Source organism: Condylostylus longicornis, unplaced genomic scaffold (assembly GCF_029603195.1).
Source record: "Condylostylus longicornis isolate FDR11 unplaced genomic scaffold, ASM2960319v2 ptg000135l, whole genome shotgun sequence".
Taxonomy (NCBI): domain Eukaryota; kingdom Metazoa; phylum Arthropoda; class Insecta; order Diptera; family Dolichopodidae; genus Condylostylus; species Condylostylus longicornis.
In genome coordinates this window covers 6,600,829-6,666,674 of record NW_026578103.1, presented here as the reverse complement: position 1 = coordinate 6,666,674, position 65,846 = coordinate 6,600,829, and the positions used below count along the sequence as shown (strand labels likewise).

Here is a 65,846-nt window from a genome sequence, read left to right as displayed (position 1 = left end):
ATGAGATTGTTTAGGCATTACCTACATAACATACATACATATAATAATGAGAAATAAAAATAATTTTTGAAATTGAATAAATTTTATTAATATTCTAAAATCGTGAATTTTAAATAATATTAATTTACATATGCGACAGAATGTTATAATTAGTAGATTAAAAATATCAACATATACATATGTATGCATTTATGTATGTAGATATATGTATGTACCATTTTTATATTATTTGCAATTGAATTGGAGGAATGTTTTGTGTTTGTTTATATATGTAGATATTTAAGGTTTGTACACGCATTTTATGCGTTTAATTTCGTGTATATGCAACATATTAGTTTTGACAAACATATATTAACAGAAATATATGTATGTTTATATGTACAGATATATACATATATTTATGTGGATGTAATATTGTACTTAATTTTTGGATAACGGCAAATAGAAGTTATTTAAAATTTATTATGCTTAAGGATATTAAAATTAAATAATTATACGAAAATACTTAATTTTTTACATCTATACTTGTATGTATGTATATATATACACATAAAGAATTAAATTATTTCATGTTCAAAATTAATTTATTACTTATACATATATGTATGTGAATACATATCTATGATTAAGTTAAATACATTTTTATTATGTTGATATTTTTAATATTGAAATAGCCATTACCTATAAATTAATTGTATTATACGAAGCCTTTTACATATTCCTATTTCTATTTAGTATATTTTATATAAATAATATAAGGTGATTCAAACTAATACAGTAACTTTTCATATATACTATAATAACTTTATTATAAATCATTTGTTTTTAAATTTTTTAATTCACTATTAAGCAACAGTATAAGAAATCGTAGACCAAATCATATACAGAAATGCATCAAATACAGAATTTGAGTGATTGCTTAAAGGTAAGGAAATTTCATTCACTGTATAAAGGTAACTAATTTGAATTTTATGAAAAATTCAAAATATTGGTTCAGCAATTTCGGAAATAAACACTTTTTCATCAGGAGATGACGCTATAAGAGGGCTTATAGTATAAATAGGATTACTTCATTACATATTTTTCTAGATAGCATAAATGACAGCATATTCACGCTGTATATGCATATGACATTAGTATATCATTGATGATAGCTGAAATTTTTTTTAAAATATCTCAGTCATAAAACACGAATATTATTAAATTGATGCGGTTGTCTAAAGGTGAGAAATATTATTGTATTTTGAAAAAAAATGTACCGATTTATTAAAAGTTCATTTCGAGTTACTGCATAGTCTTAATGTACAATTTTTTTATTGTTTCTAAAAGTAAATTTCTCTTATCGCAATATGATAACGCTACCCTATCTGGCGTTATATAAATTTTATACCTCAAAAATACAAGTTAGCTATATTAGACCTTCAAAATCAGATTAAACTTTTGACTTATATAGTATTGGCATTCGATTTATAATAAAATTATAAATTGAATAACTTATTGATTAAATTATTTTATTTTCCAATATCGCTTAATTAAAGTTCAGGAAGAAATAAAATGTTAATGGAATGTTATTATTCAATAGAGAGAAATTAAAATAAATTTACAGCTTAAATCAATAATTTATTTAAGAAACACAATAACACTCCGAGGAAAATAATAACAAAATTTTTGTGTTTCTATATAGAGAAATTTAGGGATGAGATCTATATAATATGTAAATAGAACTAATAAATATGTATATGTACAATAATTATTTAACATTTTTGGTATAATAAAAAGTTTCTAAATTTTAGAAGATTTTATTGATATTTGATTTAATTAACATTTTAACTATACATGTATGTATATAAAAGGGATATTTTAATCATATAATGATCATTAAGAAAAACATTATAATTTAATCTTTATAAATAATTAATAGAATTTATACTGAAGGTCTAAATATAATCTATATTTTTAATAGTATATAGTAATAATAAAATGTTAATATTTTATATTTTAACAAAATTATTTTAAAATAAATTTATTATTTTTAATAATCATAATCTCATATAATAATTTTATTGAAATTTTTAAACCATGCTTTAAAATTTTGTATAACACAAAAGAACAGTGTTCTGGATTTCAAGGTGTTTCTTCTTTAAATTTAATATCAACAGAAGGACAACGTATATAATTATATATGTATATATGACCCCAAATAGCAATTGTATGTTTGTTTCTTCAAAAGAATTTGGAAATTACAATTATATGTTCATTATTCTGAAATAATTCTGAGTCACTTCTAAGAAGTGGTATAGTTTGGTATTAATTTTCAATTAAAATATGTATTTTAGTATTCGAATTTATATATAATGATTTACCCAGACGACTAAATAGTTTTTATATTACGACTTAAATAATAGCAGTGTTATTACTTGTATCACATCTAAAATCAAAAAATGAATTGCCTATATTTAAAGAATAATTTTTATACAAATGCATGTATAAAATTGTAGAAATTATTCTGCAGGGTGTTTGTTATATACGTTTTGTGGATTTCATGCAACTATACAGGGTGATTCTGAAAGGTATACAGCAACATATTCCATTGGTTAGAAGATCGAAAATGAGTAAAAAGTTTGTTCCGGACTGGGTGCCAAATTTCAAGGTTTTCCGAGTTCCAGGGATTTCAACAATGTTTATGTATGTGTGTATATGCCATTGCATAGATTAGAGCAAATGGATGTCAAAAGTGCGGCCCGTGGGCCGCATGCGGCCATTTTCTTATTTTGGTGCGGCCCTCTAAAACGAATTGTTAAAATATTATTATGGTTTAAACTTTAAACTGTTTTGATTTTGTTGGCCAAAAAAAATATTTGGTGGCTGTAGTATGAAAAATTATTTGACCAAAAGAAAAATTTACGCCGCCGCTCGTTTTTTGTCATTATTTGGATCAACATACATTTGCGAGCAAACATTCTCCATTATGAACCTAAACAAGTCAAAGCAAAGAAATCGACTTACAGATGATAATCTACTTGCAATTCTACGATTGGCTACTACAAATATGCAACCCAATATTTTAAGACTTGTTCAACAGAAGCAGTGTCACTCAGCTCCCAGTACTTCTAATAAAAAATAAATAAACGTTTATACACCTTAAAAATTGAATTAATTGTTTTATTTTGTGGCCCTTTTTTCATACAGAATATTGGAAATTGGCCCATAGTTTCAAAAGTCTTGACATCCATGGATTAGAGCAACAGAACTTTGACCAGCAAAAAGCTATAGAGAAAAACAGCAATAGAGGAATTTTTCTTTAAAATTTGTTGTATTACAATAAAAATTTTGAAATCAATAATAAAAATTTTTAATAATTGGGAAATAAAGCATTAAAAATTAATAAAAAGCAATATAGCCACAATTGTTTGAGCTGAAATTTTTTAATTAAAACCCTAAAAATCTTGAAATTCAAAGTTTTTTTTTATCGTATATCCTGGATCATAAAAATTTTATTAGCTTTTGATAACCTAAAAAATTAAATTTTTCTCTTAACTTAAGTAAAAAATTTTTGAAATTTCGAAAAATTTTATATCAGCAAAAGGCGGGATAAAAAAGTGCTGTCTTATTTTCAAGCACCGTATTAGTCCTTCCAAAAACCATAACTATGAAGTTTTTATCTTTTTCAGAACAGAAGTTATTAGAAGAGCTATAAGCAAAAGAAGGCTTAGGCTTTTTATTAAAATTTTCTGAAATTTTCTTAAAATGCCTATATTTCGAAAACCAATGTTTGGTATTCACTGCGGAACAACACTTTTACCTATTATTGATCTTCTAACTAAACAGTTCCATTCTTTCATACCATTCAAATACCTTTATATAAAATTAATAAAAATGTTAATTTTGCATATTCGAATTTGTTTTTATTTGAATATTAATTTTGGCTTTCAAATGTTTCAATAATCTTAAGGTTCTGAATTTATTTGTTTTATTCGACAAAATGCAAAGTTGGCTATATACAACAATTATTTGTTCTACATAAAATCGAAATTTGATTTTCAATTTACTTAGTTCTAGTTCTATTTCTTGCTTTTTGCTATCATTTTTTCAAAAGGATTACTCTGAAATTTATACTATATTCGTTTCATGTACTCAAAGATAAAAAGGATGAAATGAATGTATAAGAAATGAAGAGGAAAAAACTCATCGATAATTTATGTAAGATAACGCCGAATATAGTTTGATTTCGGGTTTTTTTTTTTTGACTCTATAAAGTAAAGTATATTTTAAATAAACATTTTAAACTTATTAATCCTTATATATAAACTTCAACATTTTTATCTTGTAAATAAAATCTTAACGAAAGCAAAACTTTATGCTTTATTTTCTTGTTTCAAGATCTTTTTATTTAAGAAAAATTCAATGAAGAAAAACTTTATCGTATTTAAAAAAAAAAAGAAAATATAAAAAATAAGGAAAATAAACATACAAAAACATAAAAGATCTTACTATGATGCACAACGGAAAATAAAACACAAAAAACAAAAAAATTAAGAAAAAGGACATGCAAAAAAAATGGAGAAAATTAGAGAAAAAGATAAACACATCAGTCAGAAAATACTCTTGGAAAATTCAATTCTGTGTTTATGTGTAGAAGAAAAAAAAAAATAAACAAAATAAGAAAAAAAAAAAACAAAAAAAAAATTAAAAAGAAAACTCTTGATTAAAACGAAATTTTTCAAGATACCATAAGATTTTTAAGAAATTTTCTACTTTTTCTAAAATTGTAAAAAAATAAGAGAAAAAAGCGTAAAAGACTAGGAAGAAATTATTTTTCAAACTTTTTACTTTTTTTTTTCTTCTTTTTTTAAGTTATAAATCCATTTTAGAATATTTTTTATTTTGATTAAATGTGTGTGTGTGTGTAAAGGAACAAAAAAACAACTTTTGATATTTTTTATTGCATAGATTTTGATTTTAATACCGTCCTATCAAAAACTTGCCATTCACATTAAGATACTTGTATAATGGGGTGCATTGAGTGTACATTAACTTATAAGCCAGTCAAGGTAAAAGAAATAAACTTGGTTTATCATTGTATAACGAAAATCTTCTTATGTACAGTGTTGTAGTTTTAATTTTTGTGTATAAATTTTAAAAGAAAATCTTTCCTAAATTACCCACAAAGGTATGGTTTGACGACTAAACTTCTTCATTGAAAAAAAGATTGCAGAATATATAATTAGTGTTTAAAATATTATTATGAAAGAAATGAAGCTAAAAGTAATAAGAATTATTCGAGATGCAAATCAAATTGTAATTAAGTAATGAAATTTTGGAATACATCGAAAAGTTTCTATATTACGAAGAGAGAAAAACCTTGCATTGATTTTGCGATATTGCGAAATCGGAAAGTTTTCTTATTAGGTCTTCTTTACAGAATTTTTTAATAATTTGTTGGTTTTAATTTTGCTTAGTTCTCAAAAGTTTTGTTATATAAAATTTAAATTAGTGCATTTACTCTTTGATATTAAATATAAAGCACATGTTATTTTTTAAATTTGTTATTTACAATTGGTTATGGTATATGCAATATTTTCAATATAAATTTTAGTAAGCAAAGAAACCAGAATAAAATTATTATTAAATGTAAAGTTTTTCATTTTACAATTGTGAAACAAATTATAATTACTCTAAAAATGTTTTGGGGCTGCCAAGAAAACAACAGTTTAATTATTAAAATAAAGGCAAATAGGAAAAGAAATATTAATTTATATGGGAATTCTAGTGTAACGTTGTACTGAACTTATATAAATATATTGATCAAATAAATTTAATTTGAATTTCTTAGAAAGACATTTTATATTTCATCTTTAAACAATATAATTGTAGTAGAATACAAATTCCTGATTTTTGGATCGAATTAATTTATTCGAAACTGACGTATGGGAAATGTTAACTCACAAATATTTCTCTGTAGTATAAAATATTGCAGTACAACTATTTCTTTTCTCTTGTATAATATTTAACAAAACAACGAAAACACTGTATTTTATTTACTGCAGCAAGTTTTCTTTGCATTTTATTTACATTTTTTTAGATTTTTATAAAGTTCACGTCTCCTTTTTTATGGCAGAATTTACCTAACACTACATTATATTCGTATTTCATTTTCGTATCATCATTGAAAAATAAAAAACAACAACAAGAAAAGAAAAAGAATTAAAAAAGAAAGAAAATGAAGGAAAAATGAGTTTTCCTTTTTTACTATCAGATTTTAGTCATGATCCTGCCTGCATTTCTATATATTTGATTCTTAAAGAAAATTGTTAAATGAATATGTGTAAATTATAATATTGTTTATGTGTGCATATGTGTGCTGTATATTACAAAATATACATTTCTTAAATAAACTTTTAATTTGAGGTTTTAAAGTATTTTTTACATTCTTGAATTTTTTACATAGAAATTTTAACAAAAAAAAAATAACAAAGACGGAAAACATTAGAGGTGTAGTGCGAAGTATCAAAGATTTATAAGATAATAGTTTGTTTGAGGTAAACTTGAAGGAAGATTTAATCTTTAGCGTTATTATACAGGGTGAATTATTTAAAAAAATGCATTTAATTTTTACTGTAATCGTTCCGGTCTAATAAGTGGATAAACTAAAATACTCGTACGAGTATCCACTCTAACTCATAGTGATTTTAAATAATCAAAATCTTTAACTATTGAAAATTATTGGAAATTTTTAGGGCTATGTAAGCTTTTTTTTTCTTTTGGTTTTTCCATAGGTTTTCTTTTAAATTTTTTAATATTTTCTAATATTTTCTTTTATATTTTCTAATACATAAGTTTTCTAATATTTTGCATTGAATAATCACTTTCACATATTTTTTCATAAATAAAGAAATATATACAAAAATTTCAAAAATTTTATCCACGATACAAAAATATCACAAATTTTAACACAAATTTTACACGGATTTAATTGAAAATAGATCCTGCAAAAGTTCAGGCCCTGAAAGAGATCCTGGATGGATTCAAAAAAGTTCCTTTTATATAGCAATTTTGGTTATCCATCATATTGTTTAGAAAAGATCATGAAAAGATTTCCAATTTTCAAATCGTAGGCTCGGCTTGACTTTTCAATTTTCTTAGAAAATTGTATTTGGTCGCTCTTATTTTTAATTTGAAACCTGTTAACTAACAATATAAAAAGTGGTTTTTGTTCTTTAAAAAAATATAATATTTTAAATATCATTAAAATAGGATCATGAATATTAGAAAAATTTCAATTACCCTGACAATTTCAATGACCTGAATTTTATTATTGTTGTGTCGCTATTGTTATTTCATTTACAAATGGCAATATCAAATTAATAAATTTATTAGAAGATTGCTTTAAAATAAAAAACAATTCTTTGTAGCGAATTCATCATTATTTTTTTAAAGATATGCCGATAAATTCGAAAAAATATTTTTTTTAAAATTCTAAAAATAACATGAGTCTCCATTTTGCAACAAAATTATTTCTTGTTAGAGTGAATTCGTGTTAACAAGTATGAAAATTAAAATAAGAATCCAAACAATGAATGTTGTTTAATTTAAAATCGTTTCGTTTTGAGAAAATTTCAGCTAAAAGAGTACTTGTATATGCTGATTTCGTGTTATAGGGCCAATTATTGTTATCGATTACGTGTAATAATTGTTGCTGTTAAAGTTTATGCCGGTGTATGAAATTTTCGTATTGAAGGGTCAGAAATTCACGAAAATTTTGTTCATTTTTTGCAATTCGTATTACGCGAGTTTGTTTTATAGGAGTTTGGTTGTATTCAATCCTAACAACATTATTTAAATAGCTTTTTCATTTATTTGTTTTCTGATCATCATTTCAAACTACTTATACTTTAATGCTCGTAGGCACCCTATAATTTTTATAAATATAAAATTCAAAAAAATAAAGCAAAAATTCAAGAATTTTTTTATTCTAAATTTTAGTTCACTCAAATCGTATAAACCATTTTCTATATTAAAAAAAATTTGATAAAAATAAAAAAGTTTTCCCTTTATCACATATACAGAGTACATAAATATGTATAACAGTATGTAGTACATAAAAAATATCCAAAATATATTTGAAAAAATTATAAAAAACATTTTTTAACTTCTTCTATAAATATTTTTTCTTTACTTTTTTACACCACTGCACACTTCCAAAATTCCACATGTACACTTTATACTTCATTTTTTCTTTCCTAAAAGAAAAAAAAATCCAAAAACAATGGTAAAAAAGTTTTTCATTTCCAGTTTTTAATATTGTTCTCAAGGTCGTTAAGATAGAAAGTTCTGTTATTCAAGTTATTATTATTATTATTTTTTTCTATTTTAATGTGTGTGTTTTATATTTTTGTTTTATTATTTTTAACAGAGTATTTTATTATTATCAGATTTTATTATTATTACACAATATCTCTTAAAAAAGAAGAACAGAACAGAAGAAAAAATTCTATAGTATAAAGAAAAAGTTTGAAGTAAGATCAAAATGGCTATCAAAATTCAAAGAAACAAAAAAAGAAAAGTAAACAAACAAACAAACAATGAAACTTAAAATATTAAAAGTAGCTGTATATGAAATTTAAGAAAACAGTAGAGTAGCAGTAGGTATAGTAGGTACCTATGCTTATATACAATTGTAACATTCTTGTTAGCATAGCAATAGCATCACAGTAGTAGCTTAGTAGGTGTATGAGAGTGGTGCGATTTGTTGAAGAGAATGAGTATATAGATTGAGAAATGATAATAGAAAATAATAAAAAAAAAGCAAAAACAAAAAAGCTTTGCAATTCTTATAAAGTTTTTTGTTTGTGTTTTTTTTTTTGTTTTATTTTTTTTAAATACACATAGATAAAATATTATTTTGTTTGTATTTGTATTTTTGTGCTCTTTCTTTATTGTGTTATATTTTCGGAAAGGTCATCAGCAATGAAAAATATTTTAATAGTAGAATAATAAAAAAGAAATATTGACAGGATTCTTTTGAAGTATAGGGAGAGTTTTTAAAAAATTTGGTTTTCTTTAATTTTTTTCATCTTCTTCTCTTTTCTGTGTTTCAATATCTTTCAGCTTTTTATTGTTTATTGTTATCTTTTCTTTTGTTTTTGATATTTTTTTTTATATTTTGGAGCAAAAAAATAAAATAAAGTTTGCTCATTTTCTAAAAAAGAAATTCTTTTAGAATTTGAAAATAATTTGTTATTGGTCAGAAGAATATATAACGGAATTATTGTTCTAAAAAGTAAAGTAATATAAAGGTATTTAACTAATCTTACACACACACTCAATATATACAATATTCGAATATAATATCTTTGTAGGTATATTTTATGAATGTATATAGTAAAGCTATCAAAAGTTAAAATATTATTATAGGATAAGTTGGTATTAACACGTCATTATCATTATCTCTTTGATAAGGATTATTATTTAAAAAGTATATATGTTTATATATACATATGTATGTACATATATATAGAGTAGTAATTTATTGAGATTAATTATTATAAATTTATTTTTCCGTTTTCTATAACTTTTTGTTTTTATTATATTTTCTATTTTATTATAGCATTATCTAAAAATATTTAAGTGTATTAAAATGTATTATTAGGAATTTATATACTTATATTTTGTAATTTAATAATATTGTAAAAGTAAATAATAATAAATAAATTTTCTTAATATAGATATTTTTTTAAAGAAATTAAAATTATTTTTATTACTTTATAAATTTATCTTAAAATTCTTTTTAATTGCTTATTGTGATAAAAGTAATTGCATCTTAAATTTACACAACTACAAAACTATTGAATTATTTTAATTATATAGAAAATAAAGTTATAATTAGAAATTTTAAAATAAATTTTTTATTAAAATAATTAAAAAAAATATTATATTTACTTTCTTTTGAAATATATAATGAAAATATTTATTTATATAAATATTTATGTAAAAATGTTTTTGATTATTTAGTTGATTTTGAATATAGAGTTTCGAATTGCAATATGAATTTTAAAAAAATTCATTAAAATTTTAAAAATATTTTTCTTAAAATTAATTCATTTTTTCTTGAAAATTAAAATATTTATGTAAAGCAAAATGTTGATCAACAAATTTCTTGAAACATGTAAATAAAACCCAGTCAATGTTGCAAGTTGTGTTGTTTCCGTACTCAATTTTCTTGCCATATGAATTTTACTCATTTTAATTGGCAGGATTCGTACGAGTATTATTTGAGACCACTTTTAGTAAATCCAAAAAAAGAAGTTCATTAAATGATGTCAGTCTTTGGTTTGTGTTTTAATTCTTTCAGTATAATATTACAATTTCGAATTTGTTAATTTTTGATCTACATACATATGGTATGAATTCCTCGATCTGTGTACAAAAAAAAAAAAAAGATTTATCGTCTTTAATTTTTATTGGAACTAAAATTTGAAATTTTTGTTAATGAAATTCTGTTAGATAATTTAATCTCCTTCACTTTGGTTCAAATTACAAGTGATAAAGTTAAAAAAAAATTTTTATGGTTGCGTTATTAAGAAAATTGTGATATTATATTTGTGACCACAGAGGAATGGCTCAAGTTATTTATACTTGTGAATCTATATTATTTATATATTGCAAGTTTTTGAAAAGTAATAACATTTTATTATAAATTATATTTAACCTAAGTAACAAATATACATATATAAGAACCACATGACTTACTAATCCGCAGCCTGAACTTTTTATTTTCAATAAAATAGAATGTAAAATGTACGTCCATATAGGACTTGGCGAAAGCAAAGTTATCAGCTTGATTAAAATATAAAGCCACTTTTACTCATGGAATATGATATAAGCGTCAATATAATATTTTAGTATAGTTAAAACAAAATTTCCAAAACTATAAAAAAAATTTATTTTTTGAGATTGCTGTTTTGAAATATTTTAAAACGAGATATGTAATCGCATATAAGAGCAGTATAGCGTTCTAGGAAATGAAAAATAATTTCTTAACTCATATATTTTCTGTGGTACAAGCAAAGCCATTCACAGGTATCCGAAATTATCTTACTTATTGTATGTTTCTTTCATTATTTTTTTGTTTACTTATATTATTAATTTTAGAGGGAATTGAAGTTCATCATAGTTCTTTGTTCACTATAGCCAAAGATTTGGCAGGCCTATCCTAATTTATTTTAATTTCAAACTAATTCAATTTTATTTTATAGAAACCATTTTTATTCCATAAATAAATTTTCAACGTCTTAGATTATAAGGCAAAATTTAGATGAAATGAGTAAAAAATGAAAAAAATTGCATATATTAAGGATTTCACAAAGTCAGACCTAAAATTTTTTTCATGAACTCAAGAATTGTCTATAAAAATAAATGCAAATTTATAAATTTCAAAAAGTGCCATGCAAAAAAAACAAATTTTCGCTTCAATATCTAATTTTACTTTACAATGTTACATAGTTTTTATTCTTATATTTTTGATCTGATTTTTAATGTGCTCATTTAAATCAATTAATTTCAAATATCAAACTTTTCTTTAATCTGCAACAATTAATTTAGAATCATAAGTGGTGGTCTACAAACTTTTGGTTTATTTTTATAATAAATGTAATTGTTAGGTAATAAATATTTAGTTAGCGATAAAAAAATAGAAACAACAAAAAAACTTTATATGTTTATGTTTGTATGTTTGTATGCATAATAAAAATTGCAATAAAAATGGCAACAAAAAAAAATTTACTCAATATTGTACTTTTTGCAAAAATAAATTGAATAATTTCAATTGTGAAATAATGTTAAAAAAGAAAATAAAAAAAAATATTTTGCAATAGAAAAAAGATTTAAAGAAAAAAAATTGGGGTAAATTTCAAAATTTTTTTGAATTTTCAGTTCCGCTTTAAGTTATTGTATACCTTTCGAAAGACATAAGCATTAAAACTACGGCATAACAAAATACCTGCATAGAATAAATGAAGAGTGAAAGCTTCAGAATGAGAAAACATGGCGCATTTACCCGGCATGTTTTGTAATTTCTTTAAACAAGCTGGGAAGGGCTTTCTGAAAATCGACTTTTTCAAAATTTTTAATTAGAAAATTCTAAAATTAAGTATTCCATTAAAAAGTTGATTTTAGAAACTCCGAGTAGGAAAGGATCGGAATACTTTTATGAGTTGATAAATAAAATTTTATAAGTAAGGTTCATGTGACTCAACGATTTTTGATAACTTTGTTGATTGCACCATTAAGTCTTTTTCGCACTATGTCAAAAAAAAAATTAAAAAAGTGCGTTTTAATTTCACTTTGTTTGTTCGTGTATCTATTTGCAAGACTTCTACAGCCTTTAAGTTAAAAAGCTGAAATTAGTTCGTATAGAAATAAATCTTAATCATAAACTTATTTCTTTAAAAGGAAATTTTTACCTACCTCTTCCCCCCTAAAAGTTAAAGTCTAGTTACAGTCAAGGTCCTAAAAATGGCATTTTTTTTACTAATTATTTTATCGAAACCACAAAACTTCTAAGTATAGTTAAACAAAAACACAAAAAGAATTAAAATTAGCCGATATTTTGTTAGAACAAAATTTTTTTCTTCTCTAAATTTGTAAAATTTAAATTGTTAAGATTTTCACTATGTTATGATTTTCAATTTTATCATCCTAAATATATGCAATAATTTGAGATATTTTGTATTCAATAAAGTAATTTCAAAAGCTAGAAGGTCGTTTTTTTTTTTAGAAAAAGTAGTTTTAGTTGTTCCATTAATTTGATCTCCATTACCACATAACGAGGAACTTATATTTTTTTTTATTTTAATATTTGATCTCTTGCGCCATTTCGGCTTCTCTTCCACTTTTATTTCAAACTGCAAGAGTTCCGACGGATAGAGATATTTTTGGAGCACATGTTTGACTACAACTGCTCTAAATATTTGAACAGTTTTAAATACACTTACGCTAAAACACAAAGTGATCTGGAAGGAAGTAAACAGACGTACATTATTTACATTCAGTATAATTTAGAAAGTAAAAGTTTTAAGCACATTACTTATAAATATTTCAAGTTCTATGCTGTGAAAATGAAAATGTAAAAAAAAAAAATAAATATTTAAAAAACATTCCAAAATAGAAAATAAAAAGAATTAGGGCTTTTAAAATTAAATGTGTATGATTAAATTTCAGATGTTCTTTTGGGATCTTCCTTAGTGGGCGAAAAATTTTGTATGTTTTTATTTTTATTTGAAATCTTTATGTTCCATTTGACCTCATGATTGGCAATTTTTATTTCATGTTTTATTTTGTTTGTTTTTAAATAATAAAATTGAAAAACTTTTCCTGTTTTACGTTTAAAAGAAAAGTGAAAATTTTTTTAAATAAAATTTTTTTTTCTAATTTTGTTGTTCTTTTTTATATTCATTTTTCACCCCCCATAAATTTGTCTTAATTCTAATAAAATCCTCAAAATTTTGGTTGAATTTTTCATTAATTTTTGTTTTCGTTTTTGATGGTGCGATGCGTGAATCAAATGATCTATTAAAAGACTTTCGCTTTCTATTTTTAATCAAAATCATTCCATTTACCTAGTTTATCATTTGAAAATTGTTAGAAATTTCCTCAATTTGATTAAATAAAATAAATGTAATTTTTTTATTGTTTTTTCTTTTCTTTTAAATTTAAAGAGTACAAGTAATTTTATTTTACAATATTCGATTAGAAATTAGCGTTACTTAGTTATTACATTGTGTCTATAATTTCATGCTTTGCTCTTTGCAAAGTAATTTTCGAAAAGAATCTATGTCATGATGTCAATGAACTCATATGTATATGTATTTTTGTGAATGATAATGTTCTAATAGCAGAATTTTAAAAAATTTTGTTTAGAGAACAAAATCGAAAATTATTTCCAATGTTTTGTTTTGCTTTTGCTTCTTGATAAATGAAAAGAGATTTTTTAATTGTGGAATATTGTTAGTTAAAAGAAACTGATATGGTTTAAGATATTTAATATCCTGCCATATTTTTTTAAGAGAATATAATACTATAAATATATACAACAAAAATGAGTAAAATTGAGGCTAATGCTTTGGCACAAATTTTCTTGTTGTAATTTAGGGAAAACGTCTGCCCATGTTCATATACAATTTTTCTTTCTTTTGTTTGTTCATATTTTTTGGACAAATTTTTTTATTTCTTGCACATTTGAATTCAATGTAGACAATGAGATTCCATTCATCGATTTTATGTATTTCAAAAATTAAATTATTGTCGTTTATTTAGTTTTGTTTTTAAGGAATGAATACCTGAATTTTGATTTAAAATATCATCATGCATATGATTTTAAAATGCACATAATTATAGTTATAATTTTTTTCTGTAGGTCAAAATTTCAATAACGCAAATATTTTTAAAAATTTGGCATCCATAATTTTCATCATTAGCACGAAATCTTTTTGTTTTTAATTTTTTTTTCTGTTCTGTAAGTGCTTTTGATCATTTTGGGCATATTAATTTTTTTAGGATTGTTATTTCTTATTAAAAATTTCATGTGTGCTGTGCATGAAAAAAAACCTTGGAATTTACTTTTATAATCACTTACGGTGATATAAAAATTACATTACATTTTCAAAATGAAAAAAATGTAAATTCATTTGTCAAATTTGAAATTTAATTATTTTTTAATGCATAGGAAAATATGTACGTACAATATTCTACATACATTCCATTTACACTTGCATAGTAAAAATCTTTTTGGACTAACCTCAAACCGGAATTGAATGAATAATTTTTCCAACAGCTGATGGCTTTATTATTTTGGCATGGAAATTAAAAAAAAAACTACTTATTTACAATAAAACACAGTGAGTAATAACACAGTACTTTAATGCTATAATGTCTTTATAATAAAAATAAAAGTAAAAACCTTGACATTTAAAGTTCAAATGTTAAAGAAAATTACTTTTGTAATTTTAGCAATAGAATTCATAAAATATTGTCGCGGTATTATTATACTATTTTCTTTTCGTAAAATGAACGCAGCTATAAAATATTAAATCCAAATTTTAAGCTTTCGAATGGAAAATGTTCAAGAAAATTTTAAGCTATTTATGGAGACCCAACATTAAAATTACATTTTAAATTTTACTTCAATTCAGAATTCAGAAAAACAAAAACAATCACCTTATGAAAATAAATAAATCTAACAGACAAAATAGCTGTAATAAATAATAAAATTGATTTGATTCAATACTAAAAAATCAATTTAATGCCAACCAAATGTCCATACTTAATTTTAATTATTCTACAAATTTTACCACACGGAGAACATTTAAATTATTTAATTAATCACACTAACGATAACTAAATTTATTACTAGCCCAATAAAAAATTAATTACAATTAGTCAAATTTTTGAGTCTTTAAAATATAATCTCAGAAATTAATAGAGAAATTTTGTAAAAAAAAAAATTTAATTAAAAGTCGCATATTAAAACAATTATTTTATCTCTTTTTGTACACTAATTTTGTACAATATAAATTTTAAAAATACGTACTTAGTTTATATAAAAGTAAAAAAAAAAACAGTTTTAAAAATAGATTTTATACAAAAGAGAAAAAGATCTTCAATAGGGCTAATATACTAAAATTATCTCATTTTTTTAAATTTTATTATTATTACGCTATTGTTCCTCTTTAATTTATTAATCTGAGCGAAATTCCCTAGTTCAATTGTTATATAGTTTAAAAGTACAAATGCTAGGTTATCGTAATTTACTGAATTTATATCCGACATGCGCAATTATCCTAAAGAATATAGACAATATAACTGAATAAATTGCAAGGTAAAAATTAAATTAAATTTTAAAATATCCATATAGAACAAATTGAATTAAAACGGATTTATAGAGGTACAAAATATTAAAAAATTAAAATTTCGAAAAATCATTTTCTCTAATTGTATTTTTAAATTTTCAAATAAATATAGTGATATAATAATTATACTATTATTTATTTAACAATATTTTAAAATTTTTAAAACTGCTGAAATCTAAAATTTTTTAGACAAATTATTCTATGATATTTCAATTTTGCTCTAGTGTTCTTCCCAAAATCATTTTTTCCTATGGCTCTTTCCTATCCCTCTCCTCTATATACAAAAATGATAAAAAAAGTCTTCTATTACCTTATTTTCTGCCTAAGCCCTTCATTAATTAATTTCAAAATAATTCAATATTTACTTCAAAATCAAAAATTTTTTTTGTCGCCTCCTAAATGTATGCAATAAGAAAAAGTAAATAAATCAAGAAAAAATTCTGTTTGTACTGTTTTTCCTACTTATATTGCTTAAAAGTGTTATATAAAAAATATTGATTTATTAAAATTAGTTTATATATTTACTTCATTTATGCAAACACTAGAGTTTTATTTTCTAAATAACGTAAAATTTACATTTATGTCTATTTGTACTTATACATATTAAATTTATATATAACAGTCTAAATTTTAAGAAAGTGTCGAAATTTTAAGAATTTTTGTGAAAGTGCTTAACACGAAAATTTGTTCGTCTTTCTACATAAATAACTAATTATGTTTGACTAAAATGTAACTAAATTTTTAGTTTGACTATTTCAAATTTTCTCTATATTATGTCGAATAAAATAATTTTCTAGCTAATAATTTTAGATATTTAGTATATAGCCAATTTTTAATAAATATAGCAATGTTCAAGATCATTTTCGAAAAAATAAGAAAAGAAATAAAATTTCAACCTAAAAATAACACACTTCGAATTTTTCATGCAGAGAAACCAATCACATTGTGATGGTTTCACTCACATATTCAAAAATAGATTAGTTTTTCACGATAATTCTAAGAGTTCAGAACAATTTATATATTAGTATTTTTCGTTTTCTTTTAACAATAAAAGATAAAGAAAGAAAAAGAAAAAAATTAAATAAATAAGAAAATTTTAAACCATTTAAAGTGTAAATCAGAAAATTGAGAACAAAACGAGAAAATAAAAATTGAATTTTAAATTTGCAATCGTTAATGCTCGTATGAGTCGTTGTCGTTTGAGACTTTTTCATTTCTCATTCCCTCTTATTATTAGCACTGTTCAATTATATATGGTTTTGGTCAAATATAATTGAAGTTCGATATGCGATAAGAGTACGACGCGCCTCTTTATTTCAAGATCAATCAACTCCTTAATGTTATATACAATTCAGTTGTAAAATTTATGTATTTTATAAGAAAACAAAAGAAAAATACAAAAAAAAAAAACAAAAGAAATTTTCATTTATAATTCAATAAATCGTATATAATATGAAAATGAATAAATAAAATAAAAAAAAACTTGTTTTCTCATACAAATTTCGTTTTATATTTTGTTATTAATAAAAATAGGCAAAAAAAAAATAAAACACAAATATTTTGAAAACTCGAAGAGATCAGACAAAGGATTTTTTCCTATTACGTTTTTTGTGAAATTTATTAAAACAGAAAATTTTATAAAGAAAATTAAAAGAAAAAAGAAGAAAATATAAAAAGCAAAATTTTTCAATATACTAAACACACTTACATATTATGTTTAAAAACGAATGAAAATTATTTAAAATGGGTAGTACACAATCAACTTCAGACGAAAACTACAATAGCAGTAACGCAACTGCAAATAATAATAATAATAATATTACAAATAATAACATAATAGTAGATCATTGGTGGCCAATTGAAAATAATGATAATTTTACATTGGAACAACCAAATTTAAATGAAATTATAAATGAATTAAGTGATTTTAATAATAGAAATATTATTACAAATAATAATAATAATAATAATTCAAATAACAGTAATTCAAATATTTTAATTGAAAAAGAAAAAGAAGATAATAGTGATCTATTAATTATTAATAATAAAAATATTAGTGATACAAATTTTTTAATTGAAAATAAAAATATTAAAAAGAATTCTATTTTAATACCATCTACATCATCATCATTATTAAATGATGTTATTGAAGATGATAATGATAATAAATTATTAAAGAACCATAACTATTCTTCACCAATAATTAATAATAAAATTAAACAAAAAGAACAAACATTAGAAGAATTTAAAGAAGAATTAAAAGCTAAAAGAATGGAAAGACAAACAGCAATTACAGATTTAAGAAATGAATTATCACGTTTACGTTGTCAATTAGCTGAAGAACGTGAAATAAATAGAAAATTAAAAAATGGTGAATTAAATATTACATCAACTACAACAACAACAACAACAACAAATAATGACAATAAGAAAATATTAATTGATGCATGTGTTTCAACAAATGATAATGATCATTTAAATATTGATAATAATAATGATGATATTATTACAAATGATAATCCTAATAATAGTAATAATGATCCAATTATAGCTGAAAATACACAATTTGAAATATCATTAAAAGAAATGGTTAAACAATTACAAAAAGATTTAGCTGAAACACATTATAATTTACAAATGACAAATTCAGAAAATTTAACATTAAATTCTGAAGTTGGAGTATTAAGAAAACAAGTCACATCCCTGAAAGATGTTATTACATGCAGTAAACAAATGATTGATGTTAGAGAGGAGCAAGTAACACAGGTAATTCTTCTTTTGAAAATTTACAAAAAAAAAAGAAAAATTTATTAAATTTATCTTTGTATGAAAAGGAAAATTTTTCGAAAATAAAATTCGAAATTGATTAAATATACAATAGAATTTCTATAATATAAACAAAAAATATCATAAATTTTATTAGAAATTTGAATGCATTTGAATTTTTTAAAATTTGAATGCATATTTTCTAGTACTTTCATATTGTATTTCTGTTTTTAAAAATTTATATAAACTTTTTTAAGATTTTTAAGATACATACGTACATTCATACAATCATACAGTGAATAATTTATTATTAGAACAAAGCTATAAGTATATACTGTATGTTTTATTTTATTTTAAAATACAGAAGTTTTATATTTAGAATTTAATTGTATTTGAATTTTGTATAGGTATAAAATAATAATTAACTTTATAAAAGAAAAAGCAGGAACTATGAACGAAAGTAAAGTAAAATTTTTCTATTTAAATTCATAGTTTAATAGACGTTCTATGTATATTGCATTTACAAATTTATTGTTGAACTTTAGGATACGAATTAAAACAATTGTAATTTTTAAGTACATAATTTATACATGCCATTGTATAAATTGTAACATGTTTAACACCTACATATATACTATAAATATATAGCATCTGAAACAGGATTTCATACATAAACATACAATTATACAAATATTTTGAAAATCGCTGTATTTTCGAATTTTATTTCATGTACAGAAATTCTGCAATAAGCAAATATAAAAAAATTAAATTTTTAGTATTAAATTCAAGATTATCCGATATAAAGGACATTTTTATGAAAAAAAAAATGGTTTATGTATGTATATTTGTATCTGTATTTTAGTTTCTAAATTTAATTTTAAGAAAATTGTAATAATTTTTTGCCTGTTTCTATAATTTTCAACGCAATTCTATTTTATCTGGTACATATGAATCTTGGTGTAGAACTTCTATTTTATTTATATTTGTAATGTCGCATAATTTAATTAAAATAATTCTCTACTTTATAAATATAATAGAAAGCTTTAATTAAGGCGTACTTAAGAATTTATTTTATTACCAAGAAACACAACTTCCTTTGGCTTTGTATAAGTGGAAATTTTCGCAAAATATGTTCTTTATATAATAATAAGGAATTCATTATACCAAAGTTTTATTTAATAAAAAAAATTTTAATTTAAAATAAAACTCTAATAGACTGTCAATTTCTAAAATAAAATTTTATAATAAAATTTTTGCAACATACATATTTAACTATACAAATATATTACAATGAAATTATATTGCTTTTAATGATTAAAAGAGCATTAAGATTTTCTAATTTTCTTGACACATATAAAATGCATACATATATACATATTATATAAAACCAAATTATATAAATCAAGAATATATTTCAACAAAACAAATATTTCTTAAATATTTTTATTTGATTTTCGATAAATACAAAAAGTAGTTGTAAAGGGTTTTTCAGAATGTTCATATTAAGAATGTTTTATTTAAAAATAAGTTTAATGTTTTATTTGAATGAAATTAATAAATAAGAATGTTTTATTTAAAAACAAATTAATTGAGTAAGAGTCCAATTTTATTTCAGTTTGAAGTTTGAAATCATCCCGGGGTTAATGTTAATTTTTAAGACCGGAAAATTTCTAAATTAAGCAAAATTAAATTTAGATAGCGTCATCTGTCAAATAACTGTCATACATTGTATATGTATATATGTTTTATTACCTACTGTTTTTTAATTACGTACTATTTGCATGGATAGATGCCTTTCGAAATGGAAGAGCAGATAAATTACGTAATTCTTTCGATTCTAGATATAAAAAATTTTCTTTTAACGCAAAAATTTGAGGCTGCGTACGGCAAGGGTGCGTTAAACGACTGATGCCCCTATGTTCAACATATTACACAATTATTTATAGAATGGAATATCATTCAGATTGCATTCTTAGTTGTACTTGCAACCTATCGATGAATACAACTTTCGGTTATTTTATGCAACGTTCAGAGTATTATATAACGTAATATATTAGTTTTTGAAGCGGCAATACTGTCTAACAACAAGCCCAAATGTAGTCCAATAATTTTAAATAACCTTAAGTGTTATTGAAGCGTTTATATTTTCATGGTATAAATTGTAGACCTCGCTGAATATAGCTGACAGTAATAATTCGATCTGCCACTTAATTATGGCCTCATCAATACTTTGAAATTAAGACACTTATATTGAATAACCTGTTATATTAAAATAAATAAATTCAAAGTGACTTTATTTTCGAAAAAAAAAATTTATTGGATTATTGATTTATTTTCATATTCATCAAGAAAAAGAAGATTTAAATAAAATGTAGAAAAATTTCAATAAACTTGAAAGATAAATTTTTTAGTTTTGATAAACGAAAATCAAAAACGTTTTTTCGTAAAGTAGAAAAATGTTGTCCTTGAAGTTTTAATGTAACAGCTACATGATTTTTATAATTGAACTTTTGAACTATGAAATAGCAAGCATAATTAGAGTTGTAAGACGTGCATAAATAGTTAATTCCCCAAATTTTTGATACTCTGAGGGAAATTAAAATAGAAATCACCTCTCTGGTGATCAGAACAGTTTTTCGTATTTTGTTACTTTTTTGATATTAATTTTCAAATAATTCCCGCATTTGCAGTCATGATAAAAAATTTACTTGTTTAATTGATGTAACAAAACGTTTTAGAAAAAATTGAGTCAAACAATTGATTCAACGTAATTTCGCATAATATATTATAAATTATTTACATATATTAATAATTATTTTAATTTTAATATTTTATGAATTTATTCCATAACAGTTAAAAGCTAAGCTCACTCAAATTGAAGAATCATTAGCTGACCGTGAAACAAAATTACTTTCAGAGGATTTACGACGTGAGTATGATAAACAAATGGAAAATATACGAAATCTACGTCAATTATATGAGGAAAGAGCTCGTGTTTGCGCAGCCGAACGTGAGAATCTTTTACGACAAATTCAAATTAAAAAAGATGAATTGGCAAGTGAAACTGAAAAGTGAGTATAATAAAAATATGTACATATATTTGTATATATATGTATATATATTTTCTATTTATTCTTATTTTCTTTTGTGCAATATTTAAATTAATTATTGTTTGTTTAAAAATTTTTAGAAACACAAAAATGACAAAATTTTACAAATGAAATTTTTAATAATTCTTATGAAAATTAAGTATACAACAAATTAATTTATATTTTAATTTTCTTTAATTAAAATAACAAAATGTTGATTTTTATTTTGTTTTAATCAAAATTATTTTCTTCTTATTTTACATAAACAATTGAATTCAATTAATTTGTTCTTATGGTCGCAAAATTAGACACTTATGAATCATTTATTTTCACTTAGTTTCTTTTATTTTCACTTATTTTCGATTTATTTATTTATTGGTTTGTTTTTAAATAAGATTTTAAAAATTTTTAATCAAAGTGATTAATTCTTCTTAGAATAGAAATTACGAAATATAATCTTTTGAAAAGCGAAATAAAAAACCCATATAAAATTTGCCAACTTTTACAGATATCTTAATATTTATATACAGTGTATATATATATAATTATGTATATAATATCCATATATGATTATTCTAACTATGTATACATATATTTTACGTTTGTATGTCAGTATAATATAGAAAGAAAACTTTTGTGAAGAAAATTTTCGAATACGTAATGTTCTACGGAAAAATTGATGAAAATCTTTCAATAAAAATAAATAAGAAAAAAAAAAGAAATTTTTTTAAAATTATTTATTTTTTCTTAAATTGATAAGAACCACGAAATATTGTGACCTTGAAATGTGATTTTCTTTCTAAAGTGAATATATGAAATTCATTATGTTTTTTAAATGATGTTAGACTGTATGGCTGCCTTTTTGTGTCAACGTAGTACAAAAGTAGGTGTAGAAAACAAGATTTTCATTAATTAATTAATAAAATTATAAATGCTATGGTATTCATATAGACTAAAATAAGTTCGGATTTTAAAATGAATTCAATGGAAGTCAAATTTTAATGTAATATTTCTTCAATATATTTTCAAATTACTTGAAGTTCTTCTGTACTCAGAAATTTAAAATTTATTTAATTTTTTAGTTTCATAATTTGAACACACTCATTTAGAAATCTTATTTTAGTTGAATTCGCACAGAATTCAAATGCATTAGTATGAATACTTTCATGAATTTCACGGTAAGCATTTAAAAATGTTGTTTCTTCGTCATAATTAAGGTGTCAAACATTATGTAAAGTTTAGAATAGGTACATTTTTCAAGAACTTACTGAAAATATCCGAGAAAAATTGGAGAAAATTTTTTTATATGACCTGAACTAATGACTAAAAATTCCGAAATTTGTCAATCGGACATAAAATAATATCCTGCTTTTGGAATGGTTACAACGAGTAGTATAAATTTTAATTTTAAATATCGTATCTTATTCTTAAATTTAAATATCGTATATATTCTCTTACATTTTCTTATTTGGTTTTAAATTTTTCATTTTAAGAGTAGATTTTCTATGAAGCTCCTTTGCAATTAATTTTTCGTTTTAAAAATCATAAATTACTTGAAGCTGTAGTGTAAGTTAGACTTCGAACAAAAAAATTTTTATATAAAAAATAGGATGTTTAAAATAAGTACTTTTTCGAAAAGTATATACATATTTTATACTATGCGCTACATGTGGGTGAAATTTGTCGTCTATTTATTTAATATACGAACGTAAGCTTTATGAAAGTAAAAAAATTGTTAGAAATTCTTTAGTTATTTTAAAACTTCACAAATTACCTTTATTTTAATTTCCTTTTTAATTAAAATGATTTTAAACAATTCCAAATACAATTTTTATTTTCCTATATAATAAAAATTTAAACGATTCAAGAATTTAAAATAAAACAGCATTTTTTAGACGCACGAGACATCAATTTTATTATAAGAATATTTTAAAAAACTCATACGTATAACCAAACGTATAATAAAAATTTATAATTTATTTGTATATATATGCATGTGGAGATACGTAAATTAGTTCTAATTTTAGAGAGAAAAGAAAAACAAAAATTCTAAAAGAAAACATTATTATAAAACAACAACAGAAATTTACATTAGAAAATTATTTAATAATAATAATAAAAACTAATTAGAAGAAACTCAGCTGAGTATAAGAGAAAAATGATTTTCGAAAAGAAATTCACCTCTAAATTAAATCATATAATATGTATGTACATTTGCATACATGAAAATATTATATACTTAATATACCTTATGTTACAAGTGTATAGGTTAATATAGTTCAATTATTTGATATGTAAACATATTTACAATTAGCATGATATTATGCTACGTCACTGAAAATATATGTGAGAGGTGAATATCATTTATGAAATTTAAAATTTAATGTGATGACAATAATTATTGTGTAAAATTTCAAATAGTTACATCTACATAAGTATTTGTTGCTGTAATGAATGCAATATTGAAATTTTTCTAATAGAAAACTGTGTCCTTCCTATATGTCGAATATTTTATTAGAATTACAATCCTTTATGATTTTATAGCGTTCTTTTGTTCAAAATTTAAATGAGGTTAAATGCTTCTAACCATTTTGATTTTGCGTTACAAATTTTAATTTGTTTAAATTTTTTTTTTCTTTATTCTTTAAACAGGAATTTCTAAATAAATTTTATGAATTTCTACATTTATACATACACATATACTTTGTATCTTGTACAAATTCTTTGTTTTAAAAAAAAATTTTGAACTTTTATTTTAAGAGTAATAATGTACGCAATTTCTTTTAGCCTTATTTAATGCGAAATTTCTACCATACATATACATAGTATAATTTAATACGATTTAATGAAATTTATGTGTCCATACATACATATATATTTAAACTTACCACTTGGGTCCAACAATTATAAACAAAATTTTATTGATTAATAAATTTTATGAAAATATTTTTGTTTCCTAAAAACGTATATTGGTTAAAAACGTTGTATTTAAAAAAAAATTTCTACGTTTAAAATTTAACCTAAATTAATGAATTCATAAATAGGACAATTCGCAAATAGGATTGTGCGTTTATTTTTTAATTTTTTTTTTTCATTAAATATTATTTAAATATAGGTATAGCTATATTTGTTAACAGTTTGTACGTCGTGATAACTATTCTTTTTTTTTTGATTTTTAAATGAAATTATGATATTTTGAAATGAGACTGCCATAGTATACTCCGATCGGAGTATTTGCAACACCGTGTTATTGTACTCCTTTCTCGTTTTATTTACTCCCTTTTCACATTTTGTAATGTTACACAATATATTTTTCCTCTGAACAGAAATTTTTGGGAATTTCGGTAAAAAAACATAAAATAAAATTTTGCTTAAATTTTGAAAACGTTTTTCCCAACACGAAAGCGAAAAATTAACTTCAAATGAAAATACTCGAAATACCAGTTTGGTAAATTCTTCAGGAATAAAACTTATTAAACAAGAAATGATCTTGTATTACTTTTAACACCATAACCTCCAACTTTCTAATCTAGTAAGTTTTTAAAACTAATTTATCTAAATATAGAACGAAAAATTTAGCTTCTTATAATATTCGTATTAAAACTGATCAATTTAATATTATAAATGATTTAATTTGGAAATTATTGGGTATAAATAGCAATTGATTCTTTCATTCATTTTACATGAGTCAAATCTAAAATACTAGTAAATACCACACCATACCGATCTATTAATATTAAAATTCTTAATATTCAGATAACATATTGTCATGAGTCATGATCAAAAAGGACTCTTAATCTAGTTATTTAAAATAATAGTTGTTGAGTTTCGAATTTACAAAATTTCAGAATATTAATATTATTTTGAAGTGGGTTTATATATGTATATTAAATTTGGTTAGTCATACTATGTCATATTTATATTTTTTAACAGAAAATATAAATTTAATTATTACGAAATTCAATTTTGCAAACATTCTACCACTTTAACCCAACAAAGCTTAGTCATATTTCTTTTATAAAACTATACGAGTATTTACAATGTATCCATTTCAAAACAAATAACCTGGGATAATTTAAAATATTATTTTTCTAAATAATAAAAATTTTCTTATTCCTTTTTATACTATGAGTCAACATTATATTTTAAATGTTTATCTTACTAATTTTTCTACAAAATATTTTACATTGGTTAAAAAAAAATATGATGTTAAATATTAATTTTAGTAAGAAACAAATCGTAGGTGTTCGAAAAACAAAAAAAAAAGTTTAATTTGTGTATACAGTAAAAATTTTGTAAGAAAATTAATAATACAAGGAGAAAAAAATTAGTCATTTAAGGAATTCCTCAAAAAAAAATATTAGAGAAAAAAAAATGAATGATAGAACGAGTAAAAAGATTTTTTTAAAAAATTTGTAAAACATTTCTTAAAAAAATTTTTAATATTTTTTAAAATAATTTTCTAAAAAATTTTTCAATTAATATTTTTGGTTAATATTGAAATTTTTGAATTTAAATTAGACTGTGAATTCTGTAAACAGAAATTTAAAATACCATTTTTAAAAATTTATTTGATTTTACTGTTTGATAATTCAAGCACACATTGGAAATTTCATTTGTCAGAAAATTACAACGATATTCAAATGGAGTTCACATACCGAATTCAATTGCATTGAATAATTCTTGAAAATTCTCGGTAAACACATCTAATATTTCATTGTCATAATTAAGGTAAAAAATGTTCTAATTAAATTTAAATTTAAAAAAAAAAAAAACATTGTCTTGCAATTTTTACAAAAATCTCTATCTCTATATTGCATAATTTATTTATGCAATAGAATTTTATCTATTAAGAATATTCAGAAAAATGATTTGTAGTTTATATGCAAATATGAACCCATTTTTTTTTTAATATAAAATTATTTTTAATATTCAGATTTTTTTCTCGTATACAACCTTGGAAGAATGCAAGAATGCTAGAAAAAACAATTCAAAGTTATAAATAACAGTCATTCTAATTAAATTATTTTATTTGTATATTTGTAGTTTTATCGATGTCCTTGAATATATTTTTTTGTATAACAATATATTAGTGAATAATGTACCCATATACAATATAAGAAAGTGCAATATAATCATAACATCCGGGTTATTTACATTTTATTTCGTTCACAGATTCTTTCTCTCTAATTGAATTTTGTCCAATTCCAATTCAATATTCTTATTTCTCGTAGATTGTTTTGTGGCAAAAAAAAAATGTTGAGGACAATGTACAAAATAAAAAATTTATACTTGAGTTTACAAGAGAAAATGGAAAATAATGTTTTTTTTTTGTGCTATAAACTGCATTCTTTTTTGTCTTTAGTTTTTCCAATTGTATAGGTGGTTTCTATTTAGATGCTTTATTTTTTTCACGCTAAAGTTAAAGATAAAAATTGACTTATTAAAAAAAAATTTACTTGTCTATTCAATATGTTGTATATTGTTTAAAATGTTGGCAAATTAACAGAACTTTGAACATACTCGTTAAAATACCGATATTTCTAACAATATTGCATTATTCAAATGTTAGATCCAAGCAGTCAGATAATTATTCAAACTTTTAATAATAAGTTCTATTTGATTTTGTGTTAATCAAAGTATTGAAAGAATATATTTGCTATTACTCCAGCTCTTTAATTAGTGATATCAAATGAAGATCCTATGCTTTGGCTAAATATTTTGAAGTGCAAATATATGCAATCCGCATATGATTGGGTTTTTCCATAGTTTAAGTATGCAAAATAGTGTTACAATATTTACTTTTTTAATAAAAAAATTATTCACTATATTACTAATAAAATTTTATTAATATTTAATAATAATGGCGAAAATAAGAAAATTAAAAAATAATTAATTATTGAATATGGAAAACGTAGGCATAAACAGCAAATTTTATTAAAACAAAATTTTTAATTTTAACATTTAAACCTGATGAACTGAAAAGAAAGCTTTTGAAAACTTATATTTTGACATTTTACCTTTCACTCACCTTAAAATTTACCTTAAAATTTCAAAATTGAGATTTTGCAGCTTTTTGATTTTAAACCGTTTCAATATTACAATTTGTACCTGTTAATGAAGAACAATATGTGCTTTCTTTAAAACAGTTTTTTTCAGGAGACTTTGTTTTTATTTTCGAAAAAATTTCGAAGTGAAAAAAAAAATTTTCTTGCACCAAAATATTCCATTTTTCTTTTTGTTTTTCCAATTTTCCATTTCTTTATGAAGGTGGTGGGGTGAAAGAATAATTTTTCTTTTATTTCTTGATTTTTTTTTTGAAATAATATTCCATTTCTTTTTCCATTATTAAACTTGTATATAGTTTTTTTGTTTATGTGTCTTTCAAAAAACAAAAGAAAACAAATTATATACAAACACATTTATATATATGGTAAGAGTAAAGAAGATGAGGAGGAAATAAGAAAATTTATTCTTGCGGTCTGATCGATCGGTCAATAACATCAGGAACTAAGATAAAATTGCACAAATTAATTATATGTGTTATACTATATATATTTCCAAATGTATTTGTTATCAATGTATGTGTTTTTCAACAATATTCTGTTTATACAATATCGTAAAATTATTTATGAAAAATTATGATTTACGAGTATAATATTGTCATGCACAATAATTTTTTCTCTCTCTCTCTTAATAATATCTATATGCAATTTGTTTAATATAATTCAATTGCAAATAAATAATATTGTTATACAAATTTAGATATTTAATTTGTATATGAAATAAGTGAATGAAAATAATTGTAATATTAAAAAAAATTTTTATACATATTTCCTGTGGTAAATAGAAATAATCTTGGTTAAGTCTGAAATTGATATTTCACAGGATTTTGATTTTAAGGTTTTTTTTTTTAAATATATTTTAGTATAATTTTAGTTTAAAGTTAATTTATCAGAATTCATGACATTTTCTAATAAAATGTGAAAAAGATTTTAAATTTATTAAATTCTATGGTTGTAAATTCAAATTTTAATCAATTATAAATAGTGAGACTTCATCAAATTTGAATATTCAAAGGCATTTAATACAGCATAATAAAGTCGAATTCAATGAAACACAGAGGATGCTCGGTTGCGCTTTGCACGGCATTAAAATATTTTATTGAGTACCGAATAATTTTTCGTTATCATAAGTTCAATTTTCAATAAATTTGGGAATAAAAATTGTATGTCTCGTAATATGAAATAAGATAAAATGCTTGACGATTTTGTGTTCTTTTAAGATTAGTTTTAGTTTTAAGTTTTTACTATGAGCTGCTGGATCATAAATACTTATTATCAATAAATGCAAATATCAATATTTTATTAAAATTAATTGTATAAAATTATGACTGAAATTCTACTATTAAATATACATACACATGCACGTATTTTTTTGGAAAAACAATTAAAAATGAAGTGCATAGTTTTCATAATTTCTAAATAAATTATGAATGGTATTATAGAAATTTAATGCAGTGGAAATATTACAAAATGTAGCAAAACATTATGCATGAATAATTTACATTATGAATATATATATATATTTATATAATATATTTATACTACAGCAATTAAGTATGCTTTTATAATTTAGATTTGGTCAAATTTAAATTATTAAAATAATATTGATTTACACTTGACGAAAATAATAAAAATGTAGTCTTTAAAATTTTCAACAAATTGAAGATTTTCAAATTAATTGTTAATTATATTGTATTAGAATTGAATATAGAAAACAGATAAAAAATTATTATAAATTATATCTGGAAGTGTATGGGATAGGATTTAAACAAAAAACAAATATCTATGAATTGTACAAAATATTTATAAAAACAGATGGTATTTTGAAAATATAAGTTATTTAAAATAATAAAGTTTTATTAAAATAATTCATGAATAAATTCATAAGAAGTTCACAGATGAGTGTATTTTTAAAATTATTGTTAGATGCAACAAATAAATGAAATACACTTGACAATTTCATCTGAACTATTCATCTATACTGTTAAAAGAAGTCAAAACGACTAATTTTTAAAAAATTGTTAAACTCCAATAAATTATTCTCCAAATTATTCGTTGTGGCATAATTATTATTTTTAAAATTTCTTCAAGTATAACAAATAAATTGGTTAATTTTAAATTCGATTTTAACACTTTTATAACTTCTTATTTATAAAATTTTTGAATATCCCACAAAAATTTATTTTGCCTCTCTTTTCAGAACTAAAAATCTCGAGGAACGTATTGATACATTGGAAAAGGATGTCCAAGATAAACAAAAGATAATTGAAGAGAAAAATTCTGAATATGGTTCTCTTAAATATGAAAATCGTGAATTAAAAGAAGAAATGAATGCTATAAATTTGGTAAATTTCCATTTTAATTTTGTTTTTCCACTTAAATCAATATTTTACTTTGAAAATATCATCATTGTTACATAAATAATGTAACCAGCTTATATGAACAATTTATTCAATTATATATTTGTCTTTTCTTTCTTTCTTTTACAGCTTTTCAGTCAAATGTTAATGGGTTTCAATGGAAACAATTGTTTAGATATAGATCGTTTAACAGTAATGCTAGAAGAGAATCGAACATTGTTAAATGAAATGGCAACAAAGGAGGCTAACTATGAAGGTGCAAGTCTACCAAAATTGCTATTTGATATTGTTAAACAAGTAAATGATAATGATGATACTGTTGATAATAGTTTAAATATAGTATCAACTGTGGAATGTCCTACAACATTATTAAATGATGTTCAAAATAAGAATAATTCTATTACTTGTAAAGACAATGAAAATACATTATTACAAGAAGTGGCCGGAACTGCATCTCTAGATGTAAAACAAGAAGAAAATTTGTCAAAATCAAAATTATTGTCAGAAGCAGTTAAATCAGAATCATTACAAATGGGATTGTTGAAAGGAACTACAACATCAGATATTAATTCATTAGATTCAAAAGAATCTTCTAATAGCATAAATGAAAGTAAAGAAAAAGATATAAACCCTAATTCATTGGAGGTTGAACAAGAAAATGCATGCCTTGAAGAGAAAAATAATGCAGATAGAGTTGTTTCTGCTCAGGAAATTATTGGTAATTTACCAAAAGTTTGGAGAGTCATTATGGAATTATTAAATCATCAGAAAATTGAAAAAGTTGATTTTGTTGAAAATGGTCAAAATGAAGAATGTTATAAATTAATTCAAACACCAAATGGTACAAAATCAGAATTAAGTGTTAGTAAAACTTACATTAAACTAAAGGTAAGGATTTCAATAAAATTTTATTTAATTTTTTAACTGTAAACTAATATTTATTTAATTTTAGAATTTGATTTTGGAGAAGAAATCATTGGTTAAAGAAACAAATCGTTTAAAAACATTAAATTCACATTTAGAATATCGATTAAATGAACAGGAGAAACGTCTCAGTGCTGTTAGTTTAGAATTACAAAAAACGTGGCACTTAGTTAGTAAAATGCAACGTCAACACAGACAATTACATACACATGAACAGATATTAAGATATCAATTACAACAAAAACGCCGGTTACTCAACGAACTAAAAGAGGAATTGGAATATTGTAGAAGAAAATGGGCTGCAGCACGCGCTAAAAATATGGAAAGTCAAATTCAATGTGATGATATGCGTAAAGAATTCGCTAAAAGACGTCTTGAGGATTCAAATAATTCAGCCGAAAGCGGTTATAGTGATGGTGCCGGCTCTGGAACCGATGAAGATGAAAAAGATTTCGAACAGAATAAGAATAATAAAATACCGCCACATAAATTTGTTCATGATTTTATTGAAAATTCTCGTATTCTTGAAAGACGTAATAGTTTATCTCCTATTCGAACCATCGCAGATACTAATTTAACAAGATGGCAAAGTTCTCCTGCTGTTGATACACCAGTTTCATTTTTGACTGAACAAATTACAAATAATGATGATTTCGATAATGCTATTGAATCACAGACTGCTACTGAAATAAATGTAGAATCAGTTTCAACTGGTGCAATACCAAAGCAAATTGCAAGTGGTAGCGGAACAACTCAATCAACTGCGAATGATTCATCTGAACCTGATCGTACTGAAAGAATACAACGTTTAGAAAATCAATGCAAATCCTTAATAGCAAGAGTATTAGAAACATCTGATTGCCGTGAAAAATTGGAATTACAAATTAAACGTTTTCAAGATGAAATGCCACCGGTTCAACATCCAGTTCCTCTAAATGAATTCATTCAAAATAATAAAAGAAAGAAATCTCCTTCTCCTGAAACAAGTACATCAACTCAAGAAGTAAATACTAATAAGGGAGTGTTAACAGAAAGAGAAGAAGAATATACACGTAGACGTACCGAACGCATACAACGTTTGGAAAGTGAAAGTAAACAATTAATATCTTCAATTAGAAAAGCTAATGACCGTGGTTCTACAATGATAATTAAATTAAGAGAATTACATGCAAGACGTACTGGAAGTCGTGAAGGAAGTACTGATAGGTCTACTGATGAAAGTGATAAAAATAGTACAGCCAGTGGAACAGCAACTGCAAGTGAAAAATTAAACGAATCAATTGATCAATTTAAAAGTAGAAGTGAATCAATGTTGGGTAGATGTGCTGAACGTTTAAGGAGATTAGAAGAAGAAGGTCAAATGTTATTATCTAAGTGGACTAAAAACTCAGAACGTGGAACTGAATTAGAAAATAAGTTAGATTCAATACATTCTCGTTATGCCAATAAAACAAATTCAAGTGATACAAAACGTAATGAAAATGATGAGAACGGCGGTGCTAGTGCTACAACGAGCAGCGCAAAATCCTCACGTCCAGAATCACCAAAAACAGTAGAAGAAAGGTTGAAAGAAGTTCAGGATAAAGCGAATTCCCGAAATGAACGTATCAAACAAATGGAAATTGAAAGCGCAGAACTTATCACAAAATTAACAAAAACTTCTAATAGAGGCTCCAGCATGATAAATCGTTTATCGGAGAACAGAGAAAGAAGAAATAGTCTTAAGAAAGAACAAGAAAAATTAAAAATGGATAGAAAAAGTGCTAGTATCGATGATGATAGTGATATTGTAGTTAAAGGAAATCAAACTGATTCTAAGCAAAGTACTGATACAAATAATGAAAAAGAAGAAGCTTCAGCGACAAATATTAGTAGTAGATCAACTGGTGCCAAACCAAAGGTTAAAACTTTACCAAAGACTGGTGTTGCAGCTGTAACTTTATCAGCTCATAGCAGATCCAAAGAACAAAAATCGGTAGAAAAACAAAATAAAAGTGGTGATACCGAAAGTCTTGAAGAAATGTTTATGCGTTTAAGTGGCCTATCAACACCTGGTAATTCAAGTAAAACTGAACAAGTAAATGAACAAAAGACTGACAAAAGTGATGATGATCAGTCACCCCCAGATGACAAAAAAGAATAAAAATTAAATTATTAAATGAAGAAATTTTAAATTTTTTAAGTCCTCATATTTTATAAATGCGTCTATATTATATTTAACTAAAAATATTTGAAAAGCTTAAATTTAATAATATTTGAAAAGAACTTGAGATTTATTTTGAATGTGGTTTAATTATATTTTTTCATATTAATATTTATATTTATATATATATAGATATTATATATATATTCAATTATTTTTATTAAGATTTATAAATAAAAGAAAATTTTTTTTATAAAACAATGGGAACAAACAATTTTTGTATTTATTTTGATTATCGGCTTAAAGATTTTAAAACTTGTTTTCGTTTCATTTCTGTGGTGTTGAGTTAAATTTTATTTTTTTGGTTTTTAATTCAAAATGATAAAAGAAATCCCAACTGTAATAGGATACAAAGAACTTTAGCGCAAACGTTTTTTTTGCTTAAAAACTAATTCTGAATCTGTAATTCTTAATGTATTGAACTCGTAAAACCAAGGATTGGCTAGAAACTCTAAGAGTTGGTTCTTAGAGTCAAATTGGTTCTATTACGTATAATATAAACAATTACGGGTCGACTATTATATAAAATTATTGGAGCTAAGTTTTATATGATTTTGTTTTTCGGCCTCTATATGAGTAAGTTGTGGATTAGAACATTATGAAATTTATATTACACACAGTATCTTGAAATTTCTTGAAAAAAAAACTGTTTTGAATGAGGGCTGATATCCTCTTGTTTATATTATTTTTTTGGCTCTCTTTAACACTGAAATGCTATTACAGCACTAAAGTACGCAAAAATGCGGACAAACAATTTCACAATCGCTCAATTATATTAAAAGTTTAATTTTTGAAATTTTATAATTTTACTTTTAAAAACGAGTTGTTGTTTAAAATATTTTAAGAGCCTCTAAAATGGTTTCTGTGATTTTCAAGAACTTTTGTTTTTTGGATTCTAATATACTGTAATTTAAAAATTGAAAGAGCCTTATATATTGCCATCCTTAGGCGAGAATTAAAAAAATGTAATGCAATTTTTATTCTTAAATTTAATACACAGAGTACACAAATTCTTTCTTCGCCTATATATATGCAACATTTTGAAATGAAGGAGGAAATGAAGTTTAAAGAAACTAAAATTGATTATATGAGAGATGCAAGCATTTAATAAATAAAAAGAAAATCTGCGTTTACAACAAAACTGGTGTTATTTATTTAATTTGAAGACTATTTATAAGTTATTAAATTTTGTTTAAGGTTCGATTATGAAAAAGAATATAAAATAGAATGAATGATGCCACTCAAATTATACTTCATATGCTTTAGGGTTTTTTGAATTTAGTACACGCAAGATCGAAAACTATTGTACAATAATTTGAAAATACAGAAGCCGAAATATTGAGAACTCTCTAAAATTTTAAAATGAAATTTTACAATTTCATTATTAAGAAATCTATATTTCTTAATAATGAAATTGTAAAAAGGATATTATAAGCTCAGCGGGAAAAATTTAAGGATTTCAAATATACAAAATTCGAAAAGGAAAACAAAAATTATAAAAATTCTGTGGTTCAGTTGTGATTCTCTTTTTTTTATACCCTGCACTTCGTGAATGGTATATTAACTTTGGTATGCAGTTTGTAAGTACTTGAAGGAGTCATCTAAGGTATGGACATATATATATATTCGTGCTCAGCACAAAATTCTGCGTTAATTTAGACATGTCCGTCCGTCCGATCGTCTCTAACTACCAAGGACGAACTCTATTGTAATTGGACTAATTCGGACAACGGGTTCAGGTAGCTGCCATACAACTCAAAGAGTTTATTTTAAATATTTCAAAAAGTAATAAAGGTATAAATATGAAATTTTGTATACATGTGTCCAATTATATCCTACATATGCTCTAAAAATTTGAATGGGATGGCGGCACCGGTTCGAATGGCTGCCATACAACCTCAAAAGCTAGTTTTAAATATTTGCAAAAATAATAAAGTAAAATTCATGAAACTTGGCAGGCGTATCTGCAATTATAGGTCAGACATATCCTTGAAGTAGAATGAATCCGTGAACTCACAGGTTTGAGTAATTCCTATACAACAATGAAAGGTGCAGGGTATAATTCAATCGGTTTATACCGACTGAAACGTTTTTACTTGTTGTTTTTTTAGTATAACCCATTTTACTATTTATACGGATTATGATAGTTGGTGTGAGAGATCACAGATGCATCTTGGAACATCTTATCTTTTTAAGTTGCAGTCGATTTTATTTTACAATAAACAGCATACAGAATAGAAAAAAAAAATATAAAAAATGAAAACTTAAAATTCATTTTTTTGAAAAACAATTTTAGATTTTAAAATAAAAAGGATAAGAAGACAAGTAGATTACTATCTGTTCAAAAAGATTACTAATATTGCAGAAATAAAAAAAAACAAGAAAAAAACCAATTCTAGATTCATTTTTTTAATACCTAAGCTGATTTCAACGTGACGTACACACACAGACACCTATATTACTATAAGAAAACTGTGAAGACGGAACTGATAAATATTTACTTTGTGTAATCTTTGGTTATGTAATCTTTTATCCTTTCATAAATATTTGATTGAAGCTATAAAATCTAGTGATAGTATAATTTGAATTATTAAGTTCTTTTCAGTTTCTTCATAGTACTTTTTGATTTTTAATTTATTTTCGTGGTTTTTTTTTAGTTTTTCTTATTGGAAAAACCAATTTTTTTTAAGGAAAAAGCAGATGTTCTTGTAATTTGAAAATAAAATAGTACTACATTTTGGTTTCCATTTCACATTAATTTTTGGAATTTAACAATGAAAAATTTAATTTTTAAAGTATTTTTTATTTATTTCAATTTTATTTATTTACAACAATGTGTACCGGATTAATCACAGCAATTTGTAATGAAGAATATTGTACGCAATTGGAAAAGAAGAAATGTGAACGAATAATGGTATGAGAAGCAACTAAAGTTTTATGTATGTGGAAAGAAACTCATTGACTGCATGAGTCTCTTTCCACATACTCATTGATTTTGAAATTTATTACTGATAACTTACTGATAACTCCAAAACCTATAGGGTATAGTAAAAGGATACAACATAAATATTTTGGAACAGTTTTCAAAACAAAAAATTCTACAATTATTCTTTTTAAAGTTCGAACCGTTTATACTTTGAATGCATCAATAAATCAAAAAATATTGAGACTATCCTAGGCTAAGCTTATTTTTTCTAATTAATTGATTGTAAAAATGTAAGAGCAGTCTCATAACTCTCATACAACTTCGAAAATAACTTTGTCACATCTTAGAAACTAAATTTTGCGTGATCGATTTTGGCAATAGGGTCAATATATTTTAACAAAAATTTGCCTGTAGTTATTAAAGTTCTTAAACCGGCTGCTATATATAGCTTCAAACTAATTTGATTATAATCAAATTTTGCATTATAATGAAATTTTGAATAAAGGTTATTATTGTAAAAGTTCAATTTACAATAGCAAGTGGAAAAGCCTATTTAGAATTAATATTATTGTATCGTATGAAAAATAGAAATTACAATACTTAAAATTCAGGACACAATTCAGTAACAGTGAAGTTACAAGTTTAGTAACAATGCCACCATTCTTTATTCATAATTATTTATGTATGTATACTTATAACTAAAAAACTGGAAGGCCAAATTATTTGCTTTCTTAATTATAATCCAATTGAGAAATACATGAAAATAAAAAATAAAAAAAAAATATTTAATTTTAAAGTTATCTCACAAATAATTTTACAGAGTGGCTCATTTTTTGCATCCAGATATCAGTTAAGGGTTAAGTAAATTAATTATTCAAAAAAAAAAAATATTTTAAAATTTTTCTAAACAAATTGTAGAAACCACATCAATCGACCATTTACTGTTCACTTACTCTAATATTTTACTAATTGACAAAAGAAAACAAAAAAATTGGCAATTAGTTAAAAGAAAATTGGAAGGGCTTATAAAACCACAAAAGTTAAAAATGCATTAAGCAAAACAAAACTACCAAAATATTCTTAATTTTCCATTTAATCTTATAAAAGAAAGAATGAAAAACTTTGTCTCTAAACATCATCGTCATCAGATCCATTATCACACCAATGGAAACGAAATGGATTGGAATGATTGTCGCCTTAATGGAAATTACAACTTTTCCTCAAACAAAAAAATTTATATACGCTCCTCCAAATTACCCACATAAATGCATGTACATGTAGAGTTACTTATGTATGTATATCGGAATATCCTTTTATTAAACAAATTATGTATGTATATTTATCAAAAACATTTTATATACCAAAAAGACAGAAAAACTTAGTTAAGACACACACTTAAACTTGATTTGTAAAAGAAAATCATTTACTTTTTCTTTTTGATACTTTTTTCAAAAGTGAAAATTATTGTCATAGATGGCATTGTAATACTCTGGTAATAACGTTAAAAGGTATAAATATTCTTAAGCCGAAGTTTAATGAATAAAAAAGAAAAATAAAAACGTAACAAAAAGAAAAGTTAAAAATTAAATGCAGAACAAGAGAAAAAAACACTCATTTTAAGGACGAAAGGAAGGAAACAAAAAATTAAAAAAACGCAAAGAAAAATGTCGAAATTAAAAAGAAAAGTTTGTAACTAACATTTTCTCAAGAATTCAGTTAGCAACAAAAAAAATTTTTTTCTGCTTTTATTTTTATGTTTTTTTTTTTGAAAGAAAAGTTTAGTGTTTTGGAATGAAATCTACAATCACATACAAAAATAAGTGTAAAATAATGAAACGGAGAAAGTGTGAGTGAGAGAGAAGTAGGGCATACGAGAATTAAAGTAAAGAGAGAGAAAAAACATTAAGAAATCCTTTTAAAACTAAGAGTTAAAGTTTTTTCAAAATTGCATAAGAGTTCAGAGGTAGTCGTTTAACTTTATTTCGCTTGATACATAAAGTAGCTAAAGTTATTTAACAGTCTAAAACAAAAAGAAAATTATAACGCAAATAAAATGGAAATTTAAAAAATAAAAACGAAAAAAAAACAGAAAAGAGTAGAAAAAATCAAAATGTAAAACAAAAAAATAAAAGCGAAATTAAAATTGAAAAGTTTCAGTTTTGTTTTATTAAACGGTTACAAAGAAAAACTGTAGGAAAATTTCTCAAGAAATAAATTTAGTTTGAAAAAAAGAAAAAAGATTTTCCATTTTTTTTTTTATTTTGTTTGCTCTTAAGGATTTTTTAAAAACTAAAATGCGAGTTCTTTAGAGAAATTAGCAAACAAATAAAAGTAAAAGAAAATAGTTTTTGTTTCTTTTTGATTATTTCTTCTATTCGGTATTTAAAGATGGTGAATTTTATTTAAATTAAAAAAATGAAAATAAGATGAGGAGGCATTCTGATTTTCAGTTTGGTTTTGTTTTTTATTAAACTTCATTTAATTTGTTTATACATAAATTATTATTATTAAAATGTCAATTAAATTTCATATTTTTCTGAAAAGGATGTACATATAGAAAATAAATCATTCTTGAATAAAATTTAAATAGAGAGAGTTTTAAGGTAGGCAACAACATGATATACAACCTTCTGAAAGTCTACTAAAAAGTTGATTATCCGGAGATGGTATAAAATGTGAAAGATGTGCTGTAAATGTGAGCACTATTCCGCTAAAAAATAAAAGCTTATTGCTTTTAAATTAATGAATTTTAATTAAAAATTTCAATTATTATACTATTCGTAGCGTAATTCATTACGAAATTCGGAAACTAGTTATAATCCGTAAACCAAGCTAACGATCTTGTGATTTATGAAACGAATGTAGGGTAGAATATCAAGTTTCGTTTCAATTCCAATTGAGGATCAGAAAAATTAAGGTATGTAAATTTTTAATAAAATTTTGCAAAATTTTCGTAATTAAAGAGTTTTGAGAAGAATAAAGCTTTATTATGCTATACATTTACCTGTTCTATTATTTAAATGTCTGTCGCTTGCCGTTTGTACTTCCAAAAATTTTCTATTTTACTTTGAAAAGAACTCATACGATTTTAAATTTAAACGATGTAATGAATATGTAACCATAAATTTCAAGAGAATTTCTATTTAAACATTAAAAAAAAAAACAATTTATTTTGATTAAAACTTTATGTACAAATTATTTATAATGCAAATTAATCGTATTTATATTAATAGTAAAAATAGTTATATTTTCTATGCCTTTCTATTTGGTTTGAGGAAGGATTATGATTACTATTATTGCAAGAATCTATACATTTTCTTCATTTATACCACGAGTATTTTATAAAACTTACTAAGAGTGTTGTTTCGCCCAGTGTCTATATACGAATTTGGAATTGGTTTAATGAATTTAAAAATGGCGTTTAAAATCTCAAAGTGCATTATTCGGATGTATTGCTTGTTCAACATCACATTATTTTGAAAATGTTCAATAATATTTTTAATCCGAAAATAATTTTAGTGCTATTGAGCTTTCCCAATTTATGCTTGAAACTCTAATTAAGTGAATTTTCTTTATCTTAAAGTTACCATTACTTATAATATTTAAGCACAAAATTGAAATTCTTAAATTTTCAATTATTTTAAATTTAATCAAGAAATTGAAATACAAAATAACAAACAAAAAATTGATTTAATTTCGTTTTAAATCATAATATAATCTTAGGATAATTACTGAAAAAATAATTTTACAAAAAACCTATAATGCAGTTCATTAGTCATTCAAATTTGATGTATAACAGTAATAAAAACAGTAATAACAATAATAACAGTAACAAAATGTAATAATCATAATAGTAACACAAATAATAACTGACACCCTCTTTTTAATCAGAAAAATGGCTATACTTTGTCGTCCTTACAAGTTAACAGTAATAAAAATAAAGAAAAAACTACAAAAATTCAAAAAAAAAAAAAAAGTAATAAAGAAAATTAATAAAAAAATAAAAGAGGGGGGAAACGATAAAAAAATATTTTTTCCTGTTAAAATACACAGGATCAAATCTATGCCAGACTAAAGACTAAAAGTTTCAATGTGTGTTCATTATAACAACTGTGTTTTATTCTCCTATCTATATAGCTTTTAGCTATTTTTACTATGTAATTCAATATTTCTATACGTATACTCATTTGTAATAGTACCTAACTTACAGGAACTGTGTAAAACTTCTTATTAAAGTGAATAAGTTATATAGACTTGTTTTTTTAACGGTATTTTTTTATTGTTATTATCTTTTCTATGCCAGTTATAATTGTTTTGTATTCGGGCATATTATTATTTATTTTTTCGTTTCCTTTAATAATAATTATATAAGTATATTGTAGCAAAAGGATACGTTCTCGTTTATTGTCCTAAATAACTGTACCTATATTGTTCTAAGTTAATATCCATCCATATTTAAATAATATTCAAATAACTAGAAGGGATATAGCCTATAAAATATCGAAGATTAAATTTATAGAAAATTTTCAAATTCAATAATTAAATTTCAAATGAATGTCAATGTACTGACAATATTTTTAGGCTATTTAAAATTTAACTGTTTCATCAAGATTATTTTGAATAAATTAATTAATAAAAATAATAATTATAAAGTAAATATAGGAAAAAAATTATTAAGTATATAAAGTTGTCTTTCGAATAAGGTCAAATTTTGATATCTTAGAAATATGAGTACATATCCAGACCCATTTAACCATCTTCTTCGAAATCTTGAATAAGACCTTCTGAATAAGAATTTTAAAATACAAATTAGTTTTGTTTAAAAAAAAAATTTAATGAAAAATTTATTAAATTTTTAATTGGGGACTCTGAATTCTAAATATTTTTTAAGTTTAAAATAAATGTTTAAACTAATATTAAATGAATTCAGAACGCTCTAATGGTCTGTTTTGAAGGCAAATTTTATGCATTAACGAAAACAAAATTTGAAACTCTATTACTTGTATTAAAATATAAACTGAAAAATTATTGGTGAAATGAAAAATAAAGTGGCTTAATTTTAAATATTAAAATAAAAATATTTCATTATTAAAAGTTCTAATTAGGGTAGATAAATATAGCGCAGTAGTTTCAATAAAAAAGAGTAAAATCATTTATTTAAGGCAATTTAATAGCTTTTGTGTCTATGTCTTTATGTATATAGAATTAAATATTTCACATATATTTGATAATTATTATTTCTATGCATAATATATAACATTCGGTTTACAATTCACTATAAGCCAAGTAATACACCGTTCCGCAACGCAATACAAGTTGAGGTACAACAAGTGTTTTATACTGATTCACAATATGAAATTAAAGCGCAGCGTTAATGGAATGCCAAGCCCAAGTTATTAATTTACGTTTTTACTTTAAAAGTTACAAACTTTTTAAGACAAGCAAAATTTCAACAATGCAAAATTAAAAACCAAAGAAATATTTTTGAATATATAAAGCAATGAGTGGTTCAATTGCATCCATTTTTTGATTTTTATAATAACGTTCTTTACATGATTTAAACACAAATATAAATTTTGCAAACAAGAAAAAATTAAATTTCAATCAAATACCACACAATTTCTTCAATGTTTTTGATTTTCAAATACATTGTGAATAACAAAACGTGTTGTACTGTGAACGAAACATAATGCAACACACATGGAATTTTAGTCAAATTTGCAACCATTTGTGACCCGTACTCTGGGGTTATTATGGCAACGTTTTTTTATTAGCTGGTAATATTTCATTCTATATGTTAATAAAGTTTTTAGTAATGCATTTGCATTTTTGTGTATTTTTAATGTATTTGTGTCCTGTTATTTATAAAAATAATAGTACTATTTAACTCAATTTTTTATTGTTATGAGTGTATAGGTTGCAAGTTCAGAAAACAAAAAAACATCTAAAGATTTGCAATTTTTTGTCTCGCTAGTTTTAGGCTTTTGAGTCTTGAGAAGTGTTATAAAAACAATTTAAAAATTGAGCATCATATGTTAATAGTATTACTGTTATTAAAGTTAAATTTTATAAAATAAAAGCATTAACAATATTTGGGTTCCTCAAAATTAATTTTTCATTTAGAAAAAATATTTTATTACTTTATTAGCTATACTTACAAAGTTCACTGGCACATGTGGCGAATGGAATTTTTAGTATTTTTAAAGCAATAACATCTATAAATATTTCCTGTAAAAAAGATACAATAATTATAATTTTGCAAAAACTGTAGCGAATATTTACAGTGATTAATCATTTAGATTGAACAAGAATCTATTTTATTTCATAAAAATTATTGAAATAAACGAATTTTTAATGAAACAAGTACTACGATCAAAATTAAATACCTACACATTTGCAACTACGAACATAAATAATTTTGAGTTTTAAATGTATGACAGATCCGCAAATAAGCTTTATATTCTGCACTTAATGTAATATTTCTTTAAAAAAATATGGAACTATTTTATGCAGATTATTTATTGGAAATAATCCCGAAGTGTTTGGTATTAGAAATTAAGAATGTTAAATTAAAGTTTAATAGAAGAACTGTCAAATTTTCACTAATTCATACACCTGCATTAAAAAAGTATAATCCTTTTCGTGTTTAATTTTATTTGTGTTATACTGTATGTACCATATGTATATGTTTATAGTATGTATATATAAAATAATAAAATGTAAATTGAGAAAGAAAAGAAATTAGCGTAGTTAATTATAATTAAGGTGATGGAATTATGCAAAATAACGTAAAATAACGACAAAAATGAAAATATTTTAGAATAAAAAAAGGAAGAAAAGAGATGAAAAATAATAAGAGAAAAGTACAAGATAATTTTAATACCACAATGGTATAACCAAAATCATCATAATTTTAAATCGCAGCATAACATAAAGAAGATATTTAAAAAGATAAAAGGGGAATAATAACAATTAAAAGAAAAAGAATAAAATAATATGTGTAGGAGGTGTGGTGAAAAAAGAAAAACAATAAGAAGAATATTAACAGTTTACGTAAACTAATAAAGTCGGAAACACTTAAAAAATCCAAAAGTGTTGTTGAAAATCGAACAGGATTTTTACATTGGATCATATTGGATTTTTTAAAGAAATTTATTTCTACTGATCTGTGGAAAATTGAATGCATAATAACTCGAAAACTGTATTTTTTTATAAATGTATATGACAAGACATGGAAGTATACTGGAATAGCTTTTAAAACTAAAATCCTTTTTAGCTTTTTGGCTTACAATGAAAAAGTGATACTTCAATATCCCAAATAAAAAAAAGAGATTATTCTAATGACAATTTTAACTTTTAAATATAATTTAATTGACACACACAGTAAGAGCCACAAATTTTAAGGCTCTTACTATGTTTGTATATAATTTCATTAAAGAATTTTAAGTTAATTTGTTTAAATGTAAAACATCAGTTAGAAAAATTTGAAAAAGTTCATAAAAGTTCCTGGCATAAGGATCGTTTTCTTCGTGTAATTTTTTTCATTTTATTTACTTCTTCAAAAATATTACATTACGGGCACAAAAATAAATACTGTATGCAGATCTGAACTGTTATAACATTATTTGAAAGGTACTTGAACTCATTAAGGTTGTCTCTCACTGTCCCATAAAAGGGAAACGTTCTATATTAATGAAAATTAAATTAATTCCATCTTAATGTAAGTGAGAAATTGAGAAGATGAATAGAAGAAGACAAGAATGCGAAAAGGAATTTCTTTACGAGAAAAGTGTAAAGAAAACAAAAAGCAAAAGTAAAGCGAAGAGAAAACACAAAAAAAAAAACGAAAAATAAAAAGATAATCTTAATTTTTAATGGTTTCAAAAAAAAAAAATTAAAATAAAAATAATTTTTTTTTATTTTCTCTTCGCTTTGAAAATATTTTTTTTCGTACTTCCTTCTCTCTGGATTATTTTGAAATTTTTATTAAAAAAAAATGTTGTTTAGAAAAAATTGTTAAGAAAGAGGAGAAATTTTTTAATTTATGAAGACAGGTAGACAGGACAATATTTTTTCTTTCGAAATATTATTAGTAATAATATTGCTAATGGATATAAACATTTTGCATAATAAATATATATACATACACATTGGTATTCTTATAATTATATTATGTTAGGACGATACTGTTTAACATGTATAATGAGAATCTTATTGTAGCTTGGTATAGCCATAGAGACAGAGAATTAATAAAAATGTCCATAACAAATAATATAAAGGATTTATTGTAATTGATGTAAAAGCAGAGGGGAAGGATGTTGGATTATTTTTTTCTTCCATTTTGTTAGGGACTGAAATTGTGATGGTAATACTTTACTTATAACATTTTGCTTTTATTTGTTTTAAAATTAGAATATGATTTTGTTTTAAATTAAAAATTGATTTATGAAAATTTTTTAATTATTTTTTTTTTGTTGTATCTCCAATTCGCGCTTATTAAGTATCATAGCTATTATGATGATATAATATAATTTATAAAATTTAATATGGCTTGAAATCTGAATCAGCGTTCATTTAGTTTATTAAGTGGAAAAAAATTCTAAAATTTTCACACAAAATTGTGGGGTTGAAGAAAATTAAAAAAATAAAAAATGGAAAAAATTGGCGTTTTTTCAAAGTTCGAATGCTTGGTATTCGGAAAGTTTGTAGAATACAAAATCAAAAAGTATGTGACTTTCAAGTCCTTTACTAGCCCTTTCAGAAACTGTTAATTTGGAGCCTATACCCTTTTTAAGAAGGAAGTTGCAAGCAAAAAAGCTTTGGGATGTAAAATTGCGAAAATTCGTTAAAATCGCTGTATCTCGGAAACCTTTGGGTTTTGGCAGCTAGTTCCAAACAAAAATTTGACCTATTTTTGATGCCCAATTTATCCTGTATATTGAAGGAAAAAGCCTTATGATTTTAAAATTTTATTAATAAGATGTTGAAATGATACAAATAAATATATTATATAAAATTCCTTTACTAGAGATGGAAAAGCCGTCTGAATATTTAGAAAAAAATTTATCTGTTTGTAGAACTAAATTGAATTAAAACCAAATTTATATTATGTGCAAATTTATTTCATATTGCTAAAAGTAACTATTTTATAAATAGTTTACGGAAAATTATTTGAATTTAATAAATTTTCGGCAAATTATTTACAAAATAGCTAAAACTAAAATAATTATTCGATTTTCGATTTCTTTTTTGTATAATTATAAAGTCAAATATTTTAGTAACTTTGGTTACTAAAATATTTGACTAAATTATTTTTTTTTCAGTTTTACAAGATTCTAACATTTTAAATTATTTGCTAATTTTACACAATTAAAAAATTTCTTGAAAAAATTACCTCAATTCAAAAATCGTTAACAGTTCCTTCAAAATATATATTGAAAGATTGTCATTGCATTTTGATGCTTATCGCAGCGTTTCGTAGTCTTTCTTTAATAGCATCCTTTTTTTTTAAATGGCGGATCCAAAATACCCAATTGTAATTTGCGTAAAATAAATTATTCTGATAAATTATCTCTCATGTTCAACGCCAAACTAAATTTTTTACAAAATCTTTATACGTTTTCCAAAATTTCGAATTGAAATTTAAAATAAATTAAGATCAAGATATTAACGCAAGAAACTAATTTCCGTAGTATAATATCGAAAAACCGCTTTACTACTACCATTTGTTAAATTAAAATTGACTCACTTTGAAGTTTTATTTCGAATTTAAGCTGATAAAAATTTCATACTTATAAAACCTTTTTCACTTAAAAGACATGGTAATTCTTTAAAAACTCAGATATGGTCTCGTTACGAGAATTTTAATAAATCCTAATTGTTTTGTCTCAAACTTGTTTTTTTTTTTTAATAAAAAGTCTACAACAGAGCGAGAATATAAGATGTCTTACATGTGTGAGCATAATTTACGTATGGATTTTTAATTTATATCAAGGTTAAACATAAGAATGACTGTATCATCGGATGTATGACTGTATAAAAACATCAGATTATTTAATGAAAATATTTATTATGGTGCATAATAATTTTTTGTTATCGTTTGTATAAGTACATGCACCGGATATTCCGGATCATAATCAATTTTTATGAAAAATAATCCCGGATATTTTAAAAACGATTTATCTCACTTATAATATAGTCTTTAATTCCGAATTATATAATGCTTTTATATTTGCTTAATATACTTATTATGAACAAGAATCATGTCTTTTCTTAAGTAAACTTCGTAAATAAGTACTTACTTCAATACAATTTTTATTTACATACATAATAAGTGTAATGTATATAACATTATAAATATGTATGTGTTCGTAATACTTGTTTGTGTACTGTGAATCCTTTATTATTTAATGAAAAAATTTTTATACCCTGCACTTCGTGAAGGGTATACTCGTATTAACTTTGGTATGGAGTTTGTAACTACTTGAAGGAGTCATCTGCGGTATGGACATATATATATATTCTTGCTCAGCGTAAAATTCTGCGTCGATTTAGACATGTCCGCCCGTCCGTCCGTCCGTCAGTTTATTTTAAATATTTCAAAAACTAATAAAGCTATAAATGTAAAATTTTGTATACATATGTCCAATTATATTCTACATATGCTCTAAAAATTATAATAGGATAGCTGCACCGGTTCGGGTGGCTGCCATACAACTCCAACAGCAAATTTTTTATATTCGGTAAAATAATAAAGTCAGATTCATGAAACTTGGCAGTCATGTGTCCAATTATAGGTCAAATATACTCCTGAAGTTTTAGAAGAATTGCTTTACAGGTTCGGGTACCTGCCATACAACTCCAGAAGCTAATTTTAAATATTTTGAAAAATAATAAAGTCAGATTCATGAAACTTGGCAGTTGTGTGTCCGATTATAGATCAGATATATTTGTGAAGTTTTGATGGAATTGCTTGACAGGTTCAGGTGCTTGCCATACAACTCCAAAAGCTAATTTTTAAATATTTGGAAAAATTATAAAGTCAGATTCATGAAACTTGGCAGTCGGATGTCCAATTATAGGTCAGACATATCCGTGAAGTTTCTATAGAATGACGTCACAGGTTCGAGTAATTGCTACACAATAACGAAAGGTGCAGGGTATAATTCAATTGGTTTATACCGACTGAAACGTTTTTACTTGTTTTTATTAACTGTGGAATTTCACTCATAAGAAGAAGGAGAAAAAAATGAAGTAAAATAAAAAATTCCAAAAATTTTTCTGTTTTCATTGTTAAAATTTTTAAATTATTTTTTAGATGAAATTCACTTTTAACCTGCTACACTTATCTAGTATAGCACAACATACCATATAAATTTTACTTAAAGCAACCTTTTACATACACATACAAGTACATATAGACAATTTAAAAGTGATTGTTTTCATGAGTGTTTTTGTGTATGTATGTGTTTATATTTGCTTGTACATATTTAACATTAAATTATTGTAATATTGTTTATTTTATTATAAGTGTAATCAGTTTAAAAAACCACTTAATATTTAAAATTATATTAAAATCCGATATGTTTTTTTATTGATGAAAAACCAAAAAAAAAAAAAAAAATGAAAAATTAAAAAATAAAAAAGTTTTAACCAGAAAAGAAAAAAATGCAAAAACTAAAATAAAATGAAAAAAAAAACAATAAAGTTCGATATTTCTCAAAATATTTTTATTTTTGCATTCAATTTCAAATATAAATCATTATGACACTATGTGTTGTAACAATAGCGCGCCAACAAATAGCAGAGCACAAAAGAGCTTTCAGTAGTGGTTTTGTATGTTGGCAATTTAACGCTCAATCAGATTTTTTTTTTTCATTTTTTTTTTACATAAACGATATTTATAAATAAATACATAAACAAAAATATAAAAAGGTCAGTCGTTACTATTAATAAAGTCAACTATAAGATATACATAAAAAAAGGAAGAGTAGAAAGGTAATTTAAGGCTGCTCAAAATAAAAAAAATATTTATTAACACAATTTAAATGCCATTGTTCCTCACTTATCTGTATAAGTACTTAGTTTCACAAAAATGTAGAAATTAAGTGTATCCGAAAATAAATTATTTTTATTAAGAAAAGTTTAATTTAAAAAAATAACTTCCATAATTAGGAAATAGAGCAGTATAAAATACATATTTCAATTTAACATTGTCTTAACAATACGAGTATTAATTAAATTTAAATTATATTTGGTTGTAATTGAAATAATTAAACTAGCTTATGAAGAGATTCAAGTTAACATTTAATTATTGTCCTATAAATCTTTATAGGAATATAAAGATAATCCGCAATAATTAAATGTTGGTGAGTTATAAAGATTTAATAATTAAATGTTACTTAACATTATCCGCAATGTATGCAATAAATTATTGCGTACATTGCTGATGGACAAAAAAAACAATAAGGCATTGATAATGGTCGAATCAATGATGTAGCAAATGAGTTAAGATAAATAATTATATTTTTGAAGACATGGCACCGTTAGTTTTTTGCTTTTATAGAAATTTGGAAAAGCTAACATTAAAATTTTACAACATTCGAGAGGCGATAACTTGGCACTGAATGGAGGTTGTAAAAAAATTTCTTAGAACGAATTTTCTTTATCTTTTCAATTCAGCCTTTTTCAATTTACCTTCTAGATGAAATACGATACCAGTTAATTTTAATGCTCATTTTGTCTGTTCAATGTTCAACTATATAGTCTTACGCAGCTGAAGAAACATGTTGTTATTTTACTTCGTTTTGCGGAATTTAAAAAGTGTTTGTAGTTTTGATGCAATAAATGTAGTTGAAATTGGCATTTTCAGAAATTTGTGAGGCTATAACTTTTATAGGAAGCGAGGCAGGTATTTATTACTCTGAAATAAGTTTCTCGTAAAGATCTATTTGTGAATAAAATTTCTGCTTTTTATCTTAAAGGTACTGATGATTTGTAAGCAGATGCACGGATGGCGAAGCAGATGCGGAATGGTTGAAACTAATAACCATTTTTTTCTATTTTTTTTTTTTGGAAAAGTGTACTGTTCTTGACATTCTTCTACCTTATACAATGAAAAATTTTTATTTAAATCTTGTTTATTACAAACGAAATTTAACAGTTTTGCCATACTTATAAAAAATGTCCTTTTTCTTTTTTTTTTGATAAATATGTAATAAAAATCTAGATAAATAATTTTTTTTATTAATTTATTTATTGGAAAAAAAATTGATACATAATAATAAATAAAATATAAAATATATGCATTTTTGGAAAGTTTTACAATGGAAACCAAAAACTAAAAAAAATTAATTCAGAAAAAAATGGAAACAAAAATGGAAACCACTAATTGTGTAATTTAACAGAAAATTTAACAGAAATTCAACCAAAATGAAATGTACACATACACATCATACATATGTACACATATTTTAATTTTTTTCCTTTTTTTTTTAAATATAATTTTAAATATTTTTAGCCTTTTGCGGCCATTTTGTTTGCAACATTTTTTTTCATTTTTTTTTTTTTATAAAAGATAAAACACAATAAAAACGCAAATATCAAAAATATTGTGAATATATTGATTATTAAATTACCTAGTTATATAAGTGGCGGTAATAGGATACAACGACATACTTTCATATATTATAATTGGAGTCAATTTAGTGGGGGATCACTCAATAAATGAGGTTATAAAATTTCTCTCTGTAATATTATACAAAAAAAAAAATTGAAAATAATGATTTCATATGGGGAAAATAAAATTACTTTTAGTTAATTTGTTTGATTGAAATAATGATGAAAATAGTTGAAAGGAATATTCTTGTAATTTGAAATTGGTTTTCCCTTTAATAAATTATATATAATGGAATGCAAAGAACAGAACACGCATACTCTTTATAAGGTATACATATTATGCATAATATGAAGGTGACTTTTTGTTAAATTATAATAATGACGAGTTTTTATTGTATATTTAGAATAAAGTGACTGATTGAATCTAACGTTTGCTGCTCCTTTCAAATTTGAATTTAAATTTTTGAAGCAAGATTGCCAAATTGTAAAAAAATATTGGGTCAAATATTCAAATTTCTGTAATATCAAGCGTGTAATACACAATATTAGGATTTTATTGTATGGTTTCGTTACGCTTATCGTTATCAAATTTTTTGTAAATAAAACGTTTTAAACAGAGAAAAATTAAACTATATTCAAAGACTTTAGAAATTGGACAAGTAAGACTGAATACGAAGAAACCGGCTGTCAGGCCATAATAATTTTAAAAAAAGAAAATAATTCACGTTTGGCCCATTTAGTCGCATTGCTCTGATACTAGTTCTGATATCAATTATGCAAATATATGGCGTATAACTACAAAACTAGTATACGTTTGACTACAATGTAGATATAACACTATATACTATACTTTGCATTCCTTTACATTTCATATAAAGTTCGAGATGTTTGAACATCACAAAAAAAATTACATTTTGACTTTTGCCAACCACTGATTCGTTTTTATTTTTATTTATTTGGGTCAATTTTTAAATACATAATATTTGCGTTACTGTAACTGTAACAATGTGAATATTCAGTATGCATAATTTTTTTATACTCGAAATACTCAAGTATTCTTTTAAACACAAGCATCACAAACTAGATTGAACTTTGGACTCCGTAGATTTACATACACATGAAATTTAGAACTCTAGACTTTGCAGTATTTCGGTACATTTGCAGTAACTAGAGTCAGAAATCCTTCTTTTAGTATACCTAGTTTGCATAGATTTCACATAATATTGTCGAATATTTCACATTTCTATGCATCTTAGACAATATCTATTATGTTTTTATATATATCCGTATAAATTCGAAAAATTAACGTGATTATATTAATTAGTTTTATTATAGGTACATAATAAATTAATTAATATTGGAATTTAAAATTTTAAATTAGATTATTGAAAATATTTTTGCAAATAACTAATAAAATTAGATTAAAATGTGCAAATGTGTAAATATGTGGAACTGTCACACTTAATTGAATTTATGATCAAAGCTATTAACAAATTTTCCAATTTTTTATAATTAAACTTTCTGTTTAATTATGTTTCCTACTTATGTACATAAATACTATAGTTGGCTGGAATAACCATAAATTTATTTGTTTTTTTTTCTAAAAATGTATTTATAATTCCTTTTAATAAATAAAAATTTTGTGGCTTTTCAATTTATTATGAATTTGAGCATTTATTTCATTTCTAATATTCTATATATACAAATTATACAATACATACATAAACATATATATGTACTCACATAAATTCAATAATTTATTTATGTTAAAAAGTTAATTACTCTATTTAGTTATGGTTTTATAAATAAATTCAATTCATTTTTTACAATAATTATTATTTTTTGTATTAGAAATATTTTTTTACAAATTTTTTTTATTTTTTCCATTATTTTTTTTATTTTGTACAAAAAATTTAGATTTAAATAACGAGTTTTTCATAACCATCATAATTTAATTTATTGGTAATTTTTTCGCGTTCAATTAGAAATTTTTAAAGCAATTCAGTCTTCGTGTATTTAATTTTGAATAATTTTTTTGTGAATGTTAAAGAAATTCTTTGAAAATTTGCGAAAATTTCGGGTTTGCCTTGATTAGAGTGTTAATGTAAAACTTGGAACGTTCTTACATGTTTTTTCTGTTACATTCTTTAACATACATTTGGATTTGTCCAAATGCATTTCTGAAAAAGTGCATGAATATTAATTTTTTTAAGATATTGATAAATACTTTTAAGTTTCATTTAATGGAAACTATCCAGTTTCAATAAAGATTGCGTGGGGTGGTTTTAGACCAGCTTTTTAAATGGTTTAGTAAAAATCAAATTTTTTTGGATATTTTTTATAAACATTAAAAAAGGTATGTGTAAGGGTATGTGGAAAATTTTGTAAACTTAAAAAGAGTCAAATGATGAAATTAAATTTTAAATAATTTGTAAATTTTTTCATTCTGTTAATATAAGAGTTTCCAGTCGCTAAAAAATTTGAGGTCGCACAGAAAGTGAAATTCTGACGAATTTTAATTTGGTTGACAAATTTTTTTTTGTATAATTTTTGGTGCGAATACTCAAAAATTCAGAGTTAAAGTTAATTTCTCATAAATTTATTAATAAAAAAAATTTCAATTAATGCTATCATTTTTGACAACATTATAACTTTGATAATACTTTGCATTAAAAAACAAGGGGCATGAAACTGATTTGTTTCTAAAACTTTTACTATTGATTCAATTATATTTCGAAAATATACGCTAGTTGGCAAAATGAATGGGCTCAATCTTGGAAATGTTTGGAAAGTAGCCATATACGTCATTTAAAAAAATACCGTTTTTTAAATGAAATCGAAAAATATTTTAAAAAATTATTTCTGTAAATGGTTGAGCAATATCATTCTATGCTTGCTAAATTGATTATTCCAGCTCCACTCTAGCAAATATCCTAAAGTACCGGTGTATTTGACACAGCCAAAGCTAGAGTCTTACTTTCTACAAATATAGTCGAATGCGATAAAAGCGTATTATGCAACAAAACTTTTTTTTAAGAACGAATATCTAGGCGCTGGTATATGGCTAATGTTCTGCTATGGGCGAATTATAATGTAATAAATTTTTTCGTATTGTTTTGTTAACAATTTAACAGCGTATTAGTAAGTCCCAAAATTGGTCCAATTAGTCCATTAATATTTTATATAAAAATCAACTTTCAATATCTACTTGTAAAATAATAATTGTATATTATATAAAATGGGAAAAATTGTAAATATTCAATAAAGCTTTAAAATTACAATTTTCTACTTCATAAAACTTAGATCAACAGTGTCAAGTAATTGGGTCAATGAATATTCTTTTGGAAAAAAATATATGAAATATTTTAAATGAATTTACTGTAGACTTATATTAAGTTTAACGTCAGTATGGTCCACTACTATATATGAAAATATCGAGCTGTTCACTGCAGGATCCACGACTCTATAGCATATACGTGTGTATAAATATACATACATAATTATATTAATTACAAAATTATGCTTGAATTTATGGATATATTGGTAAATAAATAAAATATAACAAAAAAAAAAAATTAAATTGAAATTGAACTCAAACAAAAAAAAATATTTTTTTTTTCATAAATGAGAAAACAGTGTCATTGTGCATAAGCGTATTAAATTGTGCGTTCATATCTTGATTCTGATCAATAAAATGTGAATACAGAATACACAAACACACTTACATTTAAAAAAAAAATTTTAATATGCATGAAATTTTCTCTTCTTATCTCATTTTACATTAAAATTCCATGTAAAACCATAGTGTAATTTCGATCGCAGTTATAGTATTATTAAACCTTTATTCGAATTTATCAAAGGATATTGTGTATTGCTTTAAGAGGATTTTATATTGTTTTTCTTTTTTTTTTTGTTAACATAAGTAACGAGAAGTACTTTAAAAAACAAAAAAAACCTTTCACAAAATATTTCGAATTTTGTTTTTTTTTTGTTTTTTTTTTTTATTTTAATTCTTCTCATCAATTTATTAAGTAGATAAAAAATAATGTTAATAATACACTTTGATATATGAACGGCGAATAAATTATCGAAAAAATAATGAAAAAAAATTTTTCGAATTTCAGTTTTCATACAATATTTTTGGTTCGCTTTTGATTGCAATTGTAAATATTTGCGTTGTATTTTGGCCTTTTAATTTTTTTTTTGAATTTAATCTTTAATATTGCAAGGAAATATAACAATTTAAAACCTAATTGAAAATTTCCATATTTTGTTTTATTTTGAAGAAGTAATTTATAATGCTCTTTATAATTACGATTGCCTTCCAACAAAAATTAAACAATTTTGTACGATACATTTGATATTGATTCCCAGAAGAATTTAAAGATTTTCACAAAGATTTATTCTGAATTCAATTTGAATATACTCTATACGCAGATCATAGATGGAATTCATTTTCTCCGGAAAACGAGGTTGAATAAAACGTTAATCTAATTCTTGTTAATTAGGTATATGCGCTAATAAAAAATAACAAAATTGATTAAGACAGTTTTAAAATAAGTTTTCATTTCAAGACTTATGGTGTTAGTTTGAGACTTAAATCAATTTGCGGCATCTAGAGATACATTAGAACGTGTCGCAGCACTTTTTTGATAAACCATTGTTTTATTTATTTATTTTAAATGATTTTCTCTTATATATTTATTTGTTTTCATCTCATGCACACTGAGATTTTACATTTTATATCTTATTTATGACTATGGCACATATTTTCATATAATAATGATGATACAAAATCATTTCATTGATTTCTTATAGAGTTGCTTATTAACATATTATTGGATGTTGCAAAGGTGTGAAATGTAAAAGTTTACAATCAAAAATGTAATAAGTGTTATATTGGTAAAATTTGAAGTTGTTTTTGAAGCATAGTCGCTTTTAGTTTATTTATTTAAAAGTAATGACATTGCTACATATTTTCATTGTTTCTACTGATAAATGAAATATAAAAGAAGAACAAAAACAACACCATGCACATCATACAACTACCTTAAATAGAGGCTCCGTAGACCGTTTATTCGTTTTGTGAGTTATGTAAAGAAAATGTTTTAAATTTGATTTTTATAAGCTTCCAAAACTAATTTTGAATTATGCAAGTGTAACACGATTATTATATACTTATACTATTTCCTTTAAATTTTAATTTTGTACTGCGTTCTCTAAAATATATAAACGGCCAAAAAGTTTTCAGGGCATAAGTACATGAGAATTTTGTGTACCTATTAACTACTCGCACATATTCTAAATAAATCATTGCATTAAAATAATTAAGTTGCATATCATCCTCATCTGTGTGAGTTATATAAAAATTACCTGATAAAATATGATATTCATTTATTGGATATACATACATACACCCCCACTGACTCATAAATGTAAGAGTCAGTAACAAAGAGTAAAGTTCACAAATAAAATCAATAGAGTAAATTATTATAATACTGAAATATAAATAATTATTATATAAATAAATATTCTGTTATACATAACTCGAAGTGTAAAAGTAACTCTAAAATAATGGAAAGTTAATTTTTATTGTTGTTCCATGGCATACCATTTATTTATTTTATTTAACATAATTATCAAATTTTAAATAAAATTTTCGAATTAAATAAAATTAAAACAATTATTCAAAAAAAAAAAAAAGAAAAGGAAAAAATTATAATTTAATATTTAATACAATAAAAAAAATGATGTTTTAATTGATGTTTTAATACATTTCGTATGGCAGATGTCATTAATATTGCATGCACTTTATAAGGTTGCTTTGTTATTGCGTGGAGTAACTTATCACATTTGTGGGGAAACAGAAGAAACTTTAATGCATCTTCTCGTGAATTGTGAAGCGTTAGGTGGGATCTTCAAACAAATACGTTTTCTTAGTCAAAAAACTGCAAGAAATCAACCCCGACAAGATACTAGAATTTATCAGGAGGATATGCTTTGAGAAAGCGCTTTCGACATGTTAAATGAATAAGAGTAGACCCTTATACGGAAAGCTGAAATACATGTACAAATAGTTCTTTCCGAGCGACCTATTTCTCTGGGAGAAAATTATTACCTAGCTACTATAGAATTTAAGATTCTCGAAAATCTTAAAAATATCATTTTTTGACCATTTATTGTCACCACAATTTTTTTTTTAATTTACAATGTACAAAAACACTGACTTGCTTCTTCTATCACGAAAAAAACATACTCAAATATTACAATGGCAAATTGGCCGTTGAAATCAAACACTGTTTTAAATCTATGTTTATCGAATACTTGACAACATTTCTCCTTAGGCGATGTTGTAAAAGACCAAAATTTTAACAGTTTAAAAAATTTAAAAATGGTTGTCGAAACAACATTTGTCAAGTTCTTATTTTTCTGAGCAAGCTTTTCCTTATTTCTATAAAAACAAACAACTAACGGTAGTTTTCATTAGAAAATATAATTTTTTCTCTTAACTCACCTAATTAAATTCTTTTAATTTATGTTCTTTCTCCAAAAAGTATGCAATTTTTTATTTTGGTTTAATATATTTTTTGTATATGTGCAGTTAATGAAGTATTAATTTAAGTAGGCGATTATATTTTTAAAAAGTATTTTAGTTTGTCGAAGTGAAGGGTGGTACCGTAAATATAATTGGTTGAATCCAAATTTATTTTAAAATTAAACTAATATACGACGACTATTACTGGTGTCGTCTTTAGAACAATTTTTTATTGTCGCACTTATTAGAACAACAAGAAATAATCTAATATTGATCTAGCTAAAATTAAAATAAAACACAATTTGTATTGGGGATATTTTAGTGGTAGCCGTATATTAAAACAATAATTGAATGAGGAAATTATATTAAATTAAGAAGTTCAATCAAATGGTAAAACTGCATTACTTATATTATGTTTTTTAATCTTATTGGAACCTAAGTAGTTTTTACAATGATTTAAGAAGTTTCACTTAACAATATGAGTGTACTCGTATATTTCATTTTTTTAAAGAGGTTCAAATATTTCCTGAAAATTTGGTTATCTTGTTGCAATACTCTAAATTTTCTTTTTTAAATAAATACATCCGACCATAGATGGGTTATAAAACCCTTAAATTATTGGATTTTTATCTTCTATAAAGTTTTTAATTTAAAGTTTTTAATTTGAATTTCAAGTAAATCGATAAAATAGAAAAACGACATACTACTTTCTTGTGTATTGAATATTGAATTTTAGTACGTATGAAACCTTACTGTTGATCACAAACTTGATCGGTAAGATGATCTTATAGTTTTAACAATAACTATAATTTCTTTAACATTATTCTTTAAAAATTTGTATTGAAAATATTACAAACATTCTCAAAATTTATAATACCAATAATTTTAACAGTGTCGCATAAGGACATTTAAATAAAGGGAAAAAAATAATAATTAAAATAAAAAAAATAACTTTTATTATTGAATTGCGGCCAATTAAAGTTTTAATAATAAATAAATTTGTGTATAAAAATTTTCAATACAATATTAAAATTTTAATTTTTTTTATTATTGTTATTTTATGTGTGCATTATTTTTATATTCAATTATTTATTTAAAATATTCAAATAATTATTATGTGTGAAATTATAAAGGAATTTAAGTTATTTTATTTAAATATTTATTTATTGATTGAATTTTGTATATGTATTTTTAATGTATAACGCACATTTTTAATATAGCACAGTATATAGTGCAATATAGACATATTAAGTGAGTGCGGAAAGCAAAAGCCTCGTATATTAAGAAGGCTAAATCGATCTTTTATGGGCATATTCTAAAAGACATTTAAAATATGCCCGTCCTTTTCGTGCAGCTAGTTTTAGCAGAAGGTATCGATTTGAAATATAGCTTCCAGGTTAGAACAATTTCAATAAACACAATATATAGCGATTATAATAATGAAAACTGCACCGTTTTAGTGGTCATAAACAATTAATGTTGTCAATCAGTTTTACTCAGAAACATTCATTTTTTTTTGTTTTGTATATTTACCGACCGTATCCCATATAATAAGAGAAGTTATGTGATGACAATAAATTTCGGGGTTTTCGGTAGAAGCTCGGGGAAGAGTAAATAAACCATTTTTAGAGAGACGTCGGTTTATCAGTCTGTCTGTCTGTCTGGTCGTGTGTACCTCAAGTTCGACTGAACCGATTCTGATTCGAGGCATTAAAACAATGCCCCAAAGATTTGGAAATCGAAGTAGGTGCCGATTCTACATTTTTTAACATATTTACGAAACTAAATGATTGAATTTCTTGAAATTCTGTATTTAAGTTCTGGTTTTTTCCTAAACTATCTGGCGAACTTCTCAGGGAATTTGGATGGCACAAAACAAAACTCTAGTAATGGCCAAATTTACATTTTTCTGGGTATGTTAACCAAAAGCTTATTAACTTCCTTAAAATTGGAAAGAAGTATTTAAAAGGCATTTAAATAATCTACTGGAACAGTTTCGCTATACTTTACAGTACACATTACGGTTGGTTACGACCAAATCAAATTTTTTACTGTTTTTATTCTTATTGCGATATTTTTATTTTTTTTTTGATTTTTTTTTTATAAAAGCAAATTAATTAAAGAAATATATAACGTATTGAAAGGAATATGAAATATGGCCAACCAACTCTTCTCAACCCGTACGGGAAGTAGGAATTATTAGTGCTCGTGTAAATACATATGTATTTGAAAAAGCTACATGATATTTAGTTAATCTAAATTTAAATATTTTTATATTGATATTAATTGAATTTTCGATATCAAATCTTTTTTAAATACAGTACGAACGTATGTTCGAAGGATATACTAAATTTGCCTTAACGTTTGTAACGCTGAGAAATAACGGCCTTCGATATAGATTCAAGTGTATGTTTTTGATCAGAGTCGAATTCTGAGTTGATTTAGCTTTGTCTGTTCGCCTGTCCATCCGTCCGCCCCAACGATAACTCAAAAACTAATTGAGCTAATTTCACCAAATTTTTACAAGCGATTTCTTGTAGCACACGCCAGAACACTATTTAAATTTGACATGATCGAGGTACTGGTTCGGGTAGCTGCCATACAACTTCAAAATTTATTTGATTAGATCTTAGAAACTATATAAGTTATGGTGTTGAAATTTGGTACAAGTAAGTATATTAGTAGGGCCAATGTGTTTGATAAAAGTCGTTGAAATTTCTTGGCTCTTTCTGGTAGCTGCCATACAATTTCAATAGTAATTTGGCACACACAGTATTTTGAAAAGAACAGTACTGAAATTTTGCCTAAATTAATATGGTAACTTAAAGTCATAGTCTGTCCCATATTCAGTTATGGCATATTTAGGATAACAAATTCGTACGGATATAACAGAGTTGACACGGTCAACTCTATTTTTTCTCGTTTTGTTTTTAAATTAATCAAAAAGTAATCAAAAATACACATGTAAAATTACACAAAATTTTTAAAATCAACGAGATAATTAAATATTTACATAATATTTAGAATAAAAAAAATTTACAATTTTTGGAAAATTAAGAGTTGAATTTATGTAAAGAAATAATCACCCAAAAATTTATGTGCATATAAAATATGAGAAATTTTGATTAGATCATTTTATGCTTCGAAAAAAATATTAAAAATTTAAATAATTTTTTTCTACAAAATGTATTACGATTTCTGCTTTATGTTTTGAATAGTATTGGTGAAATTTTTGGACGTGGATAGTATTCACTAAATCACCAGTCAAGTATTACTCGTACTCACTAAATCATATCCATTTTAAGTCTGTTGTGAGTTGTCTTTAATGTGGTTTTCTCTAATTACTGAAATTTCTTTAAAATCTGAAATTTTAAAGTTGTCAATTTTCTTTGAATTATTTTTGGTATTGATAAACTTTTGTTTTTTGTTTCTCGATTCTATTGATTTAAGTAACAACATAAAACAAAATCTTAATTAATTTGGGTTGAACTTTAAGACCGAGTTTTTTCTATAACCAAATAATTGGATTGTAGATGCATATCAAAATGTTCATTAAATTTAAATTAATTGTAAGCTAACTAAAAATTTAAAATATTTAAGAATTTCAGTACAGCGCAATTCAAACATAATAAAAATACATATATGCCAAAATAAACAAGAAAAATATAATTTTATATGAACATAGAAAAGGCTAAAATATTTCTTAATTTGGTTCTTATAATAAAACATTTGAATCATTGAAAAATTTTCAGATCCTTTTCCTTTCACGCAATTATATAAATTTTTCTTAATTTTTCCTGAACTTTTTCCCTTTATTTGCATATGCTAATTTATATTAGCGAATAAAGGATTTTGACACAATTTTCATTAACTTTTCACGAAATTTTGTAGGAAATACACACTTACATACATATGAAAAGTGTGTGGTTATAAATTTTTTCTTTTATTTATTAACGAATTGGTAGGTTTACATAACTAATTCTACACCTTCTATTATTCTAATTAACTTAAATTTGTTGATTTAACATACTTATAAATATGTATGTGTGTATGTAGATATATTGATATAAATTAATACATTAGTGGTTTTCTAAACCGTTGAACTTTTATACGAAGTTTATTTGGTAAATTTATAATTTTTTTGAGAAAAAAAGACAGGATGGTGCAACTATAAATACTTTTTTTTTGCATAATGTTTTAAATTCTGGCTAAAACTCGTGATAATGTCATTTGCAATCAAACAATTGACGTATTTGACAGTTGGTGTGAAACGGCAGTATTTTTATGGAGATGAAGATTTTAGAATCCGGAATATTTTTTGAGATTAAAATATTTTATTTACATTGTTCTGCGTTTTATTGTAATATTCTTCAAATTATGTGAAGAAAAATCAGGGGCTATACATCGAAAATATTAAATTAAATTAATTTGATTTTAATAAAATTTGACAAAAATTTTCATGTCCAAGAACTTTAATTCCAAAGTAAAAAACCTTTCAAATTTAAGTACAAAAAAATTTTTTGATAGCTATATTTGATAGCTGTATAAAATATTTTATATAAATACCAATATATACAAAATTATTATTAGAAAAATAGTGTATTAGAAATTAGTACGCACAATAGCATTAGTAATACTAAAATATTGAACGTAATAATGTTGAATTAAAGTTGGCGATGATAGTTTTAACATTAAAATCTTATTGTTTCTTTATTATCTTAAAGTGTTTTTAGAAAATATTAAAATTAAAAATTTTAAAATTTCCCAAAATCTAATCGACCAAGAGCTTAACTGAAGCTATTTTAAATGAATGTTATGTTTTCTAACGTATTCGCGTTTTTCATGATTTGGATTGATCTTATGTAGCAAGACTTTGCTTTTTTAGCAATTATAGCTTAATATAAATCATCTCTCCTTAAGCTAATTTAAATTTTTAAATTTAACACAAGTTATACAATTAAACTTAGAGTTTTAATTTCGAAATTAAAAATTGTGTATTTTTCATTAACATTTCTAATATTTTATACTAAGGGTCTTTAGCTGTAAACGCTTTTTCAATTTTATTTCCTTAATATTTTTTTAAATAAAATTCTAGTGTCAAAAGCATTACAAAAAATAAATTCTTTCTGTCAATATCAAATATTTGTATATAAATTTTTTTTTACAAATTAGACCAGGTCGTGATTGTCGTGTACATATTATGTAAATGATACCATCATACAATTATTGCACACTTTAATGTAAATTTATATCAGAACATAGTACTTATACTACAAATATGAATTCATATATATATATATATTTATATACATATATGTATGTATATTCATATATATATGTATGTACATATATACCCATGTACTTCTGTTTTAATCCTCGTTATATATTTCATTTATTTGGAAAAGTGTGGTATGCGGTTATCTTTGAAATTATTTCATATTCTCCTTAAGTGTGTGTAAACATATGTAGGTATATGTATGTATGCATGCATATAGATCATGAATTCAGATTTTTTTTTATATAAACAGCAGTAAAATGTCAAGATGAGATTTTTAATTAAATAAAAAATGTCTTGATTTAAATTTTTGTTTAATTTTGATGGTATATGACACAATTTGAAATAATAAAAAATGAGTTTTTCTCTTCATTTTTTCAAAAAAAAAAGAAAAAATCATGGAAATTGTAAAAAATGAAATCAGCACCAGTTTTTCTTTTTTTTTTATTCAAAATTTGTTTGTTCATTTTATAAATTTTATACGAGTTTTTTGTATTTTTAATAAAAGGTTATGATTTTCGCTAAAATGTAAAAAACTCATAGGAAACACACATCCTGCGAACATTTCCAGCTCTTTTACCCCCTTTTAGTCTTTTTTCTTTACCGGAATTTTTTTCCTTTTTATGAAAATGAACACAACGAAAAAAAAATTAATATTTAATTTGTTTTTCTTTTTTTGGAATTTTCATCTTATTCTGGTTCAAGTTTTAAAGTTTTTAAAGATGATTTTTAACAAAAAAAAAAAAATTTGCATTTGGAATTAAGATTTCTCTGTGAACAAAATTTATTCAATTCAAAAACAAAAAAAAAAGAAAAATTTTTAATTTTTTTTCTCATATTTGTTTCGACAAAAAAGTGAATAAGATGAGAAGCTTTGTAAAATGAACATTTTTAAATTTTAAGTGATTGCTTTAATTAAGGTCCTGAAAATGCAGTTTCCATTTTAAATATATTTTGTGTCTAAGAACAAAAACGGATTTGTTTTTGAAACTGACTAACATGTGCAACTATTGAGTGTGCAACTCTATATCACAGTGTGAGCAACCTTGAAAATTATTTCGTCTCAATGATTTGTTTTAATATTTTTGGAATGAAGCACAATACTCATAAATTTACTGTTAAATATTTTAAAAGTAAAATTCAGTCTATAAAAGGCCACTACATTTTGTCGTAGATTTAAAAAACGTGCCAAAACCGCTTTTATTATTATGGAATAAAAAAATTTTTTAAATTTTTGATGATTTTGACCTCGTTGTTATTCTGTTCAGTAACTAATTTACTTATCATAGCCAAAAGGGTGATTATTTTCTTATAATGACATTAATAAGAATCCAATTTGTGATCCAATTCCATGTGATCATTAATAAATGCTCTATTGAAAGGAAAAGCTTCTCTTTAAATTAATTTTAAGATTTTTATTAAAAAATTTGCTTCTCTTAAAGCAATTTTTTTTTCATTTAATTTTCAAACGGACAATTTCGTTACTATTTTAAAGATGAAAATATTTAAAATGTACTTAAATTATAAGTAAGGGTTTTATTTAACAATATATACAATTATATATAACACATATTATGTAAACATATACAATATATATTATTATGTATGTACTTTTGTTTCTTATTTTGAAAGCTGCTCTGAATAAATTTACTTTAAAAATTTTCGTTCATTTTTCTCCTTCTTCCTTAATGGTTCAAAAACCATGGAATAATTATATAAGAATAAAACAATGTATTGACATATGAATGAAAATATTAAAAATTAATATATGTATGTATAAAACATAAGCACATTTACATATACATACATGAATAGGAGATATATTTTATTCGAACTCGAATATTAATGTAGGTATATGCAAATTTTTAGTATATAATGAATGTGATGTATTTATATATGACGATTATATTATTTATTCATATATTCATTTATATTTTATATTTAAAATATTTAATTTGATGCAAAATTGGAAAATGTCAAAGAAAATTCATACAAAGATTTTTTTTTACTTCGGGACTTCCGAAAATGCGAAAAATTTTATAGAGGTGCGTTGAATTTTTACTATTTTCGTCTTATAACTTATAAGATGTTGTTATATAATCTTATGCTTTGTATATACATTTACATATGTATGTACATATTGATAATATAATATTAAACTGAACAAATTTAATGATGATTTTTCAAATTTTTGTAGTTTGAAATTTGAATTTATAATAATAAATTATTGAATTTTTATTTTAGCGAATAAAATATATAAATTGGGAAATTTTTTGTTAATAATAAAAAATAAAGTTGGGCCAAACTAATGGTTTGTAAAGTAGCACTTTTCCCTTCAGCAAGTGAGAATATTGCCTATAAAAATAATTTATTCTAAAAAATATGCTTAAAAAATACTGTATATACTCGTATTTGGATGAAGAAAGAAAACAATTGAAACAGAACACTTGTTTTTGGCTTTTAAACGTCATTGTACTGAATTACTAATACAACGTGTAGTTGTTTAATTAAAAAGTATATTGTGCCTATTACATTAATAATATTAACTTAATGGAAATTTCTTCATATACAACTGCAGAACACATTGATGACGTAATCATAAGGAACGAGTTAAAGGTAGAAAAATTGAAAAATTTTTTCCTCAAACTGGACTTGGACTGGCTACCTACCTACAGCGTACATACTTCTGTAACTTCTGTGCTGTTCGAGTTCAGTTCGAGGAGAAAGACTTTTTAATTTTGCTGCCGTTAACTCGTTCCTTATCATTACGTCATCCATGTGTTCTGCAGTTGATTGAAGAAATTTCCATTAGTTTAATAAGCGAACTTGTGTTTCCTTTTTTGTCTTTTAAGCGTATATAACATATGTATATATGAGTAGTTTATTGAAAACTATTAATAACGATTAGTTCACATATCATAATGTAGTATAAGAAAAATGGAACTCCAAGCTTAATATTATTACACTTTCTCGTAATCGCGTAAGGTAAATTTGCAATTCGAAAATTTTTTACGGTTCTTGTTCGACAGAATATGAAATTCTTTTATGTTTCAAAGTTTTAATTTTCTAATTTTCTAATTTTCTAAAATCAAAACTGCAATTGGAGTTCTTAATCTTTCTTTTTTATAGAATTTTTCTTCTTTTGAGGGTCTGCTTACAACACTTTTTCTCGATCACACCTTAATTATAATAATTGAATAGGATTTTCTAGAATGTAGTTAGTGTTTATAGGAATTTTTATCAAATTAATAGATTAGTGTTCTGAGTAGATCGGGTCACTGTAGTCCAATTTATAATTACTGAAATTAACAAAATCGAGAGTTATTCATATTCATTTTAAATTCAAAATTATAAAATCTAAATAAATTACTTATTCAAAACATTGTACGAAAACATGGAATCAACTCAATCCTAATTCCTTACATACATTATATAAGTGCATTTCAATCAATATTGCAATTATTGCTTATACTTACACTGACATTGCTTTTTAACTGCAATACATTATCGTATTAAATTCATTTTTTCAATTCCGAATTAAATTTTTCATGACATAATCTTCCTGGTACATTCTCCCATACCCTATATTCGCGTTTCTTTATTTAAATTGCAGTTAAATTAAACATTTTTTTTTTAAATGACCATATCTTTTTTTTTGTTCCCCTGATCCCAGATAGGATACTATTAATTAAATACAATTAATTTGGAAGTTAATAAACAAATTAAATATTCTATTAATTAATTTAATTTAAAAATACAATATATTGTATTATAATTAAATTATTATAATATTTTTAAAATATTATTTTAATTTAACTGAAATTTAATTAGTGCAATATTTTAACATAATTATTGAACTCGTATGCATTTTTGTAGTTGCATAAAAAATTCAATTTTTATATTTTAATATAAATTGTTTTTTTTTGTTTTTTTATGTTAATTTGAAATAATTTCAATATTTAAAATATTTTTCGATTGCTTTTTAATACATGAAAACAATAATTCATAATTTCCCTGTATGTATTAAAAAATCAATGAAATTGAAAATCAATTGCATTTTAATGTTTTCAATTTTGGATTAACAAAACAATCAAATTTAAATTGCAAAGTCCGTAGCAGGGAAAATATTTTTGGTTATAAGAAGTAGATTATAAAAAATAGAAGGAGTTTGAAATTTCAGC

At 23.8% G+C, this 65,846-nt stretch overlaps 1 protein-coding gene across 1 annotated transcript; it reads left to right on the top strand.

The window, feature by feature from the left end:
* Positions 1–16,931: 16,931 nt before the first annotated feature.
* Positions 16,932–33,513, top strand: LOC129615370 (repetitive organellar protein). The gene is made up of 5 exons (XM_055530532.1): positions 16,932–18,671; positions 21,525–21,742; positions 30,026–30,170; positions 30,315–31,073; positions 31,138–33,513. Exons 1-5 carry the CDS (start codon positions 17,649–17,651, stop codon positions 33,250–33,252), a joined length of 4,260 nt encoding a protein of 1,419 aa, XP_055386507.1. The 5' UTR covers positions 16,932–17,648; the 3' UTR covers positions 33,253–33,513.
* The last annotated feature ends 32,333 nt before the right edge of the window (positions 33,514–65,846 follow it).

Excerpts from the sequence above, each read along its gene's own strand:
- LOC129615370 (XM_055530532.1), top strand. The coding sequence starts at position 17,649 with ATGGGTAGTACACAATCAACTTCAGACGAAAACTACAATAGCAGTAAC. Across the intron at positions 21,743-30,025 it reads TTGGCAAGTGAAACTGAAAA|AACTAAAAATCTCGAGGAAC; the intron begins GTGAGTATAATA and ends CTCTCTTTTCAG. Across the intron at positions 31,074-31,137 it reads AAACTTACATTAAACTAAAG|AATTTGATTTTGGAGAAGAA; the intron begins GTAAGGATTTCA and ends ATTTAATTTTAG.